Source organism: Arachis hypogaea, chromosome 5 (assembly GCF_003086295.3).
Source record: "Arachis hypogaea cultivar Tifrunner chromosome 5, arahy.Tifrunner.gnm2.J5K5, whole genome shotgun sequence".
Classification (NCBI taxonomy): domain Eukaryota; kingdom Viridiplantae; phylum Streptophyta; class Magnoliopsida; order Fabales; family Fabaceae; genus Arachis; species Arachis hypogaea.
Window position 1 is genome coordinate 57,124,678 of NC_092040.1, and position 72,089 is coordinate 57,196,766.

Below are 72,089 nucleotides of genomic sequence, written 5' to 3' on the forward strand. Positions count from 1 at the left end.
TGGTCCTAAGGGACCGAAGAGACCAAACTCGAAGTGCGAAATTAACGGGTGAGGAGGACTGATGTAGAATGAAATGAAAAGACACAGGATTTGGACCGGGCAGCAGAAAGTTGCGACTGCAACAACAGCAGCATCCATTTCTTATTACAACGTCAATGATCATAGCACCCAGAGAAAATATTGGATTCAAATTGAATGGAAGATAACAAGAAATAGTGCTGGAAAATCCAAGGTAAAGCAAAGGTTTAATAAAATCAGAATGGCAGGGTACGGAAGTGAAAAGGATTCAAGGGAAAAGAGCGAACCAGAACGACAACACTAGCAGCGGACAGCTCGACGATAGCAAGGAGGTATGGCAGCAAGGTGGCAACGCTGCTTCTTCTCCCTCACGAACTCGCCTCCTTCTCCCTCCTCTGTTCGCGGCTCACGGCGGCGGCAACAGCTTCATCAACGGCGACGCAACAGTGGTGAGGGAACAGCGGTCTCCGACGGCGTGTTAGGTAGCAACTAGGTGTGAAAGATCTGGCGGCGTCCTCTCCTCCATCGCGTTTCCCGTAGCAGCAGCTCTCTGCCTCAACGTCTCACTTTCTCCCCTCTTCATCAGCGCCGGCGGCGACGCGTGGGACAACGGCTCCACGTCGGTGAGGCGCGACGCCGGCGTGCTCCAAGGCGATGGCAGTGACAACGGACAGCCTCCCCTTCCTCTTTTCTCTTCTCCGTTCCCTCATTCTCCCCTTTCTCTTTTCTGTGCTTCCGCTCCTTCTCCCTCTTTCTCTGAATTGTGTGTGTGTATGTGTGTAAGAGGGAGGGTGAGTTTTATTTTGAGATTAGGGTTAGGGTTTGATAAAAGGAATGAGGGTAGAATAGGTATTTTGATAAGGGTAAATCTAAAATGTTTCAAAACAAAATCTTGGGATATTACATTCTACCCCCCTTGAAAAAATTTTCGCCCTCGAAAATTGATACAGTATAAAAAATGTTACATGGTTTTTGCCTTTTCCCAAGCATGAGAAAAAAGTATAATCGGGTGTAAAAGTTATAACATAGGTGTGTTAAAATGATGCAGTTGACATTTACTAACTCCCGTTCCCTAGACAACTCAGATATACAAAGCCTTCGATCATCCATCTCCTCAAAATTCAATATTACTTCGTAATCTCCTTGGTTCTGTTGTCTGTATCCATGGTAGCAACCAATCTTATGTCAAGCTTTAGAATTACAATTTTTCGAACTTTAGCATTGATAAGCTGTGTCCTAAAGAACTAGTGTATCGCTTGCTATATCTAGAAATTGCACGTGACATCGAAACAAACTCGGATTTTACCCAAAATGATACAAAACTTAGGAAGAGAAGAGTAACCTCACAGATTAGGTTCGCAAGGATTTGAAAGGATGCGTAGGATCACAATTAAGCAATGACGTACAAAAATAATGAAGTGCGCCATAAAAAGAGTCAATTACATCCTAACAAGAAAATCTGAATCAAAGAACTTTGATAGAAACAATAAAAGAAAAGATGAAGTATGAGGTCGAAACAAGTTCCAGTTGAATCAAATAAGTGCAAAGTTCACAAGAGATGGCCACTATAGTCCATGACAATGTTCACAAAAATTTAAGAGAATGACTAGGAACACAATCAAATAAGACACAATCTTTCAAAATCAAAGAAGAGAAAGAACATACAAGGCCTAAAGTTTATAATATTTATAGACCAAAATAATAACACTAGGACATATGAAGTTAAAGAAAACAATAGGAAACAACAACACTATAGGCAAAGAAAACTGAACAGCAACAAACATACAACGTAAATAAAATACACACAATAGTTGTAAATCAAAGTCCCAAGCAACAAGACAAAGACAATAACCGAGGAGTAAAGTAAAACAACAAATTGAAGATTTGACTGCACCTTTTAAAAAGACAATTGAACATTTATAAAAATTAAAAACAGTAATTGTCACAAAAAAATTAACATGCTTATTTTCTCTTATCTAGAATTCTTTAACAAGGACCATTTGAAATAATTATTACCATGACCTTAAATATTAAATATACCAGAATAAAATTTAATAGCTTTTGACTATAAATAATAGATAAATAACGTAAAACATAACGAAAAAACGTAAGCAATCATCTCATTATCCTCAAAGCCAAAATTCACCTATAAATTTAACTTATTATTATTGTAAAATATACTCAAATGTTTTTATTTGATCATACAATTATAACCTAATTTATGAATAACGCACATGTAAGATAATGAAAATAAAACTAATTAACATAAACTAACATGAGTTATAACAACTGCTACCTTTTTTTTTTGTCTAAAATCTTCAAACATAATTTGGGTTTTAACATAATCCAAGTACATAGAAAAAGAATTTTATAAAATTAGTATGGATCCTAATTTTTTGTAAGGATAAAACACTAAAAAGAAAACTCATCTTTATAAATAGTTAACTGAACTTAAAACTCATAAACTAAAGACAAACTCAAATATATATATACTCTTGGTAGCAAAAACTAAAACATGTAGAAATTAATAAACTTGGACATCAAGTTTATAGTCGTGAATCTCCATGTTCATTTTAATGTGCATCTCTATTCACGTTACGTAACTGATATTTTTAATCACATCCACAATGCTATCGTTTTGTGGTATTCTCTTTTTTTTTTTGGTAAAAAGATCTACTAATAAAATTGAATACCATAAGAAACATTAGTAATTTTAAAGCTATATTTTTTAAAAAAATATCTTTTATTAACATGAAATAATAATCATGATAGTCATAATTTAATTTTTTTTTAATCTAACTATCAAAAATATATCTCTCAAATCCTTGCCTTATTTTGAAAAAAGTAATATCATGAGAAAGTTTTTTTTTTCAAATTCTTTACTCATTTCCAACTCGAAAGTGAACCTAACAAGTACAAAAACAATAGCTACAATAAACTCAAAAACTCAGAAGTCCAATCACAAAACACCACCACTATTTATTACCAACTACTACTAATAACAACTAAATCAATTAAACAAATCTAGAACACCACCTACAAAGTCATCATGTAAAAACAATAAAGATGTGATTTTCTAATATCAAATGACCTAAAAAAATGACCTAAAATATCATGCAAGGCATACTGAATTGAAAAAAACATTACGTGAGAGACCAATAATAATAACAATGAGATAAAAAGAAAAAGATACTAGAAAATCTGACAAAACATTACCGAGTCACTATTAAATAGAAATTCGAATTCTAACTATATCAATATGCAAGAATTTACTGCTTACGAATAATACTAATATCAATCAACATGCATTGATGACTTGAATAGCAATAACCACAATAACAATTCATAGAAAACAACCTCTTCCAATGGCTAGAGATAAAATATTCAACAATATCATATACCATAATAGAAAACGAAAAATGTATTTATAAAAAATTTTGTAACATATAAATACTTAGTGATGCGAATAATAAAAATTGAAGCAACTTTGTTATCAGAGCACAAGCATTTCAAACTACCAATCTTCAAAAAAAAATTCTAACTTGCTGAAAAATCTATCAAAGTAGTCTTTATATGTTATGATTATCCTAATAAAATCTCAAGTTACTTTAATATTGATTCCCACTTTTAATTTAGAAGCAACAAAGTTTACAAGAATTCTATATTATTGTATTAAGATAGCTAATTTCTTTTCAATCCTAATAAAATTTTACTTCAAAGCACCATTGTATAGATCAAATTAGTACTTTAGTACATAATTTCACTTACACTATTTTATTCCACGAACCTAATCAAATGTGAATCATGAAACATTAAGTCCCGTTGAGAATTCAGATAGTTTAAAACTAGAATTATTAAAGAGTTCATAAAAAGTATAGTTTATAATAAGTAGTTGAATGTAATAAGGAGAAAAACTCGTATAAAGAATTTATTCAACTTTAAAAAATTGAATATCTAGTTCTTTTGTCGGAAATTGCCAACAATTCTTTTAATATCTAATATCTACAATCCCAATCTCACAAGGCAATACAGACCAAGAAAACAAATATTCTAAACCTCTAAAAATAAGAACAATGGTTCAGATCAAGAGAATATTCAGAAAAGCAAAGCGTTAAGAAAATTCTCAAGTTTCATATCTCAGCCAAAAGCAAGATTTTTCTTATAATCACCGACCAAAAAAAAAGTGTTCATAATCTTTCTCTCAACTTATCAAGCCAGAAATAATTCCGTTAATTTGATCAATGAATGCTTGGCAACTTGAAGATTGAACCATAACGGAACCGGGTCATCAAATTAGACAAGTACAAACAAATTTTTAAATCAGAAAAGACTCTCGATCCAACTAACTGATTACCCAAATAATTCACTACACTTAAGTAAGGAAAATTATCAATCGAACAAACAACAAAAACACTATATTCATATCTTTCATCACATAGTCCTTCTTCCTGAGTAACTAAATATCAGTTTTTAAAATTATTGATTTGAATAAAAGAATCAAAAGCAAATCAAAACTATATTATAACTCAAAGATTATCAACATAAGAAGAAAAATCCCAATATCACTTATCAAATCCAGAACATTTCGACCAGAAACTCAGCAAATTCATGCAATCCACAAATCAAAATACAATTCTATAAGGGAATCAGATGGTAATTCACATCAAACATAGAACGGATCTTCTAAGTAACTCGTGAACTGAAATTAGAAATCATAAAGAACAACCTAAAGACGAAGAAGAATAAAGCACACATTCACAAAATCAAAGCAAATTAGAACTAGCTATGAGAGAAATCATGAATTGGAACCAAATCTAAAACCATTTCAAAAACACATTTGAGAAAATCTACCAAAGGATATGTCAAGATTGGGTACAAAAGGACAGGAGTCACAAGAAGCGACAGAGGACGCACGATCTCAATAATCAGAAGACAACAATGACATAGAGGACAAAGAGGACATTCCTATAGGCCTTTGATAATGCCACAATTTGTACAAATAGGCGTGCTTCTATTTATACAATTGTGATCCTACCATAGGACACTTGCTCCATATTACACAGATGAAACCTAAGCTCTGATACCACTTTGTCACGGCCCAAAATGAGCCATAACTGGCGCTTAGGAAAATAACCCCCTAGCAAGCCTAACAAACTCAAATATAAGTTGAATAAGAAAATTACAAATATTTTACAAGTTCTAAAATAAATAGTTATATATATTTAACAAAAAAAAAATTTTAAATAATTAAGAATGGTTGGATCCTGCCTGTGACATATGGAGCATATACATCCAGAAATTTGACAAAAATACATACTCATTGCAGATCGTGACTCTTGATTAGGATGTCTCACATAGTCAAGCATTTGTTCCTGAAAAATATTTTTAGAAAAAGGGATGAGTTTTGCAACTCAGTTACTAGACAATACATCTATAATCCATATAAGACCATATAAATATTATTATCAAAGTAATTTTAAATAGAAAATAGTAGTTGATAATAATAATAAGTGAATTAATAAAGGAGTTCTCATACAGAAATCAAATGAAAAGTCCACACTTGGGCGGCTCCACCTATATGGGTAGCCCTTTCCTTTAGTGTGTCCGTACGGAATAACAGATCTAACGTGTGGCCTACACGTTAGGCTAGCAACACCCCTGCTAGCTGGAGTCTGAGTTAGATGCATCTAAGTTAACGTCATAACCGCCGTTAACTACGGTTTTCTAATACGAGCATCCCAAACCAATTCAAAATATATAATTTCAAATACAACAAATCTTTGATCTTTTAAATATATAAGGTATCGAATCAAATCAAATCATGTTATACTTTCTCATCGGAATCTTTTTCAATCATACTTTTTCAATTATAAGACAGTTTAAACATATTTCACAATCCTTAAACCAAGTGAATACCAACAAATACTTCGATGCTTCAAAAACAGTATTCAAGTAAAATCAAATATTTTAGAATAAAGCAAAACTTCATCAAAAATATATATAGTCTCAAAAACAGAAATTCATGTAAGATCAAACAATTTAAAATAATGCAAAACTTCATCAAAAAATATATATATGGTCTTATGTATAGTTCTGAAAGTATAAACTTCATCAAAACGAATTATTTAATTTTAATAAATCAATTATTCTAATCAATTTAAAATCGTTCAAGGCAAATATAGTGAGTATAATTCAGATATCATAATAGATATATGTCAAAATAATTATAGATACACAATCAAACAATTATAAATGTAAAGTCTACTGACAACGTGGTCCTAAGGGCCGAAGAGACCAAACTCGAAGTGCGAAATTAACGGGTGAGGAGGACTGATGTAGAATGAAATGAAAAGAGACAGGATTTGGACCGGGCAGCGAAAAGTTGCAACTGCAACAACAGCAACATCCATTTCATATTGCAACGTCAATGATCATAGCACCCAGAGAAAATATTGGATTCAAATTGAATGGAAGACAACAAGAAATAGTGCTGGAAAATCCAAGGTAAAGCAGAGTTTCAATAAAATCAGAATGGCAGGGTATGGAAGTGAAACGGATTCAAGGGAAAAGAGCGAACCAGAACGGCAACACTGGCAGCGGACAGCTCGACGGCAGCAAGGAGGTATGGCAGCAAGGTGGCAGCGCTGCTTCTTCTCCCTCACGAACTCGCCTCCTTCTCCCTCCTCTGTTCGCGGCTCACGGCGGCGGCAACAGCTTCATCAACGGCGACGCAACAGTGGTGAGGGAACAGCGGTCTCCAATGGCGTGCTAGGCAGCAACCAGGTGTGAAAGAGTTGGTGGCGTCCTCTCCTCCATCGCGTTTCCCGTAGCAGCAGCTCTCTGCCTCAACGTCTCACTTTCTCCCCTCTTCGTCAGCGCCGGCGGCAACGCGTAGGACAACGGCTCAACGGCGGTGAGGCGCGACGCCGGCGGCGACGCGTGGGACAACGGCTCAACGGCGGTGAGGCGCGACGCCGGCGTGCTCCAAGGCGATGGCAGTGACAGCGGACAGCCTCCCCTTCCTCTTTTCTCTTCTCTGTTCCCTCACTCTCCCCTTTCTCTTTTCTGTGCTTCCGCTTCTTCTCCCTCTTTCTCTGAATTGTGTGTGTGTGTGTGTGTGTGCGTGTAGGAGGGAGGGTGAGTTTTATTTTGAGATTAGTGTTAGGGTTTGATAAAAGGAATGAGGGTAGAATAAGTATTTTGATAAGGGTAAATCTAAAATGTTTCAAAACAAAACCTTAGGATATTACACTTATATTGACCTTTGACCAATAAATGACAAAGAACTATGCAAAATCTCTAAGTGGAACTTAAGCAATACAAGCATCGTAACATGAAAAAAGGGGATTAGCATATTTCTTTTAAAATCCACGGTGTATTTGAAAAATTTTATGTGATCCACAATCTCACATCGTGATGATAAATTTCACAAATAAAAAAAAATTTCATTAACTGAAATAATTTTCTCCAAGGGGTTACTAGATAGTTTAAGCAGGCCAATTTATGCACCATTAAAAATGTAGAGAATAAAGCCCTAATTTAGTCCTTAATCTTTCTTCACGTAGCCACTTTAGTTCTTGCTCATTCTTTATTAGTTTGTTTGTCCTTAAACTTATTGCGAGACAGTCCCTAAACTAACAAAAGGGCACAATTTAGTCCCCACTCCAAACAACCAAAACATACCAAAAGAAGAGATTGATCTGTCTCACAAGTTGTAAGTTTCGGAAATAACAAACGAATAAACAAAGATCAAAGATGAAAGTGGTCACTCAAAAAAAAAGTTGAGGCCAATTTTAAATTTTACTCAAAATGTTGGTGTCCCTGCAACTAATCTTTCATCGTCCTTTTAAAATAATAATCAGTATTTTTAGGCTCATTAATTTAGATATGAAAAAAATTTTGGTGTATTGGCTGAAAATGGGTATATTGTGTGTATTGCAGGTATGTGGACGTGTCAGATAGTAGTACAACACGCATGGGGCGTGTTGCCTGAAGCACGTGGGGGGCATGGAAGCGACGTGGTTGGATGAGGTTGTGCCAACAAGGCAGCACGCAGGGGACGTGCTTAGTCAGCACGCAGGGGGCGTGCTGACATGGCAAAACCTGGATGGCTCAGACGGGGAAGCACGCAGGGGGCATACTGACATGGCAAAACCTGGTTGGCTCAGGTGGGGAAGCTCGTGGGGGGGCGTGCTGATGTGGCGAACATTCATTGGTCCACGTATCAGCACGTGGGGAGAGTGCTGAATGAGCACGCGGGGGCGTTCTGACACGTGTTAAAGTGTGATTAGCTGAGGCAGGCAGCACGTGGAGGGCGTGTTAAGTGCACCTCTCTATATAAGGCAGAGCTCAATAGTATTTGCATGCTGAAGAAGATTTGAGTGTGATTTGAGTGTTCTTTGAGGCTATTGTTAGTGCAATGGAGGGCACCGCAAACTTGGTGGTGTATAGCAACGGTGAGATAATACATAATACTCATGAGGGAGTGAGGTTTGTGTCCCAGAATTTGTTTTCATTTGTGGTTTCATGCACGATGACGTTAATGGAGCTGCAGAACGGCCTCTGTAAAAGCATGGAGAACAGTACGTTAATGAGAGTGAGCAGAATTCTGTACCGAAATCCGATTGTAGTTTTTGGTAGTCTAATACAGTTTGATGCCATGCCGATAACTGATGAAGTGAGTATGCAGAACATGTTTCAAATTCATTGGCAGACTCAGATGTGACACCCACAGATTGAGGTGTATGTTGAGTTTGAAACTGTAGAGGCAGTGGCAGTTCAGAATGATATAGATATACATGATGATAGAGGTGCAGTGTACGAAGGAATGAATAGTGACAGCGAAGAGGACTTCGAAGCCACTTATGAGGCCAGCGACAAAGATGAGGATGGTGATGTGGGAGTTGAGGCAGCGGCAGAGAATGTAGTGGTTCGTCCGTCGAGCAGTCAACCGATGGACGTTCCACCTTTTATGCGTGAGTTGGATCTCAAGGCCATGCATGCCCCCGAGTTTCTGGAATATACAAACATAGGTACGTGGTGACTAAATAATAAGTTTTTGTTAGTTTATACGTTCGATTGAGCAATAAACAGTGTTGTCATAACTGGACCGGACTGGCCGGTTCGACCAAAAAATCGGTGAACCAAACATTAAACCGGTTCGGTCCGTTAATTAAACCAAATAAGGAAACGAACCGTATGAATCGGTCAAACTTGGTAAACTGGTCTAACTGAACCGCTGAAAATTAAAATAGCTGAATATTCTTAAAATGTTAGTAAAGATATGTATTTTAAATTTTAACTTTAAATTTTTTTACTATTTTTTAATTTTATTGACATAGGCATTGCCGATGCTGAGGACGGGGAGTTCCGGATTGGAATAGAATACAGTTCTAGAAAGTTGGTCGTCGCAGCAATTAGAAGTTTCACTTTAGCTAAAGGAGTTGACTATGAGGTGTATGAGTCTGAGCCACAGACGTTCTATGCAAAATGCAAGATGTACGGGCGTGGATGTGACTGGCTTATCCGAGCTAGCTTGATACGGAAAAAAGGTTGTTGGGAGATACGAAGATACAACAGTAGGCACACATGCACGATCGGAATGATTTCACAAGATCATTCTAAGTTGGACTCAGATATAGTTGCTGAGGCTATAAGGCCATTGGTCGAGACGGACCCGTCCATCAAGGTGAAATCTATAATTGCGGAAGTCCAGTCAAGGTTCAACTATACCATCAGTTACCGAAAGGCTTGGTTGGCAAAGCAGAAGTCCATAGCCAATGTTTTCGGTGGTTGGGAGGATTCTTACCAAGTATTGCCATGGTGGCTCTCGGTCATGGTGCAGAAAATGCCTGGTTCAATTGTCCAAATAGAAACATGACCACTGTACAACGGGAATGAGGAGGCGCAAGGTGTAAAAATACTTCATCGTGTATTTTGGAGTTTCAATCATGCATTAGGGCATTCAGGCATTGCAAGCCCCTGGTTCAGGTTGACGGCACACACCTATACGAAAAATACAAAGATACACTTCGAGTCGATGTTGCACAAGATGGGAACCAGAACATTGTGCCTATCGCCTTTGCCTTGGTGGAAGGGGAGGCAGCTGATGCGTGGCACTTCTTTCTCAGGAATCTGCGAATGTATGTTGTTAGAAAAGACGGTGTGGGTATGATCTCAGACCAACATGAGTCAATACGGGCAGCAGTAAATCGTTCCAGTGGTGATTGGCAACCTCCAAGAGCATGGTGGATGTTTTGTATAAGACACATCGACAGTAACTTCTTAAGGGCATTCAAAGTCCCTCACTTGCAAAAGCTTGTTGTCAACATAGGGTATTCAAGAATGGTGGAGGAGTACAATATCAACTATAAGAGGTTGGAAGAGCGAGGCGAGGCATATGCCAGGTGGTGCGATGCCATTGGACTCAGACATTGGGTATTGGCATTCGACGAGGGACATCGATGGGGCCATATGACAACGAACCTTGTCGAGTGCATTAACTCAGCGTTGAAGGGTGCCCGTAATCTACTTGTGTTGGCGCTGGTCCGAGCAACATATTATAGGTTAAATGAATTTTTTACGCGGAAGAGTTCCGAGACTCACGAACGCAAGCGTGCTGGATATACGTACTCCGCATTTGCGCAACAGCGGATAGAAGCAAGTATGCAACAGGCTGGGAATATAGTTGTGCACCGCTTTGATAAACGAAATGAGGTGTTTGAGGTGAGTTAAATGACTACTGGAAAGGTGTTAGTTGTTGATATTGCGCGACAGACGTGTGACTGTGGGCACTTTCAGGTTGACCGAATACCATGTCGCCATGTTATTGCTTGCTGTCTTAACCAGCGTCTCGATTGGCAGTTGTATGTGCATGATGTGTACAAGATGACGGAGGTTTGTAAAGTATATAGGTTTGAGTTCACACCATTAGGTGATCCCGAGACATGGCCTGCTTATGAGGGACTCACATTGGTCGCTAATCCCGCGTTGAGGCGAACGTCTAAAGGCAGGCCCAAACTGACCCAATACTTGAATGAAATGGACTCACGCGACATGCGTGGTCCTTGGATATGTGGTGCACGGAATTGTGATCATCAACAATGGCTCCAATAGTTTGGTAGCTCTCACACGTGAATTACACTTAGTCACAACTCCGCACAACTAACCAGCAAGTGCACTGGGTCGTCCAAGTAATACCTTACGTGAGTAAGGGTCGATCCCACGGAGATTGTTGGTATGAAGCAAGCTATGGTCATCCTATAAATCTTAGTCAGGCGGATAATAATTGGTTATGGGAAATATAAAGAGATACTTGCTTAAATAATAAAGGATAGAAATACTTATGTAAATTAATTGTGGGAATTTCAGATAAGCGTATGGAGATGCTTGTCCCTGTTGAATCTCTGCTTTCCTACTGCTTTCATCCAATCCTTCTTACTCCTTTCCATGGCAAGCTGTATGCAGGGCATCACCGTTGTCAATGGCTACATCCCATCCTCTCAGTGAAAATGGTCCAAATGCTCTGTCACAGCACGACTAATCATCTGTCGGTTCTCAATCAGGCTGGAATAGAATCCCGTGATTCTTTTGCGTCTGTCACTAACGCCCAGCCTTCAGGAGTTTGAAGCTCGTCACAGTAATTCAATCCCGAAATCCTCCTCGGAATACCACAGACAAGGTTAGACTTTCCGGATTCCCATGAATGCCGCCATCAATTCTAGCTTATACCACGAAGATTCTGATCAAGGAATCCAAGAGATATGCGCCCGGTCTAAGGTAGAACGGAAGTGGTTGTCAATCACGCGCGTTCATAGGTGAGAATGATGATGAGTGTCACGGATCATCACATTCATCAAGTTGAAGTGCAACGAATATCCTAGAACAGGAATAAATCGAATTGGATAGAAAATAATAGTAATTGCATTAAAACTTGAGGTACAGCAGAGCTCCACACCCTTAATTTATGGTGTGTAGAAACTCCACCGTTGAAAATACATAAGTGAAAGGTCCAGGCATAGCCGAATGGCCAGCCCCCATGATCTGAGAACTAAACGTCCCAAGATGTCTAATACAATAGTAAACTATCCTATTTATACTAGACTAGCTACTAGGGTTTACAGGAGTATGTAATTGATGCATAAATCCACTTCCAGGGCCCACTTGGTGTATGTTTGGGCTGAGCTTGATCTATCCACGAGCTGAGGCTTCTTTTGGAGTTGAACGCCAAGTTGTAACGTGTTTTGGGCGTTCAACTCCGGTTTGTGACGTGTTTCTGGTGTTTGACTCTAGACAGCAACATGGAACTGGCGTTGATCGCCAATTTACGTCATCTAATCATGAATAAAGTATAAACTATTATATAATGATGGAAAGCTCTGGATGTCTACTTTCCAACGCCATTGAGAGCGCGCCATTTGGAGTTCTGTAGCTCCAGAAAATCCACTTTGAATGCAGGGAGGTCAGATTCCAACAGCATTAGCAGTCCTTTGTCAGTCTCCTATCAGAGTTTTGCTCAGGTCCCTCAATTTCAGCCAGAAAATACCTGAAATCACAGAAAAACACACAAACTCATAGTAAAGTCCAGAAATGTGAATTTAGCATAAAAACTAATGAAAACATCCCTAAAAGTAACTAGATCATACTAAAAACTACCTAAAAATAATGCCAAAAAGCGTATCAATTATCCGCTCATCAATATGCCGTCTCTGTGGTGCTCAGGGTCGTAGTCGGAGTAGGTGTCCTCAGCATACTGGACCGAGTGGTGCTGGTTCGTAGTTTAATATTGTCATGTTTGTATTTTTTAATTTGTATTTTGTTAGTTGATGCTTTTGAAACTAGACGTGTTTGTGTTTTTCAATTGAAGTCTATCCATTGATATTTTAATGTTCGCTTAATATTGTCATGAACTGATTACATAAGTTAATAAAACAAACATTAAACACGATTTACATAGGTTAAAATGTAAAAATTAAACACGATTTTACATTAAGTTAATTCTGAAAATAAGATCTAAAAAACCTAAACCGAAGCTCACTTCTTTCCGACGAACCAGTGCATTCCCTTACGCATAATGCCCAGGGCGAACCGCGATGGAGTATACCTATCAGGTTGATTTTGCTCCGTCCTTAGGTCATATGGGTGACCTCGAACTGAGTCATCCACCCCCGAAGCTCCCGAACCGCCTGCATCTGTCGGAGCGGCTGACCCGCCTGCCTCTGCTAGAGCGGATGGACCGGGGTTGAATGTGTCGACAACTGCGTATGCCCGCTGACGCTGGATAAAACCACTATCACATGACGCACTCTCTGACGTGTGGCTGGAAGTACGACCCCGCAAACCATGGGCCATATCTACTGATGCCCTATGTGGATCAGCCAGTAATGACGATGAAGGGATACCACTAAAATCTGACCAGCCACCCAAACCAGCATCGGTCCAATGCTATAGTTGCTGATCTCCGTGTCCGTCGCTGGAGAAGTCAAACCAATCATGACCGAAAGGAATGGTAAGTATGGGATCATGATGCTGGGAGTGGTGGCTGCGCGGAGAGTGGTGGCTGTGCGGAGAGTGGTGGCTATACTGGGACTGCTGAGAGTGGTGGCTGCCCTAAGTGTGATGGCTACCATGACTGTAGGCCGGTGGCTGTCGTATATAACAAGGAAATGGCTCAAACACTGCATGCTGAGGTGGATGAGGGGGAGGTGGCTGTGGAGCAGGTGGCTGTGGATGATGAGGAACGTACCCCGTCAATCTCAACAGATGTGCGTAGGAGCGTACGTACCAATCTTGATACTCAACCGTCGGTAAAAAATCCCAGGTCGGAAGGGGGTGCTGATCCCGCATTCGACTGTGTCGCTTGTTGGCCCATTCCGCTATCCATGGCCCATGCAAAACTGTCCAGTCATGAAGCTGCACTCCGCGTAGAACGATGCAATGCTGGTCAAGTGGAATATCCCTTGGTGCCCGCAGAGGAGGTTGTACATATCCAAACTGACACATCACTCGGTCCATAGGGTGCCACTCGACACACTCGAACGACAACAACGGAGCAACGATGTCACACACCTCAAGATGGGGCTGCAACTCGTCCGGGAGGACCAATCTGTCATATGGCCGCCACTCAAACTGCCACAGTATTATTGGTATATTAGAACCCTAACAATAATGGTTCAAAAAATGGATCAGAAGAACCATAACTATTTACCTTCTACATGTAATCTATATCATGCCTGAATGTCTCAACGGTCTTCGATGACCACGCTGTGGTCCGTTCCGAATGACTCCACCTGAACATTGTTAATTTTAAAAATTTAAATAACTCATCATATGTCAAACATGCATCATGAATATAACACATAACTAAAATAAGACTTATTACCTCCTGGCAACTGGTATCTCGGCCGGTGGAAGCGTTTGTCTCGGTACGGGAGCAAGACATGGCATTCGCTCCCATGCCCAAACAAACAACAGATTCAGAGGGCCATCCATCTCCTTTGTATCATATTGTGATGCACGACATAGTGCTCTGTAAAAATGTGCGAGACATGTTGACCCCCAACTATAAGTATGGATCCGGTTGAAATCGCAAAGCAATGGTAGATATTTCACATGGGCATATGCGTTCGACTTGTCCGTGAATAGGGTCGACCCTAACAAACAGAAGATCTGACATCTGACGTATCTCCTGATGGACTCCTCAGTGTGCAACGGCTCTGCGTCTCTGATACGTCGAACCCAACCTAGCATTATATAGGACTTCGCATTATGACTGACTGATAGCTCACGACCGAATATTGCTATGCCCTGACTTTGAACGAACTTGCTACTACTATCTGTCCATCCATTGACAAGCTCTCCATCAATGGGTAGACCGAATATATGAGCGACATCCTCTAATGTCACTGTAACCTCACCGATCGACAATACAAAGGTGTGGGTTTCAGGCCTCCACCTTTCAACCAGAGCAGCTAACATGGGGTGAAATCCTCTTATGACTCCAATTCTAGAGACGTGGCGTGTAAGTAGTTCTCCACGATCAGATTTCACGTCTGTGGCGGATCCAGTTTACGCACCAACAAATTCCTGTTAGGCTGCATCAACAAAAATATATTTGTTAAATGAGTTATAAATATTCATTTATTAATAAATAAATATTAACATATTTATTTATAAAATATATGTAAACCATTAATAATAATATTTACATATTTATTTATTTTAATATTTTATTTGTCCAGATAATTAACGTAACGTACTATATTTACTATTTAAAAAGTTTATGCATATATTTATTAGTATACAAACCGTAAATAGATATATGTATATATAATTGTTGTTATTATTTGTATATTATTATTATTATTATTATTATTATTATTATTATTATTATTATTATTATTATTAAATTGATATAAATCAGTGACCGTGGCGATTTTTTTTTCCTGCATCAAAAACTAATATTTTTCTATTTTTTAATAACAATCATATATTTTCTAATATTTATTTATTTTTTATTTATTATTATCTTAACACTTATATATTAAAAATTTTGAATATTTGCAACATACATATTTATTTATTTACAGAATATATATTTATTTTACTATAATATTTTTATATTTTAATGTAAAAAAATATATTTTATTAAAGAATTTGTATTATATCATATAATATACATTTTATTATAGTCTTTTTATAACATAAAATTAATCTAAATATAACAAAAAAATAAAATTTTATTCTAATATGTTAAATAACAAAAAAAATAACAGAAAATTAAAACACAATAAAAATATAATTTACCAACTTACATAAATTAGATGATCCAAATAATTTATAATATGTTCCTCCGGAGCACAGTAATTACGAACCATTTTTTCAAAATAAATACAAAGAACTATTTTTTTTCCTCTTATTTCCCAATCTTCTTTTTTTCCACTGCAACCCTCTTTTCCCTCTTTGTTGATCACCAATCTCTCTTGTGGTTGGAACACACTTCAGCAACTCTTCTTCTACTCTCCCTAACAACACACTACTACTACTGCATGTATAAATGACCGAGGGAATGGTATGGGAGGCTCCTTATAAAGAGTCACTACTCTGCTTGCTGTTTTCCAGAGTGGAAGACTGTCCCCTTCATGGAGGCAGCAGTCAACACGCCCCTTCCCCCCCCCCTCGGCCGTGGTGAAGACCGCATTGGAACTCTGCGATGTTACCTCCTCCACGAGCCCCCCGGTGGTGTCAGCTTTTTGCATGCGTGCCTCGTCACCACGCCCCCTGCATGGTGCTTGGGCGATACGCAGCTGGTCAGCATGGACAGCACGCCCTCTGTGTGGTGGCTGCTACCTCCACCACCCAGTATATCACCCCACTCCCCAATAACCTCCCAAAACACCAACCACCTTTCCATAACAAAAATAATTTCCAGTATTTTTAATTTGTTTTGATGGGAAACAAAATAATCAGTATCTGAAACACAAAAACAAGAAATTTCATAAAAGTGAAATTACCATCTTACTCCTCTTAGCCTCTTCATCATTGTCATTACAATCAACACCAGCAGCTTTCCTAATAGAGTATAGCAGCAGAAACCTAATCAAGAACGGAAATAATATACTACAACTAAGTTAATTGGAACATTAATTTTGTATTTAATTAAACTCAAATCATATATGCGGGTTGCGCTGCGAAGATGAGCGGCCGAGAGAGACGACACAGGGAGAGGAAGAAAAGGGATCCATGAATTGAAAAGGCATAATGATTAACTAACCTCCAAGCATTGAGGCAGCGTCTTGTGTGACAGAGGCAGAAGCGTCTTGTGTGGCGGCGACAGCGTCTTGCGCGGCGGCAGCAGTAGGTACGCAGTGGTAGCAGGTTGCGTGGCGGCGGCAACAGATTGCGGCGGAGGCAGAGGCGTGTTGCGGAAGCGAGGATATGCAAATGAGATTTGCAACAGAGGAAGAGGATGAGAATGGCAGGGATTGAAGTTGAATGAAAACCCTAGCTGCTTCTCTTCTCTAAATGCCTCTGTATCTGAAATAAAAAAGAAAGGGGAGGGCAGAGTTAGGCTTTCCAATCCACACTCTATTTCGGAAGGAGATTGCTTCAATTTCGTTGATGCTCTCCAAGAACTCTAATCTCTCTGTTTCTCGTACCCAAAAAAGGAAAGGGGACAAAGTTAAAAAATCAATAATTAAAGGGATCAAAATGTAATTAATAAATTTTTCAAAAAAGGGGTATATTTTATAATTATTTTTATGAAAGTTAATGATGTTTGTAGGAGTAAAGAATTCATGGCCATTAAATATACTCTTTTCTCTTTTTTTTTTCTCTTGCTGTTTGGGTATTCGCAATTTGGTTTATTAAAAGAAAAGTATTATTACTCGAAAATTTATAATTTTTTTTCAAAGATGTTATTTTGTGTTATAAGAATACAAAAAAATAACATAATTATTTTTTTAATTATTTTCTTTTTCATTTTAATTAAAATATTTTTTTATTTAAAAAGATTTGCAGCATTTAGATTATTGACAATTGTAATTAGTTACTTCTTTATGTTATATATTGAAATACAAGAATACTACTTATACACTAAAAATTAATTACTAAATTAGGTATTATATATTTGTGTATAAATATATATTATTTAATTTATTTTAATATATATTTTATATTTTAATATATATTTTACATGAATAATTGATTTTAGTATATATATATAACATACTTAATTTAAATATGAGTAAATGATCAACTTAAAATATTTTTTAAAGAAAATTTTATTTTTAGCCAAACTAGTTCTTTAAAGTTGTATTCAATCATCAAATTAAATCTCAAAACTTTCAATGTAAATCATGTCCATTTTTTTCTATATTTTATCCACATTCTGTTATTTTGAATCGTAGTAGAGTTTCTCTGATATATTATGATAGTTTTAAACTATTATTAACTATTTTTGTGACTTACATATTTATAATTAGGGATAGAAATATGTCAAACCACTTATCAGGGATTTACAATTAGACTTGTGTTTAGTCCTAGATTAGTTGGATTATCACAAAATATAGTCAAATTTAAACTAATTTAAAGTCTAAATTTATTAATAAATCAAGTTTTAATTTACAAATTAGTCTAGTTCACTTGTCATACCTGTTTTAATTTGTTAATATGTAAATAAATATATAAATAATTTTTCATAAATAAAAAATATTAAATCTTTTAAATTTATTATATTTTATTATAAATATTTTATACATTTTAAATACTTTAAAAGCTTAGATATTGATATATTATTATAAATATTAAATTTGATATATTGTACATTCTAAACCTTTTAATAGATTTCATGATAGGCCCACTTAATTACAAAACATGTTTAGTATTTAAAAAGGCACCGGATTCGATGGTCCCAGAACGTTTGAACCATTAAATGGTCCCATAACAAAATATATTTTTTTAAGTTTTTTTAACAACTGCGATATAATTCTTTAACTAATGTTAATTACAAATTAACCTCATATATTTTATTTAATTATAAAAACTATTTTTTATTTTATAAATTATTATTTTATCAATCATCTATTATGTTTATTAACAATCAAAAACAAAAACAATAACAAATTAGATCTTCCATTAATTATAATAAAACTTTTGACCATTCCAATGGATTAAAAGTTTGTATTTGATTCGTGACCTTCATCCCGCGAAATCGTATTTTTTTAAAATCCAATCGATTGGATTATCAAAACAATCGATTGAATGCTTGAAAACAACCTGAGATCTTACAATTTAATCGATTAGTTGTGTTATCCAATCGATTGAATTCACCAAAAATAAGATAGATTTTCTAAAATCAATCAATTGATTGTGTACGTGAATTCCTCATCTGCCACAATAATTGGTTGGGAGAGTTCGGAAAAAAAATCAAGACATATATTCAGCGATTAATTTCCAACAAATAAGGGTTACTAAACATCGACAAAATAATTGAATACAAATAGATGATACTCTAAAGCAATTTAATGCAAAAGGATTCTTATCGAGTGTATGTTAAAGACTTAAAGTCAATTTATCATGCCTAAATTGGTCAATGAAAGCTTTATTGGTTCATGAGAATGTGATTTGAGAGCAGTTGAAAGTTAAAATGGAAGATTGAATTTTGGAAAATCCATCTTATTTTAGTGAATTCAATCGATTGGATAACACAACCAATCGATTGAATTGTGAGACTTCAGGTTGTTTTCAAGCATTCAATCGATTGGATAGTAGAAGCAATCAATTGAATTACAAAAATCTACTTTTTATTCATCGTTCAATCGATTGGGTCATATGACCAATCGATTGATTTATGCAAAAACCATGCTGCCTTGCATTTTTCAATCGATTATTTTGTGATACAATGTAATCCACTCGATTGAGTTATAATTCAATCGATTGTTTTGATAATCCAATCCATTGGATTTCAAGGAAACACAATTTTGCGGCCTTGGACGAACGTCACGGATCAAATATAAACTTTATCTATTGGAATGGCCAAAAGCTTTATTACGATCAATGGAAGATCTAATTCGTTATTGTTTTTGTTTTTTATTGTTAATAAACATAATAGATGATTGATAAAATAATAATTTATAAAATAAAAAATAAGTTTTATAATTAAATAAAATATATGGAGTTAATTTGTAATTAACATTAGTTAAAGAACTAAGTCGCAGTTGTTAAAAAAAACTTTAAAAACATATTTTGTTAGAAGACCATTTAATGGTCCAAACGTTCTCGAACCATCAAATTCTTTGCCTAAAAGTTAGCTTATAGCAAACTGTAACCTACCAACGATAAAGTCTAGTCTGGATCTATTTTCACTCTTAGTCAGTGTTGTCAGAACCGGACCGAATCGGCCGGTCGGACCGAAAAACCGACAAACCGGTGCTATAACCGGTCCGGGTGAGCTTTTTAACCGGACAAAGAATCGAACCGGATTGACCCGAATTGAACCGGCCGGGTTTGATCAAAACCGATGAACCGGCGGGTTTCATTTAACCCGGACCGGTCGAACTCTTTTTTTTTTGTGACCTACGCTTGAAACGACGTCGTTTCATTAAAAATTAAAAAAAAAAACAAAAGCTACTTCCTGAAGGTAAAACACTCAAACCCTAGCCTCCATCGTGCATCACTCTCATTCACTCCATCCTCTGTTTCCCTTCCCACGAGAGACCACCATGAGAGCTGAGAGATAGAGAGTCTGCTTTAGCTTCAGCCACCTCGTCGCCAGTGCGGAGACCCGTTCAGCTTCAGCCAGTGCGGCACTCACCACCGCAACCACACCAGTGCGCCACTCACCACCGCCAAGAAGCACATCCATCGAAGATTCAAGTCGCCTCCTCGTCGCCTACTGGCTCCTGCTCGTCAGTCGTCAGTCGTCACCTCCGGTCTCCCTCTTCTCTGCTCGCCCCTCCATCCCTCCAGGGTCCAGGTATGTATTTGTAATTTTTTAATTTTTTGAAGTTATTCAGGATATTAAATTTTCAATAATTTGGTACTGATAGTTAGAATTAATTGATTATTGTAGATTGATTATGTATGTTGGTTTCTGTTTGATTTCTGTTAGAATTTAGATTGTTGAATGTTGATTGTTCACATATGTTTGATTTCTGTATGTTGGCAGATGAAAACATGAATACTTCCACATGTTTTTCAGTTTGATCTCTCTTGTTTGATTTCTGTATGTTGATTTATTTTTTATTTCTGTTCAGTTTGTTGATTATCCTTTGTTGTTACTTGTTAGATTGTTGATTGTTGATTATCTGTTATAGTGTTATATATGTTGGTTGCTGTTGTATATTATTCTTAGTAGTTAGTGGATTGTTGTTGTGCATTATTCTTAGATATTAGTGTTATATATGTTTGCACACATAGGACACTCCTTGATCCTGTTTTCTTAAGCACTTGTTTGACTAAGCCTTTGATTGCAGTCACATATAGCTTGAGTAAGGTGTCAGAGTTCATAGCTCCAATTAGGACTGTTAGATTCACAAGGATATAAAACCAGATTGTGATTTGGTGTGTGGAAAACAGGTGACTTGGTAGTTTGTCCATAAGGAACAACTTGTAGGGAGCCATACCTATTAAGATTCAGCTCATTGTTTGCTGTCTTGCTGATGAAATAGTTTCTGTGGCTATGAATGCTCATGTCAGCATGTTCTATGGGACTACAGCAGCAGGCTTGAAGTGTTTGGATCCCATCTTTTTCTTCATGAATCCTCGGCCATGTTACCACATTCACATTATGTTTATTTTCGTATTACTACTTATTTTTAGGATTTGAGACTTAATGTTTATTAAAATGTTATTGGAGATATGCTTTTTTAACTGTTAATTTTTAAGTTTTTAGCTATTTTATACGTTTTACTTATGTGGGACCGGGTTAACCGGTTCAACCAGTGACCCACCAGTTGAACCAGTGACCCAGTGACCCAGTAACCTGACCGGTTCGATCACCGGTTCGGTTCTGACAACTATGCTCTTAGTTACAATCCTCAAAACATTTTTTTGGTGACTTTAAAACATTTTTTATTATTATTTATTGTGATTGTTCATGAATAACTTTTATTTTCATATTTTTTATTATTTACTAAAAATGACAAAGTGGATAGTCTTATCCTTCTTCGCCAAGATTGGTAAAAAAAGGTGAACTGCACTGCAAAGTCCAAAGTAAAAAAATGCTAGTATACCTAATTTTTAAAAAAAATCAAAATTAATCTAAAAAAATAGGATTTTTATCATTTATAAAATAAAAAATTATTATTTTTTCAACAAGATTTTTGGACTTTAATTATCTAAATTCAATTTTTTTTTTTTTTGCATTTAAGCAAGTTCGCTGGACCCGCCGAACTCTATAAAAATGGGCAAGTTCGCCTAATTCCGGCAAATTCCTTTTAAGTTTTTTTGAAATCCATATTTTAATCCATTATCATCATCTCCAAATAGTATATAAATCTACAAGCAGTATATAAGAATACACAATAATTTACGGACAACAAGCATGGCTTCTTCAAGAATTTTTTTAATTATAAATTAAAAAAGCTCTATTTAACAATAACAACCATTGTTATCGTATCTAAAAATGCATAAATGCACTGGAATCAGCCATATTTAACAAGGATTTTTTTAATTATAAATTAAAAAAATAACTATTTCCCAAAAATAACAAGGATTGTTATCATGTGTACTTTTTGTGTACTTTTATGTACTCTGAAAACAATAATAATTATTAACTTTTCAATTGGATATATTTGAAGTGGATTATTTATGGGAAATAATTATTTTTTTTAATTTATAATTAAATTTTTTTTTGTTAAATATGGCTCATTACAGTGTACTTATGCATTTTTAGATACGATAATGGTTGTTATTGTAGATCCATATACTACTTGGAGATTATAATAATGAATTAAAATGCGAATTTTAAAAAACTTAAAAAAGAGTTCGCCGAGATTAGGCAAACTCTATAAACTTGCTTAAATGCAAAAAAAAAAATACGAAAAATCGTATTTGAGAAATTAAAGTCCAAAAATCTTGCTGTGGAAAATAATTTCTTTTATTTTATAAAAAAAACCCTAAATAATAATATGTAAAATTTTTTATCCTAATTCAAATTCAAATAAAAAATAGTCAAATTATAATACAATTTTTTCACAATCTTTTTCTAAATTTGAAATGTCAATAGAATTAACCACAGTAAACATTTCAACTTAATTTTCAAATAACTAATTTTTAAGAATAACAATATTTACAATATAATACAACACAAATAAAAACAAGAGTTATGATAAAAAAACAAAATAACCATAATTTTTTTAAGAAATAAGTTAAATTACATAACTACTTGAGTACATATATAAAAGTATAAAATAAAATAAAATATTAAAAAATAAAACTTTTTTATTTTATTTCATATCCACACCCATTCACTCACACTAAAAGTTCTTTTTTTACACAATTTATGAGAGAGATTTGTCACTTATAAACGGCCTCAACATCAACAATGAAGTGTGCTTGAAAGACATAATTTTTCAATTTTTGTACATATATTCTTATGGTATCACTCTTGTTGAAAAAACAAAGCTCTTTAGCCCAATGAGCCAGCCCCTGCCAAAACTAGTGTATTTCGCAGTGCGAGCTTGGCGAATTTTTGAGAAAATTAATTTTGTTTCCCTTATATGTGATTTTTCTTGTTTCTAGCAAAAGTCATGAATAACATAACACATTAAACTTAAACTGAAGCAGCGAACCAAATATGCCTGTAGTTAACGAAATTAATGTGGTTGTTTGTTATAGTGAAGTTCGCCAAAAAAAAATTGAAGGGGGGAGAACAAGATGTTTTAGTAAGAATGTATAAACAAAGAAATTGTGAATCATCCACATTAATTAAACAGGCACTGGGTACCCCTTCTTGGCCATGCTATCCAAAACATCGTTGAGAGACTGACAAAGACCCATAATCTGCAAAGCATAAACCATCACGGCAAAAGGTTAAGATTGGAAAGGTTCCTAGCCAATACAACATGCCCAATTAGATCCTCTTTTTTTCATGATAATGCGGTATAGTAATAATATAAGCAGAAGATTTAGGCACAAAACGTAGCACATCATACGTTCAAGGTAATAACTATTTTTATAATCTGTTGTCTGATTTCTTAAGGTTAAAAGAAATTTATTCATTCAGCATGTAGACACTGAATTGGAAAGAATGAGAACTTCTGCAGCTATCAATCTTTTTAAGACCTTGCTATTTTTTAGGGCTTGTGAAGAAAAAAATAAAAAGAAAAAAAATAAAAACAGTATTGTATACTCCTGTCAGGTAATCATAAAAAACACCATTAAAGTTACCTGCTGGTCCCATCGTTGCAACTCTTCAGTATCATCATCAAAATGTATAACAGCTTCAACCTGCAATAGTGACGCAAAAACTAATGTTAAACCCTTGCCAGAATACTGTCTTTCTTCTCATAGTGGCCAACAAGAGTCATTCAATTATAAGTACCAATTATAAACTATGAGGCCATAATTGTAATGTATATACCTGATCAATAGACCCCCTCATCCTATCCTCATAAATCATTCTTGATGCTATCTTCTCGGCCTAAAAGCAAAATTTATTGTTAAACTTAAAATCAAAACAAAGATGGACAGATTGAACTTGAATAAAGGTGTATGAATTAGAAACATAGGAAAATCCAAATAAAAACTTAGCAGCTTAAAACTGTAGATTGTTGAGACTAAATGCGATACCTTGTGAGGTGGGATCCCCAAAAGCGTCCCTAGCTCATCAAAGCTACAAAAGAATACAAACAGCTTAAAAGGGGTCTAACCTGATAATATCAATTTTCAATTAATCTAACCAAAAGGAAGCAATAAACTGGTGATAAAATTTCACAAACCTTATATTGGTATACAGTTTGCTTGCACTCAGAAGGTTATGTTCAATCATAGCACGGTCCAGCACAGTGAAATTATCTGGAAGAAGAGCTTTCTGTGGAAAAAGAAAAATAAAAACTGAGACAAATATACCACAACTTCCCAAAATAAGAAGATACACAATGCAAGGCTATATTAACCTGATGTGGTTTCAATTCTTCTGAAAATGCATCAATTTCGGGCTTTCTAAGAATTCTCTCCAAATACACCTGATATAAATGGGATTCACATTATATAATATAAGTGAGGAGCTGCAAAATGTTAATGTTGTTGTTGTAGGGTTTAGAGAGAGAGAGAGAGAGAGAGAGAGAGAGAGAGAGAGAGAGAGAGAGAGAGACCTTCTGCAGTATTGGATAGATCTTTAACTTTGAACACCGTTCATCCTAATCAAAGTACGCAAACATTAATATAATAAACATTTGACATGGCAAACAGAACTTACACAATTGTACACTCATTAATGATTGAATCAAATACCTTGTACAATGTTGCAAGAACACGTGAACGTTGCGGTCCTGCAGCTGCCAATATTGTGCATGTAACAGCAGCAGATAAAGCTTGCTCAAGGGCTTCCTCATTGATCTCCCTACAATAAAGAATACAGCAAGTGTATACGTATAAACATATAATGATATCAATAAATTCACAAAGAAAAATGACTGAATGCAAGGTACATACTCATCCCCTATTTGCCTTTTCTCAATTTGAGATATATCATAATATCGCAAAGCTGCTTCCAAGAATTTCCTCTTCAAATCTAAGATCCTTGCATAGCATACCTGAGGGGTAACAGAATTGGAAAAAAGAGATACAGATTTGTCAAGACTCAATGGATTTATGCATCATTCAGCTAAGTCATCTTTCACAGCTATAAGTTCAAACCTTATACTGCAAATTCAGTGCTTCATGCTGGCTATTGCTAACCAAAAATGATGCTTTATTAATAAAAGCTTCAGCATTGAAAGCATCATCATCCTGCCAAGAAAGGGTAAATTTTATTTGAAGACTTTACTTTGCAAATAATAATAACAATAAAAAAATGATTTGCCATCAGTTACAAAGACAAAAAGTGTAAGTAAAAAGGAAGAAACAACCCTATACTTACAGAAGTTAAAATAATAGTGTTCATACGTATGCAAAAATAGAACAGCAGTTGCAATAGACAGTATATAACTCTAAAAATCATAGATAATATAGTATTGACTACTTCTGCTCTTCCATGACTTGTTACGAGTATATCCTATATGGCATTTCTGTTTTAAAAAAGTAAAAATTGATAAAGGAAGGATATAACTAAGACTCAGAGAAAAATAGTACAAGATGGGAGGACAAAAGATCCTCCTAACAAGACCCAAAACAAACAAAAGAAAATAAAAAGTCAAGCATGGTCTTAGAAACAGCACCAATCAAATATGTATTTCCTTGCCAAAAAAAAGGTCATTACCTCAAGGTATAAGCGGGCAATTTGGACACACTTTGACAACCTGAATTTATCATCAATAACCCTGATAAAATAATTCAAAATATAAAAATTAGTAAGGAAGGAGTGTGTTTATTATTTGGGGCTGAGACACAATATTTCACACAAGCAAATAAATTTAGCAGCAAGAAATTTTCTAAGACCTCATTCCTGAATCCAGATCAATGCCACTGAGCATTTGAGCTGCTTTTGACCATTGTTCCTCAGATTCATAAAGCTCTGCAAGCTTCTCTCTAATAACTAAAACCTACAATAAAACAAGTGGTCATTATAGTAGACGGAAATGAATTAAAATACAAGAAGGCAAACATGTAGATAATATAATGAGAAATTTTGTATAAAGTCAAGGACAGTTTTAGTTACAAGTAAAATGTTTCCTCAACCCTCATACATAATGTCTAACTGAACACCTTAACCAATTTACATATTTTACTTAGCTTCACTTTCTGTCAGCTTTACTACACATTGAAAACCCTGATGATTGACATAACAATGAACTACCATATCAATAATTAAGTTGTCAAATGCATATCCAGATACATGGCTCTAGCAAAAGAATGCTTTCTGTCATCTCCTTCCCACCATCTCAGAAGAATTTATACAATTGTTAAAAATAGCACAAAACGCGAGTAAAAAATTCCTCTTTACCAAACAAGTCTTATTGGTTCACAAAATTTACCCACCAAACTAGTGATAATTGCGAAAAGAAACATGATTCCTAGCACAGGGGGAAGGCAGGGGGTTCCGTTAGAGAACATCCTGGCAAGTCTGTTTCCATAAACAACAATCATCCACTGCTATTAAGTAGCTTAGAATTTAAAATCTGCAGAATATGTGAATTTAAACCTGCTCTTCGAAAGACACAACACGAGGCTGAATCTGCGCAAGGGTGTAATGGGCAATCTCTTTCTGTGTCTCCGGCTGTAATCTTCCCAATTCTTGAGCAAAAGTTTGTAACAGCTGCCGTGACACTACTAATGGGACATCATCCGACAACACTACGAAACCAAAAGCATCAATATCATGAACTTCAAATTGAGGAAAACAAATAAAACCCTAGATTAGGACAAGAAAAAAAATTTATGGTACAAGGAAAAGAAACTGAACTGTGGTCAATAAATCTCCTAGCTTGAACAATGTCATTGGAAGAAATAACGGTAGAAAGGATGTGCTTGTACTGCTCTATCTTTTGCCTCTGGTCTGTAATGGCAGAAGCACTCGCAAAAGCACTCTCCATCACTGTTTCAGCATCATCAACAACTATCAAAATCTATAAAACCCTAAAACCAAACAACTTAGCAATAGAAACAAAGATTAGGAGTATAAATGTCCGTTTTTATTCAACAGTTGCACATAGCATAGGGCATATCATCATTCATTCACCCATCAAATCAATCAAACACTGTAAATAAAAAAAATATAAAAAATAAATAGATAAATGATAAATTAGTAGTTCAGCAGGGAGAGTAAAAGTAAAGGGGGGAAACAAACTTAAAAGAAGAATAGAAAGAAAATAAACGAAGTGAGAAGAGTAATGCGAGGTGAGGTTATTAATTTTATTTTACCTATCGGTGTTGAATGATTGTTGATTGTGGCCGACAGGGTTCAACGGTGAACTTGTGGCTGTGCCTTCTCACCCTTCGCTTCACTTTTTAGCTCTTATAAATCGATTGATACGGAAACGGAATCCAGTCTCCACCTCACTCTTCTTCACTGTGAAGAATAAACTCTTTCCTTTTCCAGTTTTCCTTATGCGCTCTCTCTCTCTCTCTCCCTCCGATCCTCCCCGGGCTTTGCTTCAACTTTTTCTTTGACAACGGTTTGCTTCAATTTGGATTTCGGTTCCCCTCCTGCCGGTTCTTTTAGTTTATGCTGGACTTGGCCCAATATTTCATTGGAGCATTTCAGCTCCAGACAAACAACAGAAGTTAATATTTAGCTCCCATGACCCAAAAGATGGATTTTTTAAATAAACATTTTAAATGTTTTAATTTTCGATACAGGTAATTTCAATATAATTTATGTATTTGTAGTTTATTGTCTCATTTGCAATGTAACCGAATTAATTATAAATATATTTTATTTATACTATAAATAGAATAAAAGCAAGGTTTTGAGAACCGAACTAGCCATCGAACCGCTTTAGTTACTGGTTCACTGGTTTATAAGTTCAACCGATTCGATCGTGGTTGAACCGAAAAAACTGTTCACAATTTCAGAGTTTACAGTTTACAGTTTCAGAGGTAACATACCATTTTTACTCCCTATAAGCAACTGGACATAAGAAACATTCTCCACCTTTAAGTTTCAGTTTGGCATATCCCATCTATATATCTAACTATCTAACTCATAACAAAATTTTCAGCCAAATTTTAACAAAGTTTCAGCACATTCTTAATAAAGAGTAACAAACTCTTCCAAATCTTTCTGATGTTAAGAATATTAGAAAAATAAATTCAACTTTTAGGAGCTAGTAACAAAATCTTGAAATTTGAACATCATCAAATACAGACCAAAATCATAATTAGAAAAATCAATGCCTAATCTTATTATTTATAAACATATTCAAAAAAGACGGACATTCACAAATTTAGCATGATTTTGAAGTAGAACAAGAATGAGGGCAGATGAAATCAATGGTAACAAGATGGTAAGGCACGAGAGAAACAGCAACAGAGGTAGCAGCACTGGCAGTTCAACAAGAGACTAAACATAGTTAATAAAAAAATTACCTAGAACTAGAAGCTAGAAGAAACAAACAATTATTCAATCATAGTTAATAAAAAATTATTCACGGAGCTTCACACTTCACTGACTTCACAGTTCACAGAGCTTCACAGAATCAAACAATGGTTCGATCGTAATCATAGATTCATAGTTAATAAAAAAATTACCTATAAGAAGCCTTCAACAGATCATGCAAGATGGAGACAAAGACACTGAGTGACCAAGACAAGGAGCAGTGGTGGAGAACCTTCGAACAAGACAGTGGTTGCGGAAGAGCACCTTCGGCGGCGGCGTGGCCACGCGACGGAGGAAGGTTGCGATGGCTGCGCGATGGAAGGGAAGGTTGATATTGATGGCTGCTGCACGATGGAGAGAGAGTGAGCGAGCAGACGGTGGCCGCTCAAAGGAACGACAGCGACGGCATAAGGCGGTGGCTGGACGGAGGTGAGGTACAGCCAGGAGATCGATTGAGAGGAGCCCTACCCTGGACTGAGTGTAAGAGAAGCAGAGAGTTCTAGAATGAGTGGAATTTGGATCTGGGCATCTGGCAAGGGAGGATGGGGTTAGGGTTATGTGCATATCTGCAGCTGAAACAGCAACGTTTCGTTCTCCCCTCAAAAAACTGGCCGGATCACGGTTCGATTCGACCGACCGATTTTTGGCCGGTTTACCGGTTCAATTGCGGTTTTCAAATTCTCTAGTTTTATTGACTGCCCGAATCGCCTTTCGTCCGGTTCACGGTTCAACTGGTTCAACCGACCAGTCCGAACCGATTTTCAGAACCTTGAATAAAACACAAATTTTTAAATAAATATCATAAGTGCACACGTTATATTGAAGATTGATGTTACTCTACATAATTTATTTACACTAAACAAGATAGGAGTATTTATAAGTATAAAAATATAATTTTTTTACAATAAAAAATATTAATAATTTAATTTAGACCAATTTAAAAAATAAAAATTAATATATTATTTTTATTTTGATCCAACCAATATTAACAAATACTATTGGATAATGGTTGAATAAAAAAAATTTCAATACAAAGATCAGTTACAACTTACAAGAACGTAAATATAGTCCATGAATTTAGTGTGAGATCAAAAAGAAAAAAAAGATGGTGATCTTAATTTTTTAAAATTTGAAAATTAAATAATAAAAATAAATTAAAAAAAGGAAGGAATCGTAAGATTTAGAAATTTAAATGGCGGTGGCAAAACAGACCCAAATTGTTGGATCAAATCGCCCAAAAAAAAAACAGGTTGGAGTGAGCTTTTGAACTCGCCAAAACTGCACCGACCGAGAAAAGGATTTTGAGCCAAACAAAACAAACACGATTTTTATAACTATATTTGAATTTTTTTTAAATTCAATCATCCAACTAAAATATTTAGTAATGTTTCATTTGATCTTAATAGTAATAAAATATATTGATTTTTTCTTTTTAAATTGGTTCAAATTAAATTATTAATATTTTTATTATTTTAAAAATTATATTTTTATACTTATAAATATCCATATCTCGTTTATAAGATAAACAAATTAACTATAAATATATCTCATTTACACTATAAACGAGATAGGTAGAGTACATCAACTTTCACGTATCACGTGTGCACTAATGATATTTGTTTAAAAATTTGTGTCTTATATCGTTTACAGTGTAAACGAGATATATTCATAATTAATTCATTTAGATTGTAAACGAGATAAATCATATGATACAAATACGTAAACTATGTCCAAATTACCTATATCGGTAAATAAAATATTTCAAATGTTTATTTAAAAAAAATCTTCCAAAAGAGAAAATGCTATTTAGCTCTGTCTAAATAAATATATTATTGAAAACTTTTGATCAGCTCATAAAGTTTTTTCTCTGTACACTCTTCGTCATTTCTACCTGTGAACTTGCATTAGGACTCTCACTGAGAGGTCAATATGTCTAAGAATAGCGCTCATATGCCCATGAACTTTCTCCGTTAGGAAGGGATAATTAGAGCGCCCTGAAGAACTGAAGATTGACGGTTTAGAAGTTATAGTAAACTCTCGTTGTAAGTATAGTTACTAACCAAGCAATCAACCTTTCTTACAAATGTTTTTGTTGTCACAAGTAACAAACCCCTTTGAAATTGATAACCGAGTATTCAAACCTCGAGTCAGATTCTCAAGGAATTGCAGGGAGGTATGTTCTTATTATTGGTTATGGGTTTTATAAATTGGGATTTTAAAAGTGAGGAACAAGTAAATTAAATGACAAATAAAATAAATAATTAACTATAAAATAAACTTTTGGCAAGATATGAAAATTCGGAAGTCCTATTCTAGTCACTCCTATAAGAATGGAAGTTAATCCCACTTAGTTAACCTTTGCGTAAGCAAGGGAAAGTCAAGTGAACTAATTGGTTAGATTTTTCAAGTCCTAGCCAAATCCTAAGGAAAGACTAGAGTTAGTGGAATTCCAGTTAATTAGTCGACATAATAATCAATCATGAATAGTTGATAACTCAAGAGCTTCCAGTTAATCAATTAAAGCCAATAATATAAAAAAGCTAAATATGAATCTTAAATCTGAAATACCTCAAATAACATACATTCAAAGCAATAAAATCTAACATGGACAATATTCATAAGCCAATTGGGCAACATAAATCAAATACAAATAAAAGCATTAAATTATCTCAAAGTAGAAGAGAAGTCAAAATAAAGGAATATTGAACCTGATGTGAAGATGAGATAAATCCCTAATTTCTAAAAATCCTAATCCTAAATCCTAAGAGAGAGGAGAGAGCATCTCTCTCTAAAAACTACATCTAAAATTAAAGTTATGAATTATGAAAGCATGTTGAGTCTCTGCATGTTCCCTGACTTTAATCTGTGTTTCTGGGCTGAAAACTGGGTTGAAATACGGCCCAGAATCTCTGCCAGCGACTTTTGTAATTCTGCAGATCGCGCACGTCACGCGTCCGCGTTGTCCATGCGATCGCGTTACTCAGCATTTTTCATACCACGCGTGCGCGTCATCCACGCATTTGCGTCGTTCGTACAGCTTCCAATCTGCGCAGTCGCGTCAGGCACGCGAACGCGTCACTCTGATTTCTTCCATTTCGCGCGGTCGCGAGAGCCATGCGACCGCGTGACTTCTCGCTGGTCATCTCCTCAATTCCTTGTGTTCCTTCTGTTTTTGCACGCTTCCTCTTCATTCTCTAAGCCATTCCTATCTTATGAAGCCTGAAACACTTAATGCACAGATCAAGGCATCGAATGGTAATAAGAGAGGATTAAGATTAGCTAAATTAAGACCAAAGAAGCATGTTTTCAATCATAGAACTAAACTAGGAAGGAATTGTAAAATCATGCAAATCATATGAATAAGTGGGTGAAAAGCTTGATAAAACTACTCAATTAAATACAATATAAACCATAAAATAGTGGTTTATCACGCCCATAGAAAGTGAGAAAGGGTGGTGATGGAATAGTATTCTCTAGTGGATACCTCCTTGTTGCCACGGGAAGAAGATTGGATGAATGACGATGTCCTTGAGGGTGAGGCTAGGAAGGATACTACGATGGTAGAGGAGATATCAAAATGTTATTTTGTAAAGGTGTTAAAAGAGATAAGAATCTAGCACTCATGGAAGAAGATGATAGCTTCTCATCCTCAGAAGAGTTAAAGGATTCAGAGGAGGAGAAGGGAGATGAGCCTCATGTGGAAGTTAACAAAGGAGCTAAGGGATGGGGTCAACACCCAGAAATAAGGATCGATAGAGTAAACGACATTTTTAATCTGGTGATCAATGAGACAACCATGAGACTTTGATACACCCTAGGTGGGACACCCTTATCGTAAAACTAATGGGAAGGAGAAGATTGGTCCCTATTTTGACAAGAAGGTTAGAAGCTGTGTGGCAGCAGCAAAGTAGTATTGAAGTGATTGATCTTAGGAACGACTTCTATCTCGTCAGATTCTTCTCTCAAAAGGACCTCAACTTTTTTTCTGATTGGAGGTCCACAGAAGATTTTCAACCATTACATAACTCTAAGACCATGGAAGCAACCATTGATACGGTGGTGGCATGGGTGAGACTTCACAATCTTGTAACAGAGTACTACGGCCAAGAAATTCTAGAACAAATAAAACATATGCTTGGGAGGACACTAAGAGTAGATACCAACAGTGCAAAAAAGTGTCATGAAAATTTGCTCGCTTCTGTGTCCAACTGAATTTGACAGAACCCCTGGTATTGTAATATTCCATTAATAGAGTTTGATATCAAGTTGAATATGAAGGTATCTATAATATTTGCTTTTGTTGTGGTCTTGTGGGACATGAAACGCTAACTATTCCAAGCAGGTTAGTAAGGGCAATAATGGCAGGAAGGAAGCAGAGGAAAACCAAGGTAATGACACCGACAAAACAAATATTAATGGAGGAAATAAGGGCACAACGGAAAATATATCTTTAGACAAGATTAAAAAAGTCCTAGAAGAGGGGAAGGAGCAATATGACGCATGGATGGTAGTTCAAAAGTAACATATGGCTGTACTATAAAGAAAGGTGAATAATAATGAAAATTATGTAATTTAGTTTGAGGAATTGATATTTTAAATTTAAACTATATTTTAAAAAAGATGAATAATTTGATCATTTTAGATTTTAAATTAGAAATAATTATGTAGACTTATTAGTATGTTGATTAATAAAATTTTATGCGTTTCTAAAGTAATTTTTTGATATCATATTTCAATCTTAAATTATTATTGGGTCCCAAATATTTTGCAAGATTCCTATACTCTTAATGCCTATTTTTCCTAACCCTAATTCTAGAGTCAGCTACATGCACGCGTCCTTCACCAAAAACACGCGTAGCTCTCCCCTCACTCTCTCACCATGACTCATCAAAACAGAATAGAAGAAAATAGAGAGGGAGAGGTGTGAAAGAAGAAGAAGAAGAAGAAGAAAAAAAGGGGAAAGAATGAGGGGACGACATCGGCGGGGCTAGGAGCCATTATCGTTGTCGAGTGAAGGAGTAGTGTGTGTGTGTGTGTGTGAGAGAGAGAGAGAGAGAGAGAGAGAGAGAGAGAGAGAGCAAAGACGCGAGAGACAAGGAGGTGCTGTATCGCGCCGTCATGCCACTGTCGCCGTTTCTGCCTAATGTCACCACCGTTGGAATCACGAATTAAGGAGAGAAAATGGTCGTCAGAGTTGTTTTTGGAGCTATTTGCCACCGTTGTTATTGCTACTAGGGTTATCCATCATCGCGATTGCTGTCGCCGCTGGAGTTCGCCATCGCCGGAGTTCGCTGCCGCCACCATTGGAGATGAACCCAGTTGTGCCCTTGCTACCGGAGTTGTTGTAGTCACTATTCTGGCTCCGTTCTAGCACAGTTTTTGTTAGTGAGCTTGAAAGCAGCTACTGCTACTTCCTTTGCTCGTTGGAAACTACTGCCACCACCTCCTATTCTAGTAAGCTTGTCGAAAAACTGCCCTTATCTTGCTCTATGTTGGCCTACTCTACAGCTATTTCTGATTCATCTTGTTCGCCAAAATTGTTTTTACTATTGTTCGGTGCTGCTATCTTTGTTTGAAGCCATTGGTGTTGTTGAGAGTTATTGTTGTTGTTGTTGCTACTGCAAGTTAGAACAGAGAGTGTCGTGTTTTATAATTCCTACGGATTCGACTAATTGAGGTAGGGGATACGTTTTCAAATTAAAGTTTTTAATTAATGAATGCCCATAAAGTTTAGCATATAATTGCAAATAGTTGTCTCACCTAACTGTTTGATGTGATTGAATTTGATAATGGTTGAATGCGTGTGAGTTTGTGAATTATTTGATGAATTCTTATTGGAAGTTTTAATTTTTGCTTGATATCATTGTGTTGATTTTTAAGAATCTTTTGTTTGATCATTATTGAGGAAATGTTGATAAATTTTTGAGATCGAGGAAACCTTTAAGGGGTGGTTAAGTTGAAACAGCCCAATTTTTAGTATGTCTAGATCATACCAAAAACTGAGTGCTACCAACTTGTCTTCCTAATTATTATCTATTATTTAATAATTATGAGCCTGATCGTAGTTAACACATTGTCAAAGTTACGAAAAACTTTTTCTTTTTAACAAAATATTAAGTCAGCACATATCAGCACATATCATATATATATATGCAAATGGGAATCAAGTCCACCCCAACTTAGATAGCTATTTAAGCGAGGTCTTCATAAGTAGAATCTTCTGGTGTGTCATCACTACAATAAAATGGAGCATTTGTAACAAAATTTCTATCAAATTTAAAATTGTTATCAATTATGGTTTTTTCGTAATAATAATTAGTTATTGTTACAAAATAAGAATATTTTGTAACAACAATAAAATTAGTTACAAAATATTTCAATATTTTGTAATAACGTGATTTCTTTTGTTATAAATTATGTTGGATTTCTTCGTATTGAATTGTTGTTTTGTTACAAATATTTTGTAACAAAATATCTATTTGTTTCAAAAGCTTTAAATATTTTATAACAAAAAATTAATTTGTCACAAAATACAATATTTTTGTATCAAGTTATTTATTTGTCAAAAAATTCAAAAAATTTTTGTAACTAATAAAAAATTTTATTTCAAGATATTAAATTTAAGACTCTAAATATTTGAAAATTAAAATAATGAGTTATTTATGATTTATTATATTTATTTAAGATTTTATATTCAAAAAATTATTTCACTAAAAATATTTAAGTCAAATTAATGATACTTTGAGTTTAAAATGATTTTAGACTCATATAAAGAATTTAATTTTGATGCACTGTCAGTGTAAAGTAGTTTTACACGTGAATCCAATTACGTAACGTCACATCAGTAAAAATAATTATCTTTCACATTGTGTATATTTTAAATAATATTGTGTATTTTTCATATTTAAAATTTAAAAATTTTAGTAATTAAAAAATAATAAAAATTAAATAAATTAATTTGAATAACTGAGATTTATAATTAATTTTATGAATAAAAAATTAATAAAATTATTTTTAATTTAAGTAATTTTTTAAAATTAGTTAGTAAATTAAAAAATAAATACTTATATTTTTTTAAATTAATTTTATTATATCATATATATTTAATCTTAACTCTCTATTATATCTTTTAATTTTATAAAAATTCTTAAATTATCTTTTTTTTAATCCTAACCCTAACCCTCACAACCCCCTTCTCTCTCTCTCTCTCTCACTTCACTCAAAACACCCAAAGAAAGGAAAAAAAGAAGATAGGGAAATAGAATAGAGACTTAGTGGAGGAAGAAGAGCAAGGGGAGAAGGGGAAGTGGTCGCCGACGGAAGGCCTCTGCCACCGTTGAACCGCTGACGGATCTGAGAGGAGAGAGAGAAACTCGCACACACACGCACGCACGCACGCATGCACGCACGGACGGACGCACGCACGCGCACGCACACACACAGAGAGAGAGAGAGAGAGAGAGAGAGAGAGAGAAGCAAAGAATGATGAAAACAGGAGAAGAAAGTCGCCTTTGCCTCTCGCCATCATTGAATCGCTATCCATCTGCAACCTGAATCTTCTCCTCAGCATCACCGTCTCTGATAGCTTCTTGGTGTTGCTGTCGCTGATAGCTCCTTGGCATCACAGTCGCTTCTCATCGTCTTCCTTGTTCTTTGCGCCAACAAGGAGAAGGTCTTCCTTGTTCTTTGCGCCAACAAAGAGAAGCAGCCTTTGAGTGTGTAAACTTTGATACCCATTCCTTTTCTATTTTAATATCAAGTTTCTTATTGTTTTTAATTTTTGGGGACGGAATTTCTTTTGTGATTCAAAGGCCTAACTTTTAATTTATGTTGAATTTTTTGGCTGCAAGCTCTAATTCATGCAATTCTGAAAAATGAGTTTATTACTGATGATGAGTAATAAGGAGCATTATTGAAGATTATTGAACTGTTATTGTTATGGGTAATGCTTTTTTTAGGTTTCTCTATTATGAGTAATTTAGATTATTTTGTTTTACAGTAATTATGAAATTATTGTTGTTGTTCAGATATTATATTTTTTATTTAATTATTCAGTGTTGTGTTTATTGTTGTTGCTATTTGTTCTTGATGGTTCTGATTGTTGATGTTTGTTCACTGTTATTTTTGTTCTTATTGTCCTTGATTGTTGCAATTTTTTTAGAGTGTTGTTTGTTTGTTGTGCTACTATTTGTTCACATTGTGCTATTATGCTGATGTTTGTGATGCTGTTTGTTACAATTGTTGATGTTTGTTCACTTTGCAGTGTTGTTTGTGCTTTGATTATTTAATTAAAGAATTGATCCTAACAAAGTTAAAAGATATGTTTGATAATAATGAATGAATCACCATTTGGGAGTTCGTGATTCAACAAAGTAGTTAAAGATTCTTGAATATGGCTCTCCTCTTTTGATTTTGATGATTAATAACAAATTTTAATATTTGTCTTTGATATTTAGATTTTTTATTTTGTATTAGAAGTTGTGAAATTTTAACTTTAAACCGGTCGCTACCTCTATGTTGCATTCTGTTTTGCTTGTTGAAGCTTAACTTTTAATATTCTTTCTTTGACCCCTCAACTTTTCATTGATTAATTTTTAATTCCAAACTTTTTAGTAATTATGATTTGACCCCAATACCATCAAAACCAAATGTTTTCTCACCCTTCCAAAAATCAAAAATATTTTTCCAAAAGTTCATCAGATTTCCACTTGATTTTCAGCTAGTTTTTCAATCTTTTTTCGATAACCGATTTTTACCTGATTTTTACCAAACTAAAGAGAAATGTTTCAGCCAACAAATACACATAAAAAAAACACAAAAATATCATGGATTTCATGGCTGGAAAGCCACGTTTTCCAGTAGCAACAACAGCAACTTCAGAACCATCAAAAACTTGATTTTCAAGCATTAAACAACAAGATCTCATGATCAAACCATCACACAAACACTCGAAATCAAGCCTCAAGCAACAAGATCTGATTTTACACTTTAAGAACACAACCAATCATTGATTAATTTACCAAACCTTACCTCCTTTGCAGCTGCCAAGAATTGAACCAAGAACAAGCTTCCAAAAGTACTTTTACGCCTATTTTAACATCAGAAACGACTTTAGAACCATATGAACCACGAAGGCTGAAGCTTCATGATGATGAAAAGAAGGTTTTCCTCACCTTAAGGCAGCTAGATATCATGTTTTCTTAGAGCCTATAGTGATTGAACAAAAGATCCTAAGAGAAAACATGAAGAAAACATCATCAGCTTGAGTTTCCACCATGGCTGAAACTTCAAGGAGGAGAAGCAGCCATCATAACTTGATTTACTCCTTGAAAATTGACATATAAATGAAGAGGAGGAAGAGGTGAACACTTTGGTCATATTTTTAATAGGGATTTTAGTTTGAGAGAGAACGGAGGTTGAAGCTCAGGTGTTCATGGAAGTTTCATAGAAGTTCTTTCACTTTCTCTCATGGTGATTGTTGAATTCTAACTTGTTTAGAAACTAAAATGATAGTAATGATAATACATGGGAGAACGTGGGGTTTGGATAAGAATTAACCTTGATTTTTATGTAAAAATATCTTAAGAAAGAATAATTACTGAAGTTAGATGTATTAGAACTTAAGTATTTCTTACTTTTTTCTTAAGAAACCTTTGCTTAGAGAGCAAGAAAGAAAACATGTGGTGGTTATTCCCCTGAGAGAGCCACGTGTCATAGGATGTTGAGTCATCAGAATTTAATAATAAAATATCATTCTGAAGATAATTACTAAAACTAGATATATCAGATTACACTACTAAAGGATAAGCATGAACTTTACTAGTATAAACGATATTAGTAACAAGATAACCATGAGAATAAAAGATCTATGATGAAGCATTAGCATTACTAAGTTCATCTAAGAATGCCGGTATTATCCATTACCGGTAGATTTCTAGCTCAATTATTATATTACTAAACATAGATCAACATTAACCACATCAGAGGAAATAATAATATAATATTCTAAATAAAATAATAATATATGAATATTATATTAATATAATTTTTCTCGAAATTCGAGACCGGCTCGTCACAATAATACTAACCACGAAAATCAGAATTTTGAAATTCGGGTCCGAAGTGGCTCAAAAGTGCAACTTTTTGCAACATGCCTGCTTAGATTAGGAGAGGTATCTGGTGTAGTCAAGCTGCTAACTCAGCAGCTTGATGACACAGCACCTACGCAATGGAGGTGCTTATATGTACTGAAATTCTTAAAAATTTTGTTAAAATTTCGTTTGATCCCGAAAAAGTGTCGTTTCTTCGGAGCTAGACTGTTACACATGCATCATTTACAAAGTGCGGAGAACTTGCCATTTGGCAAGTAGAACCAAGATTAGCATAGATGACCTAAAACCCCTGTATTATTTCCTAGTTGTTGGGATGTAGCTGCGAAGGGAAAATAGAGCATGCAAGAAGCACAGATTTCTTGAAGTTAGTGAAGGGCAAGCGAAACCCCAGGCAAGTGAATAATACCTTTATATCCAAAGAAAATGAGATCCATCAGCCAGAGCGGCAAAAGAAATATGATTAGAAGGAGCGGCCACCTCTATGAGAAACATGCCCTCACGAGACCTGTCATTCGTTAGGGCGTGCCAAAAATCGCGACTAATTAATTGCTTAATTAAATTAAATTAACTGCCCAAAATAGGATCCAAAACTTTAGAATATTAATTAGAAAATTTAAATATGATATTTGGACTTAGTAGATTTTTCTGAGTTAGAAAATATAATTTCTGCGAAAAATTGCATAAAAACACAAATCGGTAAATTAACCAACAATACCGGAATAAATCAGTCCGGTATTGTGCGATAATAATAAAAACAGTAGAAAACCTTAGAAAAATATTTAGAATTGAAAATCGGGCATTAATTTTAAAGGTTTGGCCCGAAATTGGACCAAACGGGCCAAAAACGATAACAGGTTGGACCGGACCCAAGTTGGGGCCAAGCCCAACATATATAAGCACTCAAATGCACCCACTTCAGCTTATTTCACACTTTCAAGAGAGGGAGAGCTGCTGAAGTGAGAAGAGAGTGAGGGTTTACAAGAAACACTATTCACCTCATCACTCAATTGACCATAACTTGAGTTACGGAGCTCCGATTTATGTGCCGTCAGCGGCTACGTGAAGCTCTTGCGAGCTCGTAACTTCTAGATAAGTATTGTCATAAGCTTATAAAAAAGTCCTGCCTAGTTTTTTGCTCTAAGAAATTCGAATTTTTTGGTTTTGGTTTTGAGTGGAGTTATCTGTTTTGGTTGTTTAGGTACACTTTAGCATTTAGTTGCTATTGGGTTTTGCTCCCAAAACTATTAGGCAAGGTAAGAAATCCCAAATCACTTGTGGTTTTATGTATTTATGGAACCCTAAGTATTGATTTTGTGAATTAATTGTGTATAGGTTGCTTATTGTGATTTTGGGAGCCTTTGGATTTGAGTTGGTGGCTTGGTTGTGGTTGAAAGTCTGTTGGGCACAAATATTTGGTGTATAGCACATATTGAGAATCAGCCAATGTATGGTTTCGGTTTTCTCTATGTAATATATAATATTTCTAGATACTTAGGCTAGTTACATATAGGATAGGATTGGATTGAATTGATTGTTGGATTTGATAATGTATGATGGTTGGTGCACGAAATTGTGATCTCAATGGCGCTAATAACTTGGTACGCACAATTGTAATCTCAACTCTTTTTCACAACTTTGCACAACTAACCAGCAAGTGCACTGTGTCATCCAAGTAATAAACCTTACGTGAGTAAGGGTCGATCCCACGGAGATTGTCGGCTTGAAGCAAGTGATGAGCGGAAAATTTATACGCTTTTTGGCATTGTTTTTAGGTAGTTTTTAGTAGGTTCTAGCTACTTTTAGGGATGTTTTTATTAGTTTTCATGCAAAATTTATATTTCTGGACTTTACTATGAGTTTGTGTGTTTTTCTGTGATTTCAGGTATTTTCTGGCTGAAATTGAGGGACCTGAGCAAAAATCTGATTCAGACTGAAAAAGGACTGCTGATGTTGTTGGATTCTGACCTCTCTGCACTCGAAATGGATTTTCTGGAGCTACAGAACTCCAAATGGCACGCTCTCAACTGTGTTGGAAAGTAGACATCCAGGTATTTCCAGCAATATATAATAGTCCATACTTTATTTGAGTTTAGACGACGCAAATTGGCGTTCAACGCCAGTTCCATGCTGCATTCTGGAGTAAAATGCCAGAAAACACATCACAAACCAGAGTTAAACGCCAAAAACACGTTACAACTTGGTGTTTAACCCCAAGAGAAGCCTCTGCACGTGTAAAGCTTAAGCTCAGCCCAAGCACACACCAAAGTGGGCCCCGGAAGTGGATTTCTACACTAAGACTTATTTCTGTAAACCCTAGTAACTAGTTTAGTATAAATAGAACTTTTTACTATTGTACTAGAGGTCTTTTTCCCATATTTTGAATTCATATGTCCTTTGGGAAGGCTGGCCATTCGGCCATGCCTAGACCATCACTTATGTATTTTCAACGGTGGAGTTTCTACACACCATAGATTAAGGTGTAGAGCTCTGCTGTACCTCGAGTATTAATGCAATTACTACTATCTTCTATTCAATTCAGCTTATTCTTATTCTAAGATATTTGTTGTACTTCAACATGATGAATGTGATGATCCGTGACACTCATCATCATTCTCACCTATGAACGTGTGATTGACAATCACTTCCGGTCTACCTTAGAACGAGCGTGTATCTCTTGGATTCCTTAATCAGAATCTTCGTGGTATAAGCTAGAATCCATAAGCAGCATTCTTGAGAATCCACGAAAGTCTAAACCTTGTCTGTGGTATTCCAAGTAGGATTCAGAAATTGAATAACTGTGACGAGCTTCAAACTCGCGAGTGTTGGGCGTAGTGACAAACGCAAAAGGATCAATGGATCCTATTCCGACATGATCGAGAACCGACAGATGATTAGCCGTGCTGTGACAGAGCATTTGGACCATTTTCACTGAGAGGACGGGAGGTAGCCATTGACAACGGTGAAACCCAACATACATCTTGCCATGGAAAGGAGTAAGAGTGATTGGATGAAAGCAGTAGGAAAGCAGAGATTCAGAAGGAACAAAGCATCTCCATACACTTATCTGAAATTCCCACCAATGATTTACATAAGTATCTCTATCTTTATTTTATGCATTATTTATTTTTATATTCAAAAACCATTATAACTATTTGAATCCGCCTGACTGAGATTTACAAGATGACTATAGCTTGCTTCATACCAACAATCTCCGTGGGATCAACCCTTACTCACGTAAGGTATTACTTGGACGACCCAGTGCACTTGCTGGTTAGTTGTGCGAAGTTGTGACAAAGTGTGATTCACGTTTGAGAGCTCCAAGTCTATTGGCACCATTGTTGATGATCACAATTTTGTGCACCAAGTTTTTGGTGCCGTTGCTGGGGATAATTCGAGTTTGGACAACTGACGGTTCATCTTGTTGCTCAGATTAGGTAATTTTCTTTTCAAAAAGTTTTCGAAAATATTTTCCAAAAAAAATTTTCTCTTTGTTTTCATTTTTCAAAAATTTTTTTATTAATAAAATCATAAAAATAAAAAACATTTTGTGTTTCTTGTTTGAGCCTAGTGTCAATTTTTAAGTTTGGTGTCAATTGCATGTTTTAAAAACTTTTGCATTTTTTGAAAATTCATGCATGTGTTCTTCATGATCTTCAAGTTGTTCTTAGTAAGTCTTCTTATTTGATCTTCATATTTTCTTATTTTGTATCTTTTGTTGTTTTTCATTTGCATTTTTGCATTCATAGTGTCTAAGAATTAAAAATTTCTAAGTTTGGTGTTTTGCATGTTTTTCTTTTCTTGAAAATTTTCAAAAATAAGTCTTGATGTTCATCTTGATCTTCAAAGTGTTCTTGGTGTTCATCTTGACATTCATAGTGTTGTTGCATGTGTCATTGGTTTTGATCCAAAATTTTCATGTTTTGGGTCATATTTGTGTTTTTCTCTCTCCCCATTAAAAATTCAAAAATAAAAAATATCTTTTCCTTGTTTTACTAATAAATTTTGAAATCTTTGGGTTGACTTAGTCAAAATTTTTTTAAATAAGTTGTTTCTTGTTAGTCAAGTCAAGATTTCAATTTTAAAAATCTTATCTTTTCAAAATCTTTTTCAAAAATAAAATCTTTTTCATTTTTTCTTATTATTTTTCGAAAATTTTAAAAATTGTTTTTCAAAATCTTTTTCTTAATTTTATTTCAAAATTTCAAAAACTTTACTAACAATTAATGTGATTGATTCAAAAAATTTGAAGTTTGTTACTTTCTTGTTAAGAAAGGTTCAATCTTTAAATTCTAGAATCATATCTTTTAGTTTCTTGTTAGTCAAGTAATCAATTTTAATTTTAAAAATCAAATCTTTTTCAAAACAAACTTCAATCATATCTTTTTAATCATATCTTTTCTTTTCTAACTTCTTATCTTTTTCAAAACCACCTAACTACTTTTCTCTCTCTAATTTTTGAAAATTCCTCACCCTTTTTCAAAATTCTTTTAATTAACTAATTGTTTCAAATTTTAATTTCAATTTTATTTCTTCTTTTAATTTCCGAAAATCACTAACCTTTTTAAAAAAAAATAATTTTCGAAAACTCTCTCTCTCATCTCTTTCTATTTATTTATTCATTTACTAACACTTCTCTTCATCTTAAAATTCGAACCCTCTCTTCTCTTCTGTGTTCGAATTTTTCTCTTCTTTATTCTTTTATTCTTCTCTTTTTCTACTCACATAAAGGAATCTCTATACTGTGACATAGAGGATTCCTCTTCTTTCTTTGTTTTCTTCTCTTTCATATGAGCAGGAATAAAGAAAAAGGCATTCTTGTTGAAGCTGATCCTGAACCTGAAAGGACCTTGAAGAGGAAGCTAAGAGCAGCTAAAGCACAGTACTCCGAAGAGGACCTAACTGAAATTTTCGAACAGGAAAAAGATATGGTAGCCGAACCCAACAACAACATTGCAAGGAAGGTGCTTGGTGACTTTACTGCACCAAATTCCAAATTACATGGAAGAAGCATCTCAATCCCTGCCATTGGAGCAAACAATTTTGAGCTAAAGCCTCAACTAGTTGCTCTAATGCAACAGAACTGCAAGTTTCATGGACTTCCATCAGAACATCCTTTTCAGTTCTTAACTGAATTCTTGCAGATCTATAATACTGTTAAGACTAATGGAGTAGATCCTGAAGTCTACAGGCTTATGCTTTTTTCTTTTGCTGTAAGAGACAGAGCTAGAATATGGTTAGAATCTCAACCTAAAGACAGCCTAAACTCTTGGGATAAGCTGGTCACGGCCTTCTTGGCCAAGTTCTTTCCTCCTCACAAGCTGAGTAAGATTAGAGTGGATGTTTAAACCTTCAGATAGAAAGAAGGTGAATCCCACTATGAAGCTTGGGAGAGATACAAGCAACTGACCAAAAAGTATCTTTCTGACATGCTTTCAGAATGGACCATCCTGGATATATTCTATGATGGTCTGTCTGAATTGTCTAAAATGTCACTAGACCACTCTGCAGGTGGATCCATTCACATAAAAAAAACGCTTGCAGAAGCTCAGGAACTCATTGACATGGTTGTAAATAACCAATTCATGTACACCTCTGAGAGGAATCCTGTGAGTAATGGGATGCCTCAGAAGAGGGGAGTTCTTGAAATTGACGCTCTGAATGACATACTGGCTCAGAACAAAATGTTGACTCAGCAAGTCAACATGATTTCTCAGAGTCTGAATGGATGGCAAAATGCATCCAATAGTACTAAAGAGGCATCTTCTGAAGAAGAAGCTTATGATCCTGAGAACGCTGCAATGGCAGAGGTGAATTACATGGGTGAACCCTATAGGAACACCTATAATTCTTCATGGAGAAATCATCCAAATTTCTCATGGAAAGATCAACAGAAGCCCTAACAAGGCTTTAATAATGGTGGAAGAAACAGATTGAGCAATAGCAAGCCTTTTCCATCATCTTCTCAGCAACAGATAGAGAATTTTGAGCAGAGCCCCTCTAACTTAGCAAACATAGTCTCTGATCTGTCTAACGCCACTTTAAATTCATGAATGAAACAAGGTCCTCCATCAGAAATTTGGAGGCACAAGTGGGTCAACTGAGTAAGAAAGTCACTGAAACTCCTCCCAGTACTCTCCCAAGCAATACAGAGGAGAATCCAAAAAGAGAATGCAAGGCCATTGATATAATCAATGTGGCTGAATGCACAAGGGAGGAAAAGGACATGAATCCTAGTGAGGAAGACCTCCTGGGACGTCCTCTGAAAAAAAAGGAGTTCCCTATTAAGGACCTAAAAGAATCTGAGGCTCATATAGAGACCATAAAGATTCCATTGAACCTCCTTTTACCATTCATGAGCTCTGAGAACCATTCTTCCTCTGAAGAGGATGAAGATGTAACTAAAGAGCAAGTTGCTCAATATCTAGGAGCTATCATGAAGCTGAATGCCAAGTTGTTTGGTAATGAGACTTGGGAAGATGAATCTCCCTTGCTCATTAGTGAACTAAATACATGGGTTCAACAAACTTTACCTCAAAAGAAACAAGATCCTGGTAAATTCATAATATCCTGTACCATGGCCACCATGACCTTTAAGAAGGCTCTGTGTGATTTGGGATCAGGTATAAATCTTATGCCACTCTCTGTAATGAAATCATTGAGGTACAAGCTGCAAGAATCTCATTAGAAATGGCAGACGAGTCAATAAAACAAGCTTATGTATTGGTAGAGGACGTGTTGGTAAAGGTTAAAGGCCTTTACATCCCTGTTGATTTCATAATCTTAGACACTGGGAAGGATGGGGATGAATGCATCATCCTTGGAAGACCCTTCCTAGCCACAGCAGGAGCTGTGATTGATGTTGACAGAGGAGAGCTAGTCCTTTAATTGAATGGGGACTACCTTGTGTTTAAAGATCAAGGATCTTCCTCTGCAACCATGGAGAGGAAGCATGAAAAGCTTCTCTCAATACAGAGTCAAACAGAGCCCCCACAATCAAACTCTAAGTTTGGTGTTGGGAGGCCACAACCAAACTCTAAGTTTAGTGTTGAACCCCCACATTCAAACTCTAAGTTTGGTGTTGGGAGGTCCCAACAATGCTCTGAACATCTGTGAAGCTCCATGACAGCTCACTGTCATGCTATTGACATTAAAGAAGCGCTTATTGGGAGGCAACCCAATTTTTATTTATCTATATTTCTATTGTTCTTTTATGTTTTATTAGGTTTATGATCATGTGGAGTCACAAAACAATCGCTAAAATTAAAAACAGAATCAAAAATAGCAGAAGAAAAAACACACCCTAGAGGAAGAGCTTACTGGCGTTTAAACGCCAGTAAGGAGCATTTGGCTGGTGTTTAACGCCAGAACAGAGCATGAAGCTGGCGTTGAACGCCAGAAATAAGCAGCAGTCTGGTGTTTAAATGCCAGGATTGCACCCTGAGGAAAGCTGGCGTTAAACGCCAGAAACAAGCACCAGGCTGGCGTTTAACACCAGAAATAAGCATAGAGCTAGCATTTAACGCAAGAAACAAGCATCAATCTGGCATTAAACGCCAGGATTGCATATAGAGGGCATTTTACATGCCTAAAGGGTGCATGGATGAGAAATCCTTGACACCTCAGGATTTGTGGACCCCCATAGGATCCCCACCTACCTTCTTCCTCTCTCTCACACCTTTTCATAACACTCTTCCCCAAACATCATTCACCAATCACCTCAATCACTCTTCCCCATCACCTCTTCACCACTCACATCCATCCACTCTTCCCCATAAACCCCACCTACCTTCAAATTTAAAATCTCTTTTCCACCCAAACCCACCCTAAATGACCGAACCCTAACCCTTCTCCCACTCCTATATAAACCACTCAACATCGTTCTTCATTTTCACACATCACTATCCTCTCTTCTCCCCTTTTGGCCGAATACACTTCTCTCTCCCTCTACTCCATATCTTTTTCTTCTTCATCTATTCTTTCTTCTTTTGCTCGAGGACGAGCAACATTCTAAGTTTGGTATGGTAAAAGCATAGCTTTTTTATTTTTCCATAACCATTGATGGCACCTAAGGCCGGAGAAACCTCTAGAAAGAGAAAAGGGAAGACAAAAGCTTCTACCTCCAAGTCATGAGAGATAGAGAGATTCATTTCAAAAGCCCATCAAGACCAGTTCTATGAAGTTGTGGCCAAGAAGAAGGTGATCCCCGAAGTCCCTTTCATGCTCAAGAAAAATGAGTATCCGGAGATCCGACATGAGATCCAAATAAGAGGTTGGGAAGTTCTTACCAACCCCATTCAACAAGTTGGGATCTTAATGGTTCAAGAGTTCTATGCAAACGAATGGATCACTAGGAACCATGATCAAAGCATGAACCCAAACCCAAAGAATTGGCTTACAATGGTTCGGGAAAAATGCTTAGATTTCAGTCCGGAGAACGTAAGGTTGGCGTTCAACATGCCTATGATGCAAGAAGACGCACCCCCTACACTACAAGGGTCAAATTTGATCAAAGGTTGGACCAAGTCCTCATGGACATATGTGTGGAAGGAGCTTAATGGAAAAGAGACTCAAAAGGCAAGCCGGTTCAATTGAGAAGACTGGACCTTAAGCCTGTGGCTAGAGGAGGGTTGGAGTTCATCCAACTCTTTATCATCCCCACGAGCAACCGATCCGAAGTAACTGTGGATCGGGCCATCATGATTGGAGAGAAAGTAGAAGTTCATGAAGTTATCTCTCTAGAACTCTACAAAGTAGCCGAAAAGCCCTCCACCTTGGCAAGGCTAGCTTTTCCTCATCTCATTTGCCATCTATGCTACTTAGCTGGAGTTGTCATAGAAGGAGACATCCTCATTGAAGAGGACAAGCCCATCACTAAGAAAAGGATGGAGCAAACAAGAGAGCCTATTCATGGATCTCAAGAGATGCATGTGGAAGCTCATCATCAAGAAATCCCTGAGATGCCTCAAGGGATGCATTTTCCTCCAAATAACTATTGGGAACAACTCAACACTTCTCTAGAAGGATTGAGTCATGACATGAACCAATTAAGGGTGGAACACCAAGAGCACTCCATCATTCTCAATGAAATTAGAGAAGATCAAAGAGCTATGAGGAAGGAGCAACAAAGGCAAGGAAGAGACATAGAGGAGCTCAAGGACATCATTGGTCCTTCAAGGAGAAGGCGCCACCATCACTAAGGTGGACTCATTCCTTAACTTCCATGTTCTCATCTCTCTATTTTTTGGTTTTTGTGCTTCATGTTTGTCTATGTTTCTGTCTTTATTACTATGATCATTAGTATTTAGTGTCTATGTCTTAAGGCTATGAATAATTCCATGAATCCTTCACCTTTCTTAAATGAAAGATGTTTTTAATACAAACGAACAAGAAGTACATGAGTTGCGAATTTATCCTTGAAATTAGTTTAATTATATTGATGTGGTGACAATACTTTTTGTTTTCTAAATGAATGCTTGAACAATGCATATTTTTTATCTTATTGTTTATGAATGTTAAAATTGTTGGCTCTTGAAAGAATGATGAACAAGAAAATGTTATTGATAATTTGAAAAATCATAAAATTGATTCTTGAAGCAAGAAAAAGCAGTGAATAACAAAAGCTTGTGGAAAAAAAGTGGCAAAAAAAATAAAAGAAAAAGAAAAAGAAAAAAAGCAAGCAGAAAAAGCCAATAGCCCTTAAAACCAAAAGGCAAGGGTAAAAAGGATCCAAGGATTTGAGCATCAATGGATCGGAGGGCCCAAGGAAATAAAATCCAGGCCTAAGCGACTAAATCAAGCTGTCCCTAACCATGTGCTTGTGGCATGCAGGTCCAAGTGAAAAGCTTGAGACTGAGTGGTTAAAGTCATGATCCAAAGCAAAAAGAGTATGCTTAAGAGCTCTGGACACCTCTAACTAGGGACTTTAGCAAAGCTGAGTCACAATCTGAAAAGGTTCACCCAGTCATGTGTCTGTGGCATTTATGTATCTGGTGGTAATACTGGAAAACAAAGTGCTTAGGGCCACGACAAAGACTCATGATGAGCGGATAATTTGTACACTTTTTGGCATTGTTTTTAGTATGTTTTTAGTATGATCAAGTTAGTTTTTAGTATATTTTTATTAGTTTTTAGCTAAAATTCACTTTTCTGGACTTTACTATGAGTTTGTGTGTTTTTCTGTGATTTCAAGTATTTTCTGGCTGAAATTGAGGGTTCTGAGCAAAAATCTAATTCAGAGACTGAAAAGGACTGCAGATGTTGTTGGATTCTGACCTCCCTGCACTCGAAGTGGATTTTCTGGAGCTACAGAAGCCCAATTGGCGCGCTCTCAACGATGTTGGAAAGTAGACATCCTGGGCTTTCCAGCAATATATGATAGTCCATACTTTGCCCAAGATTTGATGGCCCAAACCGGCGTTCAAAGTCACCCTCAGGAATTCCAGCGTTAAACGCCGGAACTGGCACCAAAATGGGAGTTAAACGCCCACACTGGCATAAAAGCTGGCGTTTAACTCCAAGAGAAGTCTCTGCACGAAAATACTTCATTGCTCAGCCCAAGCACACACCAAGTGGGCCCGGAAGTGGATTTTTATGTCATTTACTCATCTCTGTACACCCTAGGCTACTAGTTTTCTATAAGTAGGACCTTTTACTATTGTATCTTGGAATCTTTTGATCACTTTAGATCTCTAGATCATCTTTGGACGTCTAGTTCTTAGATCATTGGGAGGCTGGCCATTCGGCCATGCCTAGACCTTGTTCTTATGTATTTTCAACGGTGGAGTTTCTACACACCATAGATTAAGGTGTGGAGCTCTGCTGTACCTCGAGTATTAATGCAATTACTATTGTTCTTCCATTCAATTCCGCTTGTTCTTGTTCTAAGATATCACTTGTTCTTCAACTTGATGAATGTGATGATCCGTGACACTCACCATCATTCTCACCTATGAACAAGGTGACTGACAACCACTTCTGTTCTACAAGCAACCAAGGCTCTAGTGAATATCTCTTGGATTCTTTAACCGGAATCTTCGTGGTATAGGCGAGAACTGATGGCGGCATTCAAGAGAATCCGGAAGGTCTAACCTTGTCTGTGGTATTCTGAGTAGGATTCAATGATTGAATGACTGTGACGTGCTTCAAACTCCTAGCAGGCGGGGCGTTAGTGACAGACGCAAAAGAATCGATGGATTCTATTCCGGCCTGACCGAGAACCGACAGCTGAATTCCGCGTGCTGTGACAGAGCATATGCAATCATTTTCACTGAGAGGATGGGAGGTAGCCATTGACAACGGTGAAACCCTACACAAGCTTGCCATGGAAAGGAGTAAGAAGGATTGGATGAAGACAGTAGGAAAGCAGAGAGACGGAAGGGAAGGCATCTTCATGCGCTTATCTGAAGTTCCTACCAATGAATTACATAAGTACCTCTATCTTTATCTTTATGTTATTTTCGTTCATCACTATATCCATTTGAGTTTGCCTGACTAAGATTTACAAGATGACCATAGCTTGCTTCAATACTAACAATCTCCGTGGGATCGACCCTTACTCGCGTAAGGTTTATTACTTGGACGACCCAGTGCACTTGCTGGTTAGTTGTGCGAAGTTGTGTAATGCCATGGTACTGAGCTACCAAGTTTTTGGAGTTCATGACCAGGGGATTATGAGAGTTGTGAAAAGTATTGTTCACAATTTCGCGCACCAAGTTTTTGGCGCCGTTGCCGGGGATTGTTCAAGTTTTGAGCAAGCTTTTGGTAACATCAGTGCCAGGGATTGTTCAGTTTGGACAACTGACGGTTCATCTTGTTGCTTAGATTAGGTATTTTTTTCAGAGTTCTTAAGAATGAATTCTAGTGTTTCAAGGTGATGTTCTTATCATCACCAAAGCTGATTGATTTTCATCAATTTAGCTCTTGAATGCAATGTCCTGCTGAAGCTTGTTCAGCCATGTCTAATTTCTTTAGACTAAAGCTTTAGACTAACATTGCATGATTCCTGGAATTCTCATTAAGAATTTTGATACCTTTATTTTCTTTTTCCACTTAATTTTCGAAAAACAAAAAAAAAAAATCAAAAAAATCATAAAATCCAAAAATTTCTTGTTTGAGTCTAGTGTCTCATGTTAAGTTTGGTGTCAATTTGCATGCATTCATTCATGTGTATTAAGGATTCTCAAGTAATTCTTGATAGTTTTCGTGCTCTGATCTTTGAATTCAATTGACTTGAGTGTTTTGTGTGTCTCATATGCATTTTCATTCTGTTAGTGTTAGTAGTATACAAACTGCTAAGTTTGGTGTCTTGCATGCATTGTTATTTGATTCTTATTTGCATTTTTCTCATTATTAAAAATCCAAAAATATTTTTAATTTGTGTCTTCTCAAGTCAATGATACAGAGAATTGAAGATTCAGAACAATAGCAGAGGAATTATACAGAAAAAGCTGGGCGTTCAAAACGCCCAGTGAAGAAGGACAGACTGGCGTTTAAACGCCAGCCAGGGTACCTGGTTGGGTGTTTAACGCCCAAAAAGGTATAGTTTTGGGCGTTAAACGCCAGAATGTGCACCATTCTGGGCGTTTAACGCCAGGATGGCTAAAGGGGGAAGATTCTGTTTTCAAATCAAATTTTTTTTCAAGTTTTCAAAGTTTTTCAAAATCAAATCTTTTTCACATCAATTTTTCAATCAAATCTTCTTCAAAAATCAATTTCTTTCCTTTTTCAAAGATACTTGCTACCAATTAATGATTTGATTCAACATTTCAAGTATGTTGCCTTTTCTGTTGAGAAAGGTTTAATGTTTGAATCATATCTTTTCTTGTTAGTCAAGTTTTTAATTTTTCAAAATCAAATCTTTTTAAAATGTTTTTCAAATCATATCTTCTCAATCACATCTTTTTTAAAACCAATCATATTTTCTTAACCACATCTTTTTCAAAATAATCTTCAATCAAATCTCTTTGATTTCTAATTTCAAAATCTTTTTCAAAAATCACTTTATTTCTTTTCCACTCTTCATTTTCGAAAATTAAGTAATGTTTTTCAAAAATGTTTTCAAATTTTTTTACTTAATTTTCGAAAATCACTTCCCTCCTTCTCACATCCTTCTATTTATGGACTAACACTATTCCTTAATGCAAAATTCGAACTCCATCTCCTTTGATAAGTTCGAATTTTCTACTTCTGTCTTCTACTCTTCTTTTCCTCTGACACTTCAAGGAATCTCTATACTGTGACATAGAGGATTCTACATTTTCTTGTTTCCTTCTCTTTCATATGAGCAGGAGCAAAGACAAAGGCATTCTTGTTGAGGCCGATCCTGAACCTGAAAGGACCTTGAGGAGAAAGCTAAGAGAAGCCAAAGCACAACTCTCTTTAGAGTACCTGACCGAATTCTTCAAAGGAGAAGAACTCATGGCAGCCGAAAACAACAACAATGCCAACAATGCAAGGAAGGTGCTGGGTGACTTTACTGCACCTACTCCCGATTTCTATGGGAGAAGCATCTCTATCCCTGCCACTGGAGCAAACAACTTTGAGCTTAAGCCTCAATTAGTTTCTCTAATGCAACAGAATTGCAAGTTCCATGGACTTCCATTGGAAAATCCTCATCAGTTTTTAGCTGAGTTCTTGCAAATCTGTGACACTGTCAAGACTAATGGGGTTGACCCTGAGGTCTACAGACTTATGCTATTCCCTTTTGCTGTAAGAGACAGAGCTAGGACATGGTTGGACTCTCAACCTAAAGAAAGCCTGGACTCTTGGGAAAAGCTAGTCAATGCCTTCTTGGCAAAGTTCTTTCCACCTCAAAAATTGAGTAAGCTTAGAGTGAAAGTCCAAACCTTCAGACAGAAGGAAGGAGAATCCCTCTATGAAGCTTGGGAAAGATACAAACAATTAATCAGAAAATGTCCCTCTGACATGCTTTCTGAATGGAGCATCATAGGAATTTTCTATGATGGTCTCTCTGAACTATCCAAGATGTCTTTGGATAGCTCTGCAGGAGGATCTCTTCATCTGAAGAAGATGCCTACTGAAGCTCAAGAGCTGATTGAAATGGTTGCAAATAACCAATTCATGTACACTTCTGAAAGAAATCCTGTGAACAATGGGACTAGTCAGAAGAAAGGAGTTCTTGAGATTGACACTCTGAATGCCATATTGGCTCAGAACAAAATATTGACTCAACAAGTCAATATGATTTCTCAAAGTCTGTCTGGAATGCAAAATGCACCAAACAGTACTAAAGAAGCTTCATCTGAGGAAGAAGCCTATGATCCTGAGAACCCTTCAATGGAAGAGGTGAATTACATGGGAGAACCCTATGGAAACACCTATAATCCTTCATGGAGAAATCATCCAAATTTTTCATGGAAGGATCAACAGAGACCCCAACAAGGTTTCAACAATAACAATGGTGGAAGAAACAGGTTTAGCAATAGCAAGCCTTTTCCATCATCTTCTCAGCAACAGACAGAGAGTTCTAAGCAGAATACCTCTGACTTAGCAACCATGGTCTCTGATCTGATCAAAACCACTCAAAGTTTCATGACTGAAACAAGGTCCTCCATTAGAAATTTGGAAGGACAAGTGGGTCAGCTGAGCAAGAAAATTACTGAACTCCCTCCTAGTACTCTTCCAAGCAATACAGAAGAAAATCCAAAAGGAGAGTGCAAGGCCATCAACATGGCCGAATTTTGGGAGGAAGAAGAGGCAGTGAACGCCACTGAGGAAGGCCTCACTGGGCGTCCACTGGCCTCTAATGAGATCCCCAATGAGGAACCATGGGAATCTGAGGCTCAAACTGAGACCATAGAGATTCCATTGGACTTACTTCTGCCATTCATGAGCTCTGATGAGTATTCTTCCTCTGAAGAGGATGAGTATGTCACTGAAGAGCAAGTTGCTAAATACCTTGGAGCAATCATGAAGCTAAATGACAAGTTATTTGGAAATGAGACTTGGGAGGATGAACCCCCTTTGCTCACCAAAGAACTAGATGACTTGTCTAGGCAGAAACTGCCTCAAAAGAGACAGGATCCTGGGAAGTTTTCAATACCTTGTACCATAGGCACCATGACCTTCAAGAAGGCCTTGTGTGACTTAGGGTCAAGTATAAACCTCATGCCTCTCTCTGTAATGGAGAAGTTAGGAATCTCTGAGGTGCAAGCTGCAAAAATCTCACTAGAGATGGCAGACAACTCAAGAAAACAAGCCCATGGACTTGTAGAGGATGTTCTGGTTAAAGTTGGAGACCATTACATCCCTACTGATTTCATAGTCCTAGAGACTGGGAAGTGCATGGATGAATCCATCATCCTTGGCAGACCCTTCCTAGCCACTGCAAAGGTTGTGATTGATGTTGATAGAGGAGAGTTGATCATTCAAGTGAATGAAGAATCCTTGGTGTTTAAGGCCCAAGGATATCCCTCTGTCATCATGGAGAGGAAGCATGAAGAGCTTCTCTCAAAACAGAGCCAAACAGAGCCCCCACAGTCAAACTCTAAGTTTGGTGTTGGGGGGCCACAACCAAACTCTAAGTTTGGTGTTGAACCCCCACGTTCAAACTCTAAGTTTGGTGTTGGGAGGTTCCAACATAGCTCTGAGTATCTGTGAGGCTCCATGAGAGTCCTCTGTCAAGCTACTGACATTAAAGAAGCGCTTGTTGGGAGGCAACCCAATGTTATATTTTATCTATTTTATTTTGTTATTTTCTCTTTTTTGTAGGTTGATGATCATAAGAAATCACAAAATCAATGAAAAAAGCAAAAACAGAATGAAAAACAGGAAGAAAAACAGCACACCCTGGAGGACGCACCCACTGGCGTTTAAACGCCAGTGAGGTTAGCTGTTGGGCGTTTAACGCCCAGTCTGGCACCATTCTGGGCGTTTAACGCCAGAAAGGGGCACCAGACTGGCGTTAAACGCCAGAAATGGGCAAGAAGCTGGCGTTAAATGCCAGAAATGGGCACCAGCCCGGCGTTTAACGCCAGAAATGGCTCAAAACGTGATTTTGCTTGCCATTTGGTGCAGGGATGACTTTTCCTTGACACCTCAGGATCTGTGGACCCCACAGGATCCCCACCTACCCCACCACTCTCTCTCTTCTTCTTCCCCATTCACCAATCACCTCAACACCTCTTCCCCAAAAACCCTTCACCTATCAAATCCCATCTTTCTCTTCACCACTCACATCCATCCTTCATAAATCCCCACCTACCCCACCATTCAAATTCAAACCACTTTCCCACCCAAACCCACCCTCAAATGGCCGAACTCTACCCTTCCTCTTCTCCTATATATACCCTCCTTCACTCCTTCATTTTCACACAACATACACACTATTTCTCTCCCCTTTGGCCAAACACATAGCCATTCCCTTCTTCCTCTTTTCTTCTTCTTCTACTCTCTTCTTTCTTCTTTTGCTCGAGGACGAGCAAACATTTTAAGTTTGGTGTGGTAAAAGCATTGATTTTTGTTTTTCCATAACCATTTATGGCATCCAAGGCCGGAGAAACCTCTAGAAAGAGGAAAGGGAAGGCAAAAGCTTCCACCTCCGAGTCATGGGAGATGGAAAGATTCATCTCAAAGGTGCATCAAGACCACTTCTATGAAGTTGTGGCCTTGAAGAAGGTGATCCCCGAGGTCCCTTTTTCACTCAAAAAGGGTGAATATCTGGAGATCCGACATGAGATCCGAAGAAGAGGATGGGAAGTTCTTACCAACCCCATTCAACAAGTCGGAATCTTGATGGTTCAAGAGTTCTATGCCAATGCATGGATCACCAAGAACCATGACCAAAGTGTGAACCCGAATCCAAAGAATTATCTTACTATGGTTCGGGGGAAATACTTGGATTTTAGTCCGGAAAGTGTGAGGGTGGCGTTCAACTTGCCTATGATGCAAGGAGATGAACATCCTTACACTAGAAGGGTCAACTTTGATCAAAGGTTGGACCAAGTCCTCACAATCATATGTGAAGAGGGCGCCCAATGGAAGAGAGATTCAAGAGGAAAGCCGGTTCAATTGAGAAGGCATGACCTCAAACCCGTGGCTAGAGGATGGTTGGAGTTCATCCAACGCTCAATCATTCCCACTAGCAACCGGTCCGAAGTTACCATAGACCGAGCTATCATGATCCATAGCATCATGGTTGGAGAAGGAATAGAGGTTCATGAGGTTATAGCCCAAGAACTCTATAAGGTGGCGGACAAGTCCTCTACCTTGGCAAGGTTAGCCTTCCCTCATCTCATTTGTCACCTCTGTTATTCGGTTGGAGTTGACATAGAGGGAGACATTCCCATTGATGAGGACAAGCCCATCACTAAGAAGAGGATGGAACACACAAGAGACCCCACACATCATGAGATCCCTGAGATTCCTCAAGGGATGCACTTTCCTCCACAAAACTATTGGGAGCAACTGAACACCTCCCTAGGAGAATTGAGTTCCAACATGGGACAACTAAGGGTGGAGCACCAAGAACACTCCATCATCCTCCATGAAATTAGAGAAGATCAAAGAATCATGAGGGAGGAGCAACAAAGACAAGGAAGAGACATTGAGGAGCTCAAGCACTCCATAGGATCTTCAAGAGGAAGAAAGAGCCGCCATCACTAAGGTGGACCCGTTCCTTAATTTCCTTGTTCTTTATTCTTCTGTTTTTCGAATTCTAGTGCTTATGTTTATCCATGTTTGTGACTTGTGATCATTAGTGTCTTAGTGTCTATGCCTTAAAGTTATGAATGTCCTATGAATCCATCACCTTTCTTGAATAAAAAAAAATATGCTTAATTGAAAAAGAAAAGAATTGCATGAATTTTGAATTTTATAACAGTTTAATTATTTTGATGTGGTGGCAATATTTTTGTTTTCTGAATGTATGCTTAAACAGTGCATATGTCTTTTGAATTTGTGGTTCATGAATGTTGGCTCTTGAAAGAATGATGAAAAAGGAGACATGTTACTGAGGATCTGAAAAATCATAAAAATGATTCTTGAAGCAAGAAAAAGCAAAAAAAAAAAAAATCGAAAAAAAAGAGAAAAAGAAAAGAAAATGAAAAAAAAAGAGAGGAAAGAAAGAAAAATAAAGTTGTGATCCAAGGCAATAAGAGTGTGCTTAAGAACCCTGGACACCTCTAATTGGGGACTTTAGCAAAGCTGAGTCACAATCTGAAAAGGTTCACCCAATTATGTGTCTGTGGCATGTATGTATCCGGTGGTAATACTGGAAGACAGAGTGCTTTGGGCCACAGCCAAGACTCAATAAATAGCTATGTTCAAGAATCATCATACTCTACTAGGAGAATCAATAACACTATCTGGATTCTAAGTTCCTAAAGAAGCCAATCATTCTGAATTTCAAAGGATAGAGTGAGATGCCAAAACTGTTCAGAAGCAAAAAGCTAAAAGCCCCGCTCATCTGATTAATACTGATCTTCATAGATGTTTTTGGAATTCATTGCATATTCTCTTCTTTTTATCTTATTTGATTTTCAGTTGCTTGAGGACAAGCAACAATTTAAGTTTGGTGTTGTGATGAGCGGATAATTTGTACACTTTTTGGCATTGTTTTTAGTATGTTTTTAGTATGATCTAGTTAGTTTTTAGTATATTTTTATTAGTTTTTAGCTAAAATTCACTTTTCTGGACTTTACTATGAGTTTGTGTGTTTTTCTGTGATTTCAGGTATTTTCTGGCTGAAATTGAGGGTTCTGAGCAAAAATCTGATTCAGAGACTGAAAAGGACTGCAGATGCTGTTGGATTCTGACCTCCCTGCACTCGAAGTGGATTTTCTGGAGCTACAGAAGCCCAATTGGCGCGCTCTCAACGATTTTGGAAAGTAGACATCCTGGGCTTTCCAGCAATATATGATAGTCCATACTTTGCCCAAGATTTGATGGCCCAAACCGGCGTTCAAAGTCACCCTCAGGAATTCCAGCGTTAAACGCCGGAACTGGCACCAAAATGGGAGTTAAACGCCCACACTGGCATAAAAGCTGGCGTTTAACTCCAAGAGAAGTCTCTGCACGAAAATACTTCATTGCTCAGCCCAAGCACACACCAAGTGGGCCCGGAAGTGGATTTTTATGTCATTTACTCATCTCTGTACACCCTAGGCTACTAGTTTTCTATAAGTAGGACCTTTTACTATTGTATCTTGGAATCTTTTGATCACTTTAGATCTCTAGATCATCTTTGGACGTCTAGTTCTTAGATCATTGGGAGGCTGGCCATTCGGCCATGCCTAGACCTTGTTCTTATGTATTTTCAACGGTGGAGTTTCTACACACCATAGATTAAGGTGTGGAGCTCTGCTGTACCTCGAGTATTAATGCAATTACTATTGTTCTTCCATTCAATTCCGCTTGTTCTTGTTCTAAGATATCACTTGTTCTTCAACTTGATGAATGTGATGATTCGTGACACGCATCATCATTCTCACCTATGAACAAGGTGACTGACAACCACTTCTGTTCTACAAGCAACCAAGGCTCTAGTGAATATCTCTTGGATTCTTTAACCGGAATCTTCGTGGTATAGGCGAGAACTGATGGCGGCATTCAAGAGAATCCGGAAGGTCTAACCTTGTCTGTGGTATTCTGAGTAGGATTCAATGATTGAATGACTGTGACGTGCTTCAAACTCCTAGCAGGCGGGGCGTTAGTGACAGACGCAAAAGAATCGATGGATTCTATTCCGACCTGACCGAGAACCGACAGCTGAATTCCGCGTGCTGTGACAGAGCATATGCAATCGTTTTCACTGAGAGGATGGGAGGTAGCCATTGACAACGGTGAAACCCTACACAAGCTTTCCATGGAAAGGAGTAAGAAGGATTGGATGAAGACAGTAGGAAAGCAGAGAGACGGAAGGGAAGGCATCTTCATGCGCTTATCTGAAGTTCCTACCAATGAATTACATAAGTACCTCTATCTTTATCTTTATGTTATTTTCGTTCATCACTATATCCATTTGAGTTTGCCTGACTAAGATTTACAAGATGACCATAGCTTGCTTCAATACTAACAATCTCCGTGGGATCGACCCTTACTCGCGTAAGGTTTATTACTTGGACGACCCAGTGCACTTGCTGGTTAGTTGTGCGAAGTTGTGTAATGCCATGGTACTGAGCTACCAAGTTTTTGGAGTTCATGACCAGGGGATTATGAGAGTTGTGAAAAGTATTGTTCACAATTTCGCGCACCAACTCATAACGTAGCTGTGTTCAAGAATTAACATACTTTACTAGGAGAATCAATAACACTATCTGAACTCTGAGTTCCTAGAGATGCCAATCATTCTAAACTTCAAAGGATAAAGTGAGATGCCAAAACTGTTCAGAAGCAAAAAGCTACAAGTCCCGCTCATCTAATTAGAACTAATATTCATTGATATTTTGGGATTTATAGTATATTATCTTCTTTTTATCCTATTTGATTTTCAGTTGCTTGGGGACAAGCAACAATTTAAGTTTGGTGTTGTGATGAGCGGATAATTTATACACTTTTTGGCATTGTTTTTAGGTAGTTTTTAGTAGGTTCTAGCTACTTTTAGGGATTTTTTATTAGTTTTCATGCAAAATTCATATTTCTGGAATTTACTATGAGTTTGTGTGTTTTTCTGTGATTTCAGGTATTTTCTGACTGAAATTGAGGGACCTGAGCAAAAATCTGATTCAGGCTGAAAAAGGACTGTTGATGTTGTTGGATTCTGACCTCCCTACACTCGAAATGGATTTTCTGGAGCTACAGAACTCTAAATGGTGCGCTCTCAATTGATTTAGAAAGTAGACATTCAGGGCTTTCCAAAAATATATAATAGTCCATACTTTATTCGAGTTTAGACGATGCAAACTAGCGTTCAACGCCAGTTCCATGGTGCATTCTGGAGTAAAACGCCAAAAACACGTCATAAACCAGAGTTAAACGCCAAAAACACGTTACAACTTGGCGTTTAACCCCAAGACAAGCCTCTGCACGTGTAAAGCTCAAGCTCAGCCCAAGCACACATCAAAGTGGGCCCCAGAAGTGTCTTTGTTCCTTCTGAATCTCTGCTTTCCTACTGCTTTCATCCAATTACTCTTACTCCTTTCCATAGCAAGCTGTATGTTGTGTTTCACCGTTGTCAATGGCTACCTCCCGTCCTCTCAGTGAAAATGGTCCAAATGCTCTGTCACAGCACGGTTAATCATCTGTCGGTTCTCGATCATGTCGGAATAGGATCCATTGATCCTTTTGCGTCTGTCACTACGCCCAACATTCGCGAGTTTGAAGCTCATCACAGTCATTCAATCCCTGAATCCTACTCGGAATACCGCAGACAAGGTTTAGATTTTCTCGATTCTCAAGAATGCTGCTTATGGATTCTAGTTTATACCACGAAGATTCTGATTAAGGAATCCAAAAGATACACGCTCGTTCTAAGGTAGAACGGAAGTGGTTGTCAGTCACGCGTTCATAGGTGAAAATGATGATGAATGTCACCGATCATCACATTCATCATGTTGAAGTGCAACAAATATCTTAGAATAAGAATAAGCTGAATTGAATAGAAGATATTAGTAATTGCATTAATACTCGAGGTACAGCAGAGCTCCACACCTTAATCTATGGTGTGTAGAAACTCCACTATTGAAAATACATAAGTGATGGTCCAGGCATGGTCGAATGGCCAGCCTTCCCAAAGGACATATGAATTTGAAATATGGGAAAAAGACCTCTAGTACAATAGTAAAAAGTTTTCTTTTTCTTTTTCTTTTATTTTTTTCGCCACTTTTTTTTTCCGCAAGCTTTTTGTTATTCACTGCTTTTTCTTGCTTCAAGAATCAATTTCATGATTTTTCAGATTATCAATAACATTTCTCTTTGTTTATCATTCTTTCAAGAGCCAATAATTTTAACATTCATAAACAACATGATAAAAAATATGCACTATTCAAGTATTCATTCAGAAAAACAAAAAGTATTGCCACCACATCAAAATAATTAATCTAATTTCAAGATAAAATTTGAAATTCAAGTACTTCTTGTTCTTTTGTAATTAAGCACATTTTTCATTTAAGAGAGGTGAAGGATTCATGGAGTTATTCATAGCTTTAAGACATAGACACTAGACACTAATGATCATGTAATAAAGACGCAAAACATAGCCAAACATAAAGCTCAAAACTGAAAACAGAAAAATAAATAGACAAGGAGATTAGGGAATGAGTCCACCTTAAGGAGGGTGTCATCTTTCTCTTGAAGAACCAGTGGTGCTCTTGAGCTCCTCTATGTCTCTTCCTTGCCTTTGTTGCTCCTCCCTCATAGCTCTTTGATTTTCTCTAATTTCATGGAGAATGATGGAGTGCTCTTGGTGCTCTACCCTTAGTTGCTCCATATTGTAACTCAAGCCTTCCAAAGAGGTGTTGAGTTGCTCCCAATAATCGTGTGGAGGAAAATTTATCCCTTTATTCATCTCAGGAATTTCTTGATGAGGGAATTCCTCATGCTCTTGTTGAGGTCCATGAGTAGGCTCTCTTGTTTGCTCCATCCTCTTTTTGGTGATGGGCTTGTCCTCTTCAATGAGGATGTCTTCCTCTATGACAATTCTAGCTGAATTGCATAGGGATCACCTTTTTCTTGGCCACAACTTCATAGAAGTGGTCTTGATGGACCTTTGAGATAAATCTTCTCCATCTCCCATGACTCGGAGGTGGAAGCTTTTGCCTTCTCTTTCCTCTTTCTAGAGGTTTCTACGGCCTTAGGTGCCATAAATGGTTATGAAAAAACAAAAAGCAATGCTTTTACCACACCAAACTTAAAAGGTTTGCTCGTCCTCGAGCAAAAGAAGAAAGAAAGAAGGGTGGAGAAGAAGAAGAGATTGAGGAGATGGAGGGGGTTAAGCGGTTCAGCCAAGTAAGGGAAAAGTGTATAAAATGTGTGAAAATAAAGGAGTGAAGAGGTGTATTTATAGGGGAAGAGAGGGAAAGTGGCTGAATGGACTTGGGTGGGTTTGGGAGGGAAAAGTGTTTGAATTTGAAAGTGAGGTAGGTGGGGTTTTTGGGGAAGTGTGGTGGAAGTGATTAGTGAAGAGAATATAGGGAAGAGAATAGGATTTGATAGGTGAGTGGTGTTTTGGGTAGAGTGTTATAGAGATATGTGAGGGGGAGAGAGAGAGGTGGGGTAGGTTGGGATCCTGTGGTGTCCACAGATCCTGAGGAGTCAAGGATTGCTCATCCCTACTCCAATTAGGCGTGTAAACGCCCTTAGTGTGCAATCCTGGCGTTTAACGCCAGACTGCTGCTTGTTTCTGGCGTTAAACGCCAGCTTTTATTCCTTTCCTGGCATTAAATGCCAAGCTGCAACCTGTTTATGGCGTTTAACGCCAGTTTGTTGCTTCTTTCTGGAGTTTAACACTAGTCTGGTGCTTCTTTCCGGCGTTTAACGCCCAGAATGGTGCCAGACTGGGCGTTAAACGCCCATGCTGCTACCCTTACTGGTGTTTAAATGCCAGTAAGTTTCTTCTCTAGGGTGTGCTATTTTTAATGCTATTTTTTATTTTTCTTTAATTTTTGCAATTTTTTTGTGACTCCACATGATCATCAACCTAAAAAAAAAAGAAATAACATACATAAATAAAAATTGGGTTGCCTCCCAACAAGCGCTTCTTTAATGTCAATAGCTTGACAGTGGGCTCTCATGGAGCCTCACAGATATTCAGAGCATTGTTGGGGCCTCCCAACACCAAACTTAGAGTTTGAATGTGGGGGTTCAACACCAAACTTAGAGTTTGGTTGTGGCCTCCCAACACCAAACTTAGAGTTTGATTGTGGGGGCTTTGTTTGACTCTGCATTGAGAGAAGCTTTTCTTGCTTCCTCTCCATGGTTACAGAGGGATATCCTTGAGTTTTAAACACAAGGTAGTCCTCATTCAATTGAAGGATCAACTCTCCTCTATCCACATCAATCACAGCTTTTGCTGTGGCTAGGAAGGGTCTTCCAGGGATGATGGATTCATCCTCATCCTTCACAGTGTCTAGGATTATGAAATCAGCAGGGATGTAAAGACCATTGACCTTTACTAGCACGTCCTCTACCTGTCGATAAGCCTTTTTCATGGATTTGTCTGCCATCTCTAATGAGAATTTGGTAGCCTGTACCTCAAAGATTCCCAATTTCTCCATTACAGAGAGTGGCATTAAGTTTATGCTTGACACCAAGTCACACAGAGCCTTCTCAAAGGTCATGGTGCCTATGGTACAGGGAATTAAGAATTTACCGGGATCCTATTTCTTTTGAGGTAATGTCTGCCTAACCAAGTTATTCAGTTCATTGGTAAGCAAGGGGGGTTCATCCACCCAAGTCTCATTACCAAATAACTTGGCATTCAGCTTCATGATTGCTCCAAGGTACTTGGCAACTTGTTATTTAGTAATATCTTCATCCTCTTCAGAGGAGGAATACTCATCAGAGCTCATGAATGGCGGAAGTAGGTTCAATGGAATCGCTATGGTCTCTAGATGAGCCTCAGATTCCTTAGGTTCCTCAAATGGGAACTCCTTTTTGTTCAGAGGACGTCCCATGAGGTCTTCCTCACTGGGATTCACGATCTCCTCCTCTCCTCTAGGTTCGGCCACACCAAGTAAGGTTATGGCCTTGCACTCTCTTTTTGGATTCTCTTCTGTATTGCTTGGGAGAGTACTAGGAGGAGTTTCTGTGACTTTTTTACTCAGCTGGCCCACTTGTACCTCCAAATTTCTAATAGAGGACCTTGTTTCATTCATGAAACTTAGAGTGGCCTTAGATAGATCAGAGACTATGTTTGCTAAGCTAGAGGAGCTTTGCTCAGAATTCTCTGTCTATTGCTGAGAGGATGATGGAAAAGGCTTGCTATTGCTAAACCTATTTCTTCCACCATTATTAAAGCCTTGTTGAGGCTGATGACATGTCATCATATACCCATTTTCTATGCTTTTTCATACAAGAAATTGATGATTTGTGCATAAATATTGAATGCTTTTTGTACTTAAATGATATATTTTCTTGATATTTTAATTTTATAAATCTTGTAGGAAATAAGAAGAAAAAGAAGCAAAGAAGCACAAAAAAAGGAGAAAAAAAGAGCTTTGGGGTACACTTTGAAGTTGGGGTACACTTTGGAGCCTTAGGCCACGCTTTTAAAAGCGTGGCCCATGACCAAATCAAGGAAGGAAGCAGCCAGCACGCACACTGCCCTGCCCTTGCCAAGGGCAGGGCAGAATCGTGATGCCCATTGAGGATTGGAAGCAAGAATTTCGCTAAGGTAAAATCTGGGCGCTCACAGCATGACCATGCCTCCTTCAAATGGCTATAACTTGAGCTACAGACGTCCAATTGATGTGCTTCCAGTTGCGTTGGAAAGCTGACATTCAGAGCTTTCCAACGATATATAGCAATCCATATTTGGCGTAAAATTGAGGCAGGAACGGAAAGCATCTTTAAGGGCTAAAAACAAGCGAAAATAAACCAAAATGCTTCCACCAAGGCTCGAAGAGGGAGACACAAGGAAACCAAGGAAAAGAAGTAGCGTGTGCATCCACCAAGTTTCGAACTTGGAACTTCAACATTGGAAACATTGCCCTGCCCTCCGCAAGGGCAGGGCAGCATTTGGGTTGGTGCACAAATCTGGCGCACCACACACAAATCTGGCGCACCAATTCTCTCCTGGCAGCACCAGCGTGCATCGCAACTCAATCCTGGCAGCACCACATTTTTCTGCCCTGCCCTCCGCGAGGGCAGGGCAGCATCCCATGCACCAAGGAAAATTTCTGGCGCACCAATTTCTGAGTCTGGCGCACCAATTCTTGATTCTGGCAGCACCGTGGCACGTTCTGGCGCACCAACTTTTCCTGCCCTGCCCTCCGCGAGGGCAGGGCAGCATCCTGCAGCATCAACTCGTGCACCACGCTCGCACCAAGGCCGCACTTATCAAATCCTGCCCTGCCCTCCACAAGGGCAGGGCAGCCTCCTGGAAGCAATTTTCCTTCATGGGCTGAAATTGAATTAAAAACCCAATTTAATTCATTTCTTCACCAAATCAAAAGCCCATCCAAACCCCAAAATCCAAGAATAGAAAGTGTATAAATAGGAGCTAGTTTTATGTAATGGGGGGGGGGCTCGAGACTTTATTTTTGAATTTTCCTATCTACTTGCATTTTAATTTGGAACTTTGGAATTTCTTAGAGAATTAGGAAGGAGAATTGATCTCTCTTCCTCCTGATTCCTTCTTGAGCACTCTTTACTTTTCTTGCTTTGGATCTTGGGTGAAGAATTGAAGAACTTCTGTTTCAATCTCACCTTGAGATCTCTTCTTAAATTTTCTGCATAATTGAATTTTACTTTCTGTTCATTTCTTCTTCTGCAATTTCTGCAATTTGCTTTCTTTTACTTCTTCTGCAATTGTTCTTGTTGGATCAAGGAAGGATTTGAGATCTAGACTTGTTATCTAGTCTCCTCCAATCCTGAGATCTTCAACATTCTTTTAAATTGCTGCAAATTAAGCACTGCTTTTCTGTTTAGAATTCTTCAAGCAATTTCCATTTTCTGTTTAGATCTGTTGCATGATTTTGCACCTTTTACTTCTCTGTTTGATTGCTATTTACACTTTCCTGTTGAATTTTAATTTCCAGCACCCAACCCCCTTTACTTTTCATGCAATTTACATTTCTTGCAATTTAAGTTTCAGTTGTTTTACTTTCTTGTTATTTAAGTTACTTGCAATTTTACTTTCTGCAACTTTAAATTTCCTGTCATTTACAATTCTGTTGGCTACGATTTCACTCAATTTCACTTCAATGTTAGCTTGACTAAACTAATCACCCACTAAAGTTGCTTGATCCATCAATCCCTGTGGGATCGACCTCACTCTAAGTGAGTTATTACTACTTGATGCGACCCGGTACACTTGCCGGTTGGATTTGTGTGTTGGAAATTCGTTTTCCGCAAAAACACCATCAAGTTTTTGGCGCCGTTGCCAGGGATTGATTTAGATCAACAATGATTAAGTGGGTGAGAAGTCTAGATCAAGCATTTTCTTTATTTTTGTTCTCTGTTCTAAGTTGAAACCAAGGTGTTTGAGTTATTGCCTCACTAAGAAATTCATCTTTGAGATATGAATTTCAATTTCCCTTGGTGTTGTGTTTTACAAAATTCAAATGGAGTTCAACTCATCTTATGATCAAACAAATTTTATGGGATATTACCCACCATCACCAATCTCTAATGGTGGCTGGGAATATCACCAAGAGAATACACATTCTGAGCACTCCAATTCATGGAGATTTGCTTCAGAGACACAAGATGAGCAAGAAAATCATATGGGATACCAACCACCACCACAAAATGATTCATATCATTATCCTCATGGTGGATGGAAGTATCACCAAAGGATGGAAGAGCATCCACCCTCACGTCCCAGTTTCTCATTTGAAAGTTCTTCATCACTTGATTATGATTACTCTCAACCTTCATCTCTTGAACTAACAGATTGGGATTACTTTCAAGCCATTGAAATACATAGAAAACTCGTGGAAAGATACACACAACCCCAATCATGGACAGAAATCATATTCAAGAAGATGAATGAGTTCTCAGAGCAAACAAGGAGGAACTTAGAACCATCCAACAGTGAGGATGAAGACAAATTTCTGAAGGATAAAGAGGAAGGGCAAGATAAGGAGGCTACTGCATCAAGTGAACTTTCAATGAAGAATGAGGTGGTTGAAAATGAAACTGCACTTGAGATGAAAAGGGAACATGAACATTCACAACCCTCACAAACTTCCCTTGAATCTGTGATCGAAAAATATGAAGAGGAGATGAAGAAATCTTGGGAAGAACAACAAACCTCCTCCATAAAAGGACTATTAAGTCGAATGTTGGGTGCAAGGGAGGAAGTGGAGGAGCAAGAAAGTGAGGAAGTCATTCCAAACTCAAGTGAAGCAGAGAAGTACATAGAGGAAAAGCTCATGGAGCCACCAATTCAAAAGGCCCTGGATGAATACAAAACTCCAATAATCACACAGCAAACAAGTCTTGAATTCAAAGAAGTGAAGGCAACTAACAAGAGCACCAATTTTGTCCCTAATCCAGCAAGCAAGATCAATCAAGCCATTTGCAAAAGGAAGCTTGCTGAGGAAAGGCCAAGGCAAGGGACAGTAGCTGAATCTTCTCCCCATTTGAGGTCATTCCTCTTAACAAACTGGAAGAAGAGGAAGAAAGTGAAGAGCAACATGTCAAGCTAATGACACTAAAAGAGCACTTGTTGGGAGGTAACCCAACTGTAGGTACATTTCTTTTTATGCTTTGTTTAAATTCAATAAATTGACATATGGTTACATTCTAAGTTTGGTGTTGCCTTGCAACAAATTGTTTCCAATCTTTTTGGATGATTGCATCAAATCAAAAATGAAAGTGACACACCAAGATTTTAAGTTTGGTGTGCCACTTATTTTCTATGCAATTCATTCAAGTAACACCACTTGTCTGCATAACTATAATGTCTTTGCAGTGTTAATTTTCTTTTGGTTTGATATTTTGTTATTCTGTTTACTTTAGTTAATTCTTTGTTTTTAATGCTTTCATTTTAGTTTGCTTATTTACTGTGTTTGTTAATACATTACCAAGAGAGCTTTATTCATGACAGATTATTGGCTTGGTGATTGTCTTTAACATACAACAGTTTCATTTAGTTTTGTTTTAAATAAAATTGACATATGATTGCATTCTAAGTTTGGTGTTGCTATGCAACAAAATTTGGTTCCAATATCTATTAGATACTTGCATCAATTCCAAGTGAAAGTGTCACACTAAGTTTGGTGTGCCACTTATTCTTTATGCAAAGTATTGTGCACACCTTCTTATGCTTGCAATCAAATGTCTTTGTCTCTTGTGCCTTGATTGTTATCTTTAATTTTGCTTGCTTCAAACACATGTGCTACTAACATATCATTGTGTAAGACACTCATGATCCATCTTAGCCCCATAGCCATTGTTCCAATTATTGCTTGAGGATGAACAAGCATTCTGAGTTTGGTATGGGAAGGAGGAAAATGGGAGGAAAATGACAACAATAGAGAAGATGAACTACAAGGTTGTAAAGTTCCTTTTCCTCTCATTTGTTTCATAAACTTCATGATTGTCTTTACTTTCTCTGTATACATGTGTGTATGAATAAGCATAGCTTGAATTTTGATTTATAAAATGTTGCTGTGGCATTATAACTACCAACTTGAGCTTTGTGAATTCAAAAGCAATAAAGCATCATGATCATAAACAAACAAGGCATTAAAGAAGATTTTAGCATGTGCATACAAGTATTGGAAAGCTAGTATGATTAATTGTTGCTCAATTGCATTGGATTTTATTTAATTGAAGTTTTTCATCTAGTACATTTTGTGAAATCTTTTGAAATCATGAAAACCTTGAAGAAGCAAATATAATTAAGGCAAGAAAAGAAAAAGGGAAAGAATGAGAAAGCTGAAGGCTCTGAGTACCAATGGCAATTTATTTGCTAAGTGCTTGTGGTGTTTATGTATCAAGCCAAATGCTTGAAAACAAAACACTTAGAAGTCAAGGCTAGGCTCAAGTGCAAAAGCACTCCCTCAAAGCTCAAGGCTCTGAGCATCAATGATTAGAGAGTCAAGAAAAGAAAAGAAAAAATGAGCTTAATAAAGTCCTCTAATTAAATGCTTGTGGTGCTTATGTATCAAGTGGTAATACTTGAAAACAAAGCATTTAGAAGTCGTAGCTTTGTTATTAACTCATGGGGCAAAGCACCCAAAAGGAGAAAAAAAAATCAAAAGCTTGTTTCAAGGAAGAATTATAAGAAAAAGATTTCATAAAATAAGCTAGATAGAAGCATCAATCATTTACATCTCTTTTGTAATTGTAGCATGCATAGAAAACTAGCTTGCCATGAACATTGAGTTGCTATTCTTCTTACCTTGGATTGTCAATCTTTATTGCATGATTCTTTTCTTGCTTGGGGACAAGCAAGATTTAAGTTTGGTGTTGTGATGACATGTCATCATATACCCATTTTCTATGCTTTTTCATACAAGAAATTGATGATTTGTGCATAAATATTGAATGCTTTTTGTACTTAAATGATATATTTTCTTGATATTTTAATTTTATAAATCTTGTAGGAAATAAGAAGAAAAAGAAGCAAAGAAGCACAAAAAAAGGAGAAAAAAAGAGCTTTGGGGTACACTTTGAAGTTGGGGTACACTTTGGAGCCTTAGGCCACGCTTTTAAAAGCGTGGCCCATGACCAAATCAAGGAAGGAAGCAGCCAGCACGCACACTGCCCTGCCCTTGCCAAGGGCAGGGCAGAATCGTGATGCCCATTGAGGATTGGAAGCAAGAATTTCGCTAAGGTAAAATCTGGGCGCTCACAGTATGACCATGCCTCCTTCAAATGGCTATAACTTGAGCTACAGACGTCCAATTGATGTTCTTCTAGTTGCCTTGGAAAGCTGACATTCAGAGCTTTCCAACGATATATAGCAATCCATATTTGGCATAAAATTGAGGCAGGAACGGAAAGCATCTTTAAGGGCTAAAAACAAGCGAAAATAAACCAAAATGCTTCCACCAAGGCTCGAAGAGGGAGACACAAGGAAACCAAGGAAAAGAAGTAGCGTGTGCATCCACCAAGTTTCGAACTTGGAACTTCAACATTGGAAACATTGCCCTGCCCTCCGCAAGGGCAGGGCAGCATTTGGGTTGGTGCACAAATTTGGCGCACCACACACAAATCTGGCGCACCAATTCTCTCCTGGCAGCACCAGCGTGCATCGCAACTCAATCCTGGCAGCACCACATTTTTCTGCCCTGCCCTCCACGAGGGCAGGGCAGCATCCCATGCACCAAGGAAAATTTCTGGCGCACCAATTTCTGAGTCTGGCGCACCAATTCTTGATTCTGGCAGCACCGTGGCACGTTCTGGCGCACCAACTTTTCCTGCCCTGCCCTCCGCGAGGGCAGGGCAGCATCCTGCAGCATCAACTTGTGCACCATGCTTGCACCAAGGCCGCACTTATCAAATCCTGCCCTGCCCTCCACAAGGGCAGGGCAGCCTCCTGGAAGCAATTTTCCTTCATGGGCTGAAATTGAATTAAAAACCCAATTTAATTCATTTCTTCACCAAATCAAAAGCCCATCCAAACCCCAAAATCCAAGAATAGAAAGTGTATAAATAGGAGCTAGTTTTATGTAATGGGGGGGCTCGAGACTTTATTTTTGAATTTTCCTTTCTACTTGCATTTTAATTTGGAACTTTGGAATTTCTTAGAGAATTAGGAAGGAGAATTGATCTCTCTTCCTCCTGATTCCTTCTTGAGCACTCTTTACTTTTCTTGCTTTGGATCTTGGGTGAAGAATTGAAGAACTTCTGTTTCAATCTCACCTTGAGATCTCTTCTTAAATTTTCTGCATAATTGAATTTTACTTTCTGTTCATTTCTTCTTCTGCAATTTCTGCAATTTGCTTTCTTTTACTTCTTCTGCAATTGTTCTTGTTGGATCAAGGAAGGATTTGAGATCTAGACTTGTTATCTAGTCTCCTCCAATCCTGAGATCTTCAACATTCTTTTAAATTGCTACAAATTAAGCACTGCTTTTCTGTTTAGAATTCTTCAAGCAATTTCCATTTTCTGTTTAGATCTGTTGCATGATTTTGCACCTTTTACTTCTCTGTTTGATTGCTATTTACACTTTCCTGTTGAATTTTAATTTCCAGCACCCAACCCCCTTTACTTTTCATGCAATTTACATTTCTTGCAATTTAAGTTTCAGTTATTTTACTTTCTTGTTATTTAAGTTACTTGCAATTTTACTTTCTGCAACTTTAAATTTCCTGTCATTTACAATTCTGTTGGCTACGATTTCACTCAATTTCACTTCAATGTTAGCTTGACTAAACTAATCACCCACTAAAGTTGCTTGATCCATCAATCCCTGTGGGATCGACCTCACTCTAAGTGAGTTATTACTACTTGATGCGACCCGGTACACTTGCCGGTTGGATTTGTGTGTTGGAAATTCGTTTTCCGCAAAAACACCATCAGAGGCTTTTGTTGATCCTTCCAAGAGAAATTTGGATGATTTCTCCATGAAGGATTATAGGTGTTTCCATAGGCTTCACCCATATAATTCACCTCTGCCATTGCATGGTTCTCAAGATCATAAGCTTCTTCTTCAGAAGATGCTTCTTTAGTACTGTTGGATGCATTTTGCAATCCATTCAAACTTTGAGAAATCATATTGACTTGCTGAGTCAACATTTTGTTCTGAGCCAATATGGCATTCAGAGCATCAATTTCAAGAACTCCCTTCCTCTGAGGCGTCCCATTACTCACAGGATTCCTTTCAGAGGTGTACATGAATTGGTTATTTGCAACCATGTCAATGACATCTTAGACAATTTAGACAGACCATCATAGAATATATCCAGGATGGTCCATTCTGAAAGCATGTCAGAAGGACACTTTTTGGTCAGTTACTTGTATCTCTCCCAAGCTTCATAGAGGGATTCACCTTCTTTTTGCCTGAAGGTTTGAACATCCACTCTAAGCTTGCTCAGCTTTTGAGGAGGAAAGAACTTGGCTAAGAAAGCCGTAACCAGCTTATCCTAAGAGTTCAGGCTATCTCTAGGCTGAGAGTCCAACCATGTTCTAGCTCTATCTCTTACAGCAAAAGGAAAAAGCATAAGCTTATAGACATCGGGATCAACTCCATTGGTCTTAATAGTATCACAGATCTACAAGAATTCAGTTAAGAACTGAAAAGGATCTTCTGATGGAAGTCCATAAAACTTGCAATTCTGTTGCATCAGAGAAACTAATTGAGGCTTTAGCTAAAAGTTGTTTGCTCCAATTGCAAGGATTGAGATGCTTCTTCCATGGAAGTTGGAATTTGGTGTAGTAAAGTCACCAAGCATCTTCCTTGCATTGTTGTTGGGTTCGGCCATGTCTCCTTCTTTTTTGAGATTCTCTGTAGGGTTTTCTCTGGATTGTTGTGCTTTAGCTTCTTTTAGCTTCTTCTTCAGAGTCCTTTCAGGTTCAGGATATACTTCAACAAGAATGTCCTTGTCGTTGCTCCTGCTCATATGAAAAAGAAGAGAATAGAAAAGAAGAGGAATCTTCTATGTCACAGTATAGAGATTCCTTTATGTGAGTAGAAGAGAAGAAGAATAGATGAGGAAAAATTCGAACACAGAGAGAAAAGAGAAGAG

General features: G+C 37.1%; 3 protein-coding genes, 1 long non-coding RNA gene and 1 other non-coding gene across 7 annotated transcripts; 3 read left to right on the forward strand and 2 right to left on the reverse strand.

Moving 5' to 3' along the window:
- Positions 1 to 8,551: 8,551 nt before the first annotated feature.
- On the forward strand, positions 8,552 to 12,881 carry LOC140173209 (uncharacterized). Its single transcript, XM_072195969.1, has 6 exons — positions 8,552 to 8,695; positions 8,753 to 9,050; positions 9,360 to 9,829; positions 10,009 to 10,743; positions 10,819 to 10,914; positions 12,840 to 12,881. The coding sequence occupies exons 1-6, from the start codon at positions 8,552 to 8,554 to the stop codon at positions 12,879 to 12,881; spliced, it is 1,785 nt and encodes a 594-aa protein (XP_072052070.1).
- A 1,346-nt stretch (positions 12,882 to 14,227) lies between these two features.
- On the reverse strand, positions 14,228 to 14,994 carry LOC112803560 (serine/threonine-protein phosphatase 7 long form homolog). The gene is made up of 2 exons (XM_025847044.1): positions 14,399 to 14,994; positions 14,228 to 14,306 (listed from the first exon to the last, which is right to left on the reverse strand). Exons 1-2 carry the CDS (start codon positions 14,992 to 14,994, stop codon positions 14,228 to 14,230), a joined length of 675 nt encoding a protein of 224 aa, XP_025702829.1.
- Positions 14,995 to 20,147: 5,153 nt separating this feature from the next.
- LOC112801611 (uncharacterized) lies at positions 20,148 to 21,412 on the forward strand. Of its 2 annotated transcripts, none has more exons than XR_003201995.3 (2): positions 20,148 to 20,491; positions 20,991 to 21,412. It is a non-coding gene; the product is annotated as an uncharacterized lncRNA (long non-coding RNA). The 2 variants fall into 2 exon arrangements; XR_011882140.1 differs by having other exon boundaries at positions 20,149 to 20,491; positions 21,094 to 21,412.
- A 1,878-nt stretch (positions 21,413 to 23,290) lies between these two features.
- LOC112801612 (COP9 signalosome complex subunit 4) lies at positions 23,291 to 27,926 on the reverse strand. Of its 2 annotated transcripts, none has more exons than XM_025844436.3 (15): positions 27,541 to 27,926; positions 27,083 to 27,214; positions 26,822 to 26,973; positions 26,119 to 26,222; positions 25,940 to 26,000; positions 25,378 to 25,470; positions 25,174 to 25,274; positions 24,973 to 25,081; positions 24,834 to 24,878; positions 24,636 to 24,704; positions 24,459 to 24,550; positions 24,310 to 24,352; positions 24,101 to 24,160; positions 23,908 to 23,967; positions 23,291 to 23,520 (listed from the first exon to the last, which is right to left on the reverse strand). In XM_025844436.3, exons 2-15 carry the CDS (start codon positions 27,210 to 27,212, stop codon positions 23,446 to 23,448), a joined length of 1,194 nt encoding a protein of 397 aa, XP_025700221.1. In that variant the 5' UTR covers positions 27,213 to 27,214; positions 27,541 to 27,926; the 3' UTR covers positions 23,291 to 23,445. The 2 variants fall into 2 exon arrangements, with proteins under 2 accessions (XP_025700221.1, XP_072093372.1); XM_072237271.1 differs by having other exon boundaries at positions 27,083 to 27,377.
- Positions 27,927 to 71,324: 43,398 nt separating this feature from the next.
- LOC112804261 (small nucleolar RNA R71) lies at positions 71,325 to 71,432 on the forward strand. Its single transcript, XR_003202877.1, has one exon. It is a non-coding gene; the product is annotated as a small nucleolar RNA R71 (small nucleolar RNA).
- The last annotated feature ends 657 nt before the right edge of the window (positions 71,433 to 72,089 follow it).

Excerpts from the sequence above, each read along its gene's own strand:
- LOC140173209 (XM_072195969.1), top strand. The coding sequence starts at position 8,552 with ATGACGTTAATGGAGCTGCAGAACGGCCTCTGTAAAAGCATGGAGAAC. Across the intron at positions 8,696-8,752 it reads CCATGCCGATAACTGATGAA|ATTGAGGTGTATGTTGAGTT; the intron begins GTGAGTATGCAG and ends TGACACCCACAG. Across the intron at positions 9,051-9,359 it reads TCTGGAATATACAAACATAG|GCATTGCCGATGCTGAGGAC; the intron begins GTACGTGGTGAC and ends TTATTGACATAG.
- LOC112803560 (XM_025847044.1), bottom strand. The coding sequence starts at position 14,994 with ATGTTAGCTGCTCTGGTTGAAAGGTGGAGGCCTGAAACCCACACCTTT. Across the intron at positions 14,307-14,398 it reads GAGATACCAGTTGCCAGGAG|GTGGAGTCATTCGGAACGGA; the intron begins GTAATAAGTCTT and ends AACAATGTTCAG.
- LOC112801612 (XM_025844436.3), bottom strand. The coding sequence starts at position 27,212 with ATGGAGAGTGCTTTTGCGAGTGCTTCTGCCATTACAGACCAGAGGCAA. Across the intron at positions 26,001-26,118 it reads GATCTGGATTCAGGAATGAG|GGTTATTGATGATAAATTCA; the intron begins GTCTTAGAAAAT and ends TTATTTTATCAG. Across the intron at positions 24,879-24,972 it reads TTCTTGCAACATTGTACAAG|GATGAACGGTGTTCAAAGTT; the intron begins GTATTTGATTCA and ends TACTTTGATTAG.